Source organism: Henckelia pumila, chromosome 4, assembly GCF_033568475.1.
Source record: "Henckelia pumila isolate YLH828 chromosome 4, ASM3356847v2, whole genome shotgun sequence".
NCBI lineage: Eukaryota > Viridiplantae > Streptophyta > Magnoliopsida > Lamiales > Gesneriaceae > Henckelia > Henckelia pumila.
In genome coordinates, this window is record NC_133123.1 from 210,552,339 (window position 1) to 210,624,427 (window position 72,089).

The 72,089-nt window shown below is 37.0% G+C and overlaps 1 protein-coding gene and 1 pseudogene across 2 annotated transcripts; one reads left to right on the forward strand and one right to left on the reverse strand.

The window, feature by feature from the left end:
- Positions 1 to 20,092: 20,092 nt before the first annotated feature.
- Positions 20,093 to 48,648, reverse strand: LOC140865481 (uncharacterized protein At3g06530). Of its 2 annotated transcripts, XM_073270143.1 has the most exons (40): positions 48,367 to 48,648; positions 48,072 to 48,285; positions 47,838 to 47,933; positions 47,523 to 47,640; positions 47,264 to 47,434; positions 47,012 to 47,182; positions 46,674 to 46,729; positions 46,471 to 46,560; positions 46,139 to 46,284; positions 45,898 to 45,980; positions 45,701 to 45,814; positions 44,808 to 44,882; positions 43,927 to 44,095; positions 42,861 to 43,000; positions 42,655 to 42,747; positions 41,528 to 41,705; positions 40,493 to 40,587; positions 40,235 to 40,387; positions 39,999 to 40,152; positions 39,044 to 39,177; positions 38,751 to 38,820; positions 38,496 to 38,658; positions 37,759 to 37,834; positions 37,212 to 37,382; positions 37,062 to 37,127; positions 36,873 to 36,971; positions 33,811 to 33,900; positions 28,048 to 28,256; positions 27,848 to 27,917; positions 27,707 to 27,766; positions 27,424 to 27,603; positions 27,007 to 27,102; positions 26,829 to 26,896; positions 26,406 to 26,757; positions 25,571 to 25,786; positions 24,553 to 25,221; positions 24,051 to 24,460; positions 23,155 to 23,398; positions 21,463 to 21,627; positions 20,093 to 20,899 (listed from the first exon to the last, which is right to left on the reverse strand). In XM_073270143.1, the coding sequence occupies exons 1-40, from the start codon at positions 48,536 to 48,538 to the stop codon at positions 20,669 to 20,671; spliced, it is 6,327 nt and encodes a 2,108-aa protein (XP_073126244.1). In that variant the 5' UTR covers positions 48,539 to 48,648; the 3' UTR covers positions 20,093 to 20,668. The 2 variants fall into 2 exon arrangements, with proteins under 2 accessions (XP_073126244.1, XP_073126243.1); XM_073270142.1 differs by having other exon boundaries at positions 27,707 to 27,917.
- A 3,171-nt stretch (positions 48,649 to 51,819) lies between these two features.
- Positions 51,820 to 58,495, forward strand: LOC140862712 (leucine-rich repeat extensin-like protein 6; annotated as a pseudogene).
- Positions 58,496 to 72,089: the final 13,594 nt, after the last annotated feature.

Consider the following 72,089-nt stretch of genomic DNA (forward strand, 5'->3'; position numbering starts at 1 on the left):
ATCAATAAAAATTCCGGTCTCGAATTCTGAAATCACTGATTATCTCAAATAACATCAATTAAGATAAAAATGGGGCGTTACAAAGCTGGTCTTTGATAATGGTCGACAATTTCAGGGACAGAAATTGGCAGATTGGTGTGCAGATATGGGCATTAAGCAGGCCTTCACCTCGGTAGCTTATCCTCATAGTAACGGGCAAACTGAAGTAACCAACCATACTATTTTCCGATCACTTCAGGCACGATTGCATGGAGTTGGGAAAGATTGGGTGGAGGAGATCCCTAGTGTAGTATGGGCCTACCGCACTACACCTCATACAGCCACTCAAGAGACACCTTTCAGTTTGGTATATGGACCTGAGGCTGTCTTACCAGTAAAAATTTGGCAACCCTCATCTCGCATTCAGGCTCATGCAAAAACAAAGGTGGCGGCCCGAGCACAGGAGTTGGATTTGATAGAGGAGCGGAGGGATAAAGCAGATCAAAGGATGGAGTCTTACCGAGCTCGAGTGATGAGAGCCTATAATCAAAAAGTCAAACATTGGGAATTTCAAGAAGGGGGTTTGTTTTGAAGAAGGCTAACCCAGCTGGAGAGGTCGGGAAGTTAGATGCCAGATGGGAGTGACCTTATAAGCTAATCAGGAGGGTGGGGATCAACACTTGGTACCTGTAAGATGGCCAGGGGCGGACACTCAAACGGACCTGGAATTCAATGCATCTCAAGAAGTACTTTATTTAACTGTTGTAATCAATATCGGTATTTATCAATAAAAGAATTAATTTATGAAATAAAATGTCTCTTACAAAGCCCGGGAGGTTCCATGCCCCGGCACCTATCTAAAGCCCAAGGTATTCTAAGCCTTGGCACCTTACAAATCCCGGGAGGTTCTAGGCCCCAGCACCTATCTCAATCCCAAGGTATTCTAAGCCTTGTCACCTTGCAAAGCCCGGGAGGTTCCATGCCCCGGCACCTATCAAGCCCAAGGTATTCTAAGCTTTGGCACCTTGCAAATCCCGGGAGGTTTCATGCCTCGGCACCTTTCAAAGCCCAAGGTATTCTAAGCCTTAGCACCTTGCAAAGCCCGGGAGTTCCCATGCCCCGGCACCTATTAAAGCCCAAGGTATTCTAAGCCTAGGCACCTTACAAATCCCGGGAGGTTCCAGGTCCCGGCACCTATCTCAAGCCAAAGGTATTCTAAGTCTTGGCACCTTGCAAATCCCAGGAGGTTCCATGCCCCGGCACCTAACTAAAGCCCAAGGTATTCTAAGCATTGGCACCTTGCAAAGCCCGGGAGGTTCCATGCCCCGGTACCTCAAGCCCAAGGTATTCTAAGTCTTGGCACCTTGAAAAGCCCGGGAGTTTCCATGCCCCGACACCTATCAAAGCCCAAGGTATTCTAAGCTTTGTCACCTTACAAAGCCCGGGAGGCTCCAGGCCCCGGCACCTATCTCCAGCCCAAGGTATTCTAAGCCTTGGCACATTACAAAGCCCGGGAGGTTCCATGCCCCGGAACCTATCAAAGACCAAGTTATTCTAAGCTTTGGCACCTTACAAACCCCGGGAGGTTCCATGCCCCGGAACCTATCAAAGCCCAAGGTATTCTAAGCTTTGGTACCTTACAAATAACGGGAGGTCCCATGCCCCAGCACCTATCTAAAACCCAAGGTATTCTAAGTCTTGGCCCCTTACAAAGCCCGAGAGGTTGCATGCCCCGAAACCCATCTAAAGCCCAAGATTATTTAAACATGGGAATTTATTTTGAAGGTCAGAATACTACTTAGTCATGCTTGAAGTTTGATGTTGAAAGAGGTAAAAACTTGACAAAGATACGGAAGAAAAAAGTCTGTATTAATAAAAATAAATTACAAGTAGTGGGGCTTCAATAGTCCAAATACAAAGAAGGCCTAAATTACGGGGTTGTCTGGGGCATCCTCGCCTTCTGTTGCTGGGATCTCTTTTGGTTGGGAGGCTTCTGCTCCGTCAGGCCCCGTTGAAGCGAGAAGAGAGTCAATTGTCTTATCCAAGTCTGGGAAGTCCTTCATATCCAAAGAACATAGGCCGGCCTCTTCAAATTGATCCCGAAATTTGTAAAAGCCGGTCTGGAAGAAGGAGTATGACTTGTCCTCCACAACGTTTTGGAATTCGGCTGAGGAAAGGAAAGAGTCTTTGAGCTCTTCTTTGGACTTCGGATGATTTCCAGAGCCGACATCGCCTTCTCAGCCTTATCCTTGGAAGTTGCCACCTTGGCCTAGGCCTCTGCAGTTAGACCCCGAACCATTTCCAGTTCAGCCATGGTAGAAGCCAGAGTCTCTTGGGTTCCGCGGGTTTCTGTCTGAGATTGGGATAGGCTCTGTTGGGCGAAGATAAGTTGTTGCTCAGTTGTTGCGAGGGAAGATCGGAGGCTGGACACCAACTGGTCATGGGTCTGCTTCAGCATTTCCATGTCCTGCTCCATCTTCTTGTATAGTTCAGAAGCAGCCCTGGACCATTCCGCTTCTATCTGAGCCCGATCCGACTCTATTCACCCAAAGTGAGTGGCATCTTCATAGCTATCCACCAGCATTTACAGACCTTGAAACACACAATTGTTAGAAAAATAAACAAGTATTATAATGATAAGGAAGGATGAAGGAGAACTTATAGACAAAATGCGGTTAGTGCCCTCAAAGCACTTGGTGTTTGGACCCCGGTGGTAAAGTTGGCTCTGTTCGGCGTGGTCAAGAGGTCCTTCAATATCCGTACCCTCCGGCTAGAAGCTTTGGCCATGAAGATGTTGTCCCGGGCAGCTGGAGGGCTGGAGCCCTAGGAAGCTTGGTAGAAGGGGTCAAAGGGGCGGAAATAAGGAGAAAGGGGGAGGAGGGAAGGGGGAAGGGGTATCTCTTCCTACGGGTCACTCAGAACGACCATCTCGGGTTCCCCCACAGCTTTTATCTTGAGGGAAAAAGGGGAGGAGGACTCAGTCACATCCGATGTTGGTTGGTCAGAAGCCCCGACCCCTTGAATAGTAGGCACTTCATGGGCAGAAGAAGGTTGAGAGGCCGGAAGGGTAGGGATTGTATTGGAGAGGGGGAGCTCTTGATTTTGGGCCCCCTAAGCTCAGCGCTCCTCGGCCAGCTGCAAGACTTGGGATTTTCTCTCTGCCTCAGCAGCTCGTGCTCTTTCTTTCTCTTTTGCAGCCTATTTCTCAGCTGCTCGCTTTTGTGTAAAGGCCTGCCTCATCAGCCTGGGTTTCTTTTTTTCGGGGCTGGCTCTGCTACAAAATAAAGTGATGAAAATAACACAGGTTAGTGCTTAACAATGAAAATAAGGCAAGAAAAGTGAAAACAGTAAAGCATAACCGGAGTTGGCCCGGGGCTTCATACTCATCGACTATCTGGTCCATCGGATCCACCACTTGGGCACCCAGCCCATAAGCAAACAAGTTCTTCTCCTCCAGGAGGGGGGGCTGAAGGGAATTTCTTGTTTTCTACAAGTTCTTGACAGCGGAGGTATGGCTCTTCAGATTTATAAGTTTTAGGGAGTTCAGGTTGGGGAGGAAGGGCTGTCAAGAACCGGGTGGATTTATTATGGGCACAAGGTAGTCGAATGTAAAAGAATCTTTCTTTCCAGCCCTTCCAAGAGGAATGGGTGTCATCCAGAAACCGGACATTTTGTCGGGCATTTAGGGAGAAAGCTACCTCAGTAAAATGGTAGGCAAAATATAAATGAAAGATAAGGGGTGTAACGCCCCAATTTAATCTTAATTGAGTTTATTTAAGATAATCAGAGATTACAGAGTTCAAGAGCCGACTTGATTTTGATCAGGGTCTATTTTGCAATTTTTGGATTTTTCAGGGACTAAAATGCAAATATCAAGTTTATTAGATATTTATAGGAGCTTGACTTGTCTTCTCCATTCCATCTCCTCAGTCCTCCCCTTGGCTGATTCCACCATTAGAGATGCCCCAAACCATTCTCCAAGCTTTGTTATTTCAGTTTTCGATCGATCCGTCCGTTAGAATTTATTTCTGAAGGCAGATTAGTGATCACAGCAGCGAGAGCTTCGTTCTATTGTAAGTATTTCTCTGATCAGTTGTACTTATATTTTCGGATGTTGTTAGAATCGATTGAGTTTCGGTTATGTTGTTCTTGAACGAGTTCTTATCGTTTATTCTCAGTCGGTTTTGAATTAGAGAGTCGTTCGGAATTGTTATGATTTTCGAAAGCCTATTTTGAAAATGGGGATTTTGAGATGTGTTGGATTTGTGTTGTTGTTTTTGTTTTAGCATTGATTTGATTTGTTTTCAATGTTGTACTGTTATGTGCATTTTCGGTTTGATCAGTTTATAGTCGTTGTGCCGCTGGTTTGAGTTTTGAGATTTTGAATCGTTTGAATCGTAGAACTTTGGCAATTGGGTTGTTCGTCGTTGTTGATCATCTTTTTCCTCTGTACAGATTCATCTGAAGTTTGTCGAGCCCAGAATTAACAGCAGTCGATCGTAGAAGAGTTGGACGAAGAGCGGTAAAGAGTTTACCTTGAGTGATGTTGTTGTTTAGGTTGTTTAGTTTTTGATATAACCTTTTATTGTAGCTTATCCAGAGTTGGAGCTATTCATATCGAAAGGTACAAGCAGTCATCATTTTAGCGAGATAGCATACTCGAGACAGTTGGTTCTTGAGTTTTCCTTAAATCACATACTTGCATCAATACTTGTTCTAGAAAGTGGGACTTGTATTTTGTTGTTTGAGCTTTTATTATGTGGCTTAAATGCTTTATGTTTTTCTTATGCATTCATCTTGAGCCAAACATTTGATTTCAGCGGGCAGAACGACCCTTTTTGTTTAGATGTTTTGGGGGCTATACTATGAGTGGCCTAGGTTGTAGAAGTTCACATAGTGTCAGCATACTCCTTATAGTCGCACCAAAGTCTAGGGGTATGAGATACGTGGCACCACCTCGATTGGGAGAGTCGGTGATTTGTTACGTGATCTCATCCTCGGGATCCCAAAAGCATAGCAGCAATTCCTTTTTTATCAGAATTGATATCCCGATTTTAAAGAAATGAATTTCATTCATCTTAGCATTGTATATGTTGTCTGGATAACATGTTGTTGATATATTCTTGTATTGCATGTTATGTTGTTTTTACTGGGAATATCTTTCTCACCGGAGTTATCCGGCTGTTGCTTTGTTTTGTATGTGTACTTGGCAACAGGTGGGGCAGGATCAAGTCAGAGGAGGCTTGGTTAGCTTCGAGATCAAGGGATAGAAGTGAGAATCAGTTTAAAAGTCGAATCAGCATGTCAATCTAGCCTATATTTTGAAGCATGTTTAGAACTCAAACTTGGTTGATGGTTATAGTTTCTATTATTCGAATATTGTGGATTGAATGTTTTCGTTGCATGTATTATGAACCTTGTTATGTTTTGAATGTATTGGACTTGAGCTTTGGCAAGAATTCTGCCGTTTTTCAATTCTGTACTGTCATCGCTCGATCGGTAGAGTTTGACCGATCAAGCGATGGACTTTGGGCCATGTTTTTGTTTTGCAGAAAAGTTGTCCGCTCGATCGGTTGGATCTTACCGATTGAGCGGTGTTGGTGTTTCAGCTGGGCAGTGAGTTTTGGAAAACTTGCTCGCTCGATCGGTTGAGTTCTACCGATCGAGCGAGGCACTGTTTTTTTTTTAAAAAAAATTCTTTTATTGCTTTTAATCTTGGAGCTTGTATGCTTAATTATTTTTTAATCCGATATTAGATGTTTAGAACCGAGGTCTCACATTAAGTGGTATCAGAGCGATAAGTTCTTGATTGAACTAGAGTGAGAGGGGTAGTTCGAGTCCGCTTGAATTGGCTCCTCGCATGTGATTGAGTTATTGGTTTGACTATTTAAATTACATGCGAGCATGCTTTATTATTTTAGAATTATTTGAATTACATGATTATGTGATTTAAATTATAAAGCATGGACTACTTGAGTTATAACTGTTTTGTTATCGACTGGTATCCGATTTTTTGAAAAGTTGAAAGGGCACCGAATTGTAGCGATTGAGATATCTAGTATCCTAACCTTTGATTATCATATGGGTCCTCGTCGAGTTATTAACAGAAAACCTCCGCCAGTTACTCCTCCGAATGAGCAAGCAAGTACTGAAATTGATCAGATGGATGCCACAGCGACGCCTATGGAAACCTTGCTGAAGAGGTTTCAGTCGTTTAACCCGCCTTTGTTGCTGGGTACAGAGAATCATGTTGACTGTGAGAGCTGGTTGGACGACATTGATCAGTTGTTCGATTCCCTTGATTATTCAGACGACTGCCAAACTAGGTTAGTCATTCATCAGCTTCGTGGTGTTGCTAAGATTTGGTGGATCACGACAAAGCGAGCTATGGAGAATCGAGGTACAGTCATTACATGGACTATTTTCAAATCTGAATTTTATAAGCGGTTTTTCCCTATTTCGTACCGAAAGGATAATGGTGCCGAGTTTTCCAATCTGAGGCAAGGAAACATGAACATCGAGGAGTATGTAGCCAATTTTGGCAGTCTGCTGAGATTTGCACCGCACATTTCTGACAATGAAGAAGCAAAAGCCGACCAGTTCATCAATGGTTTGAACCCCTACATCTTCACATTGGTAAACACTGCTAGGCCTGATAACTTTGCGGATGCCATGAACCATGCAAAGGGAGCTGAAGCAGGTTTGTGAAGACAGAGAGGAACTTTGTTTGTACCTCAGCAACCGAGATAGTCTCAGAATCAACCGTCTCAGTATCAGAATCAGCCACCACAGTATCATAACCAACCACAGAGGTATGAAGGAGGAAGCAGTGGGGGTAACAGAAAGGATCACTTCAGAGCCAAAGGGAAATAGTTCAAGAAGCAGGGGAACAGTTCTTCTAGATCCAGTGGCTCCAAGAAGTTTGGTTCTAGACAGAGTTTTGAATCTTCATCTTTGTTCTGCAACAAGTGTGGGGGTAGACACTCCCAAGATCAGTGTGTAGAAGTTTTTGGGAACTGCAATATCTGTCAGCAGCTAGGACACTTTGCTCAGGTGTGTCCTCAGAGAGGTAAAGATCGAGCTTAGAGTGGGAGTACTTCTAGACCTGCAGCTCAGCCTAAGAGGCAGACTTCTGCGGTTCACTCCTTCCAGCCTTAGCAGCAGAACAGACAGGGAGGTAACCCGAGTGCGAACCATCCTCCGAGACAGCAGGCACGAGTCTTTGCCCTGACAGAGTATCAGGCTCAGGAAGCACCTGACGATGTTATAGCAGGTAACTGTATGATTTTTGATTATTCTGCTCATGTATTGATAGATACAGGCGCTTCTCATTCCTTTATCTCTGAAAAATATGTGTTGATGCATGTTTTGCCTACTGAGCTTTTGCCTACTGTAGTAGTTGTTACTTCACCTTTGGGTGGAGGAATTGTTTCTGTCAGATTAGTCAGGAACTATGAACTTTGTTTCGAGGAAAATTTGTTAGAATTCGACTGTATTGTACTTGAGATTTCATGTTTTGACTGTATTTTTGGTATAGATGTTTTAACCAAGTACACGACAATCATCGATTGTTTTCAGAAGGTTGTCAGATTCAGACCTGAAATGGCAGACGAGTGGAAATTCTTCTGTAAGGGTTCTCGATCTAGAATTCCTTTGATTTTTGTGTTATCGATGGCTCGTTTGTTACAGAGATGTGCAGAGGGATTTTTGGTTTATGCAGTTGACGTACTGAAATTCTGCCCTGAATTGGTTGATATACCAGTGGTTAGAGAATTTGCTGATGTTTTTCCAAATGAGATTCCTGGATTTCCTCCTATTCGAGAGATTGAATTCAGCATTGATTTAGTGTCAGGTACTCAACCTATTTTCAAAGCTCCGTATCGTATGGCACCGGTCGAATTGAGAGAATTGAAAGAACAGCTTGAGGATTTGATTGCCAAGGGATACATCAGACCTAGTGTATTGCCTTGGGGTGCTCCTGTTCTCTTTGTTCGAAATAAGGATGGTTCTATGCGGCTCTGTATTGATTACCGTCAACTGAATCAAGCAACGGTAAAGAACATGTATCCTTTACCCCGAATAGATGACCTTTTTTATCAACTGCAGGGTTCTTCTGTCTATTCGAAGATTGATCTGAGGTCAGGTTATCATCAGCTGAGAGTGCATGAGGAAGATGTTCCTAAGATTGCATTCAGAACGAGGTATGGTCATTTCGAGTTTATAGTCATGTCGTTTGGTTTGACTAATGCTCCAGCGGTTTTTATGGGTTTGATGAACCGTATCTTTCAGCGCTATTTGGATGAGTTTGTTATTATCTTCAACGATTATATTCTTATCTATTCAAATAACCGTACTGACCATGCAGAGCATTTGAGGATCTTCTTGCAGATTTTGCGGGTTGAACAATTGTTTGCCAGTTGTCTAATTGTGAACTGGTTGGATCTAGTTTTCTTTCTCGGTCATATAATTTCAAAAGATGGGATTTCTGTCGATCCCAGCAAGATCGAAGTGGTTATGAATTGGCCTAGACCGACATCAGTGCCTGAGATCCGAAGCTTTATGGGTTTAGCTGGTTATTATCGCCGATTCATCGAGGGATTCTCTTCTATTGCCAAGCCGATTACCCAGCTGACTCAGAAGAATGTGCCTTTTATCTGGACTGCAGATTATGAAGCTAGTTTTGCTGATCTGAAGAGGAGACTAACCAGTGCTCCGATTCTTTTTATTCCATCAGGTACTGGAGGTTTTACTGTGTATTGCGATGCTTCTAACTGAGGCTTGGGATGTGTTCTTATGCAGCATAAGCATGTGATAGCATATGCTTCGAAGCAGCTGAAGCCGCACGAGACTCGTTATTCGGTTCATGATCTTTAACTCGCTGCGATCGTATTTGATTTGAAGATCTGGCATCACTATCTTTATGGTAAGTATTTCGAGATCTTTTCTGACCATAAGAGCCTTAAGTACTTGTTTTCACAGGCAGAGATGAATTTGAGACAGAGAATATGGTTAGATTTGTTGAAGGATTTTGACTGTGAAATCAAATACTACCCGGGAAAGTCGAATGCAGTTGCAAATTCCTTGAGCAGAAAGCTTTGTTCTTTGTCTCTTTATAATATCGGTGTTTCTCAGTTGATCGATGATTGTTGCACTTCTGGTTTAGAGTTTGAAACAGATAGGAAGACTATCAGAGTATTTGTTATTCAAGCCGAGCCAGAGTTATTTATTTTGATCAAAGAAGCACAGAAGTCTGATCCGAGCACTCAGATTTCAGTAGAGAAAGTCAGATCTGGGCATCAGTCTGAATTCCAAGTTAGAGATAACGTTTTGTTTGTGAATAACCATATTATTATGCCTGATATTTCGAAGTTGAGGCAGCGTATTCTCCGAGAGGCTCATTGCAGTCGGTTCAGTATTCATCCTGGAGGACGTAAGATGTATAACGATCTGAAGAATTAGTTTTGGTGGAAGAGAATGAAGAGCGATGTTGCGAGGTTTGTATCTCGATGTTTGAACTGTCAGCAAGTGAAAGCATAAAGGAAGTGACCGGGTGGTCTATTGCACAGTCTATCTGTTCCTGAATGGAAATGGGATCACGTTCGATCGATTTCATCACGAAGCTACCGCAATCTGTTCGAGGATGCGATGCTATTTGGGTAGTGATTGACTGATTGACGAAGTCTGCTTGCTTTATTCCGTACAGGATGACGTATCATCACGATCAGATGGCTGCGTTGTATGTTACCAATGTTGTGAGATTGCATAGTGTGCCGAAGTCGATTGTTTCAGACCGAGACCCTAGATTCACTTCGCACTTTTGGCACAGTCTTCAGGAGGCACTTGGTACTCGATTGTATCTGAGTACAGCGTATCATCCTCAGACCGACGGATAGTCAGAGCAGACTATCCAGACATTAGAGGATATGCTTCGAGCAGTAGTGCTAGACTTTGGCACTAGTTGGCAGGATTCTTTGCCTCTTGTCGAGTTTTCTTACAACAACAGTTAACAAGCGAATATTGGTATGGCGCCTTTTGAGGATTTGTACGGTAAGAAGTGCCGATCTCCTTTGTTTTGGGACGATGTGTCCGAGTCACCTGATTTGGGACCGGATATGCTTAGAGATATGGCAGAGCAAGTAAAGATCATTCAGACGAGAATGAAGTTAGCTCAGGATAGACAGGCAAATTATGCTAATACCAGACGTAGACCTCTGAGTTTCGAGCAGGGAGACCGAGTTTTCCTTAAGATTTTTCCTTTCAGAGGCACTATTAGATTTGGAAAGAGAGGGAAGTTATCTCCGAGATTCATCAGACCGTACGAGATTCTCAAGAAGTTAGGCGATCTTGCCTACAGACTTGCACTTCCTCCGTCTTTATCTGGTATTCACAACGTTTTTCACGTCTCTATGTTGTGGAAATATCATCCAGATCCTTCTCATATTCTTCAGCCTGGCGAAGCCGAGCTTGACAAGACTCTAAGCTACTTTGAGCGACCGATTCAGATCCTTGATCGGAAGGAGAAGCAGCTTAGAACCAAGTTGATTTCTTTGGTGAAAGTGCAGTGGAGCCATCACGGAGTTGAGGAAGCAACTTGGGAGACATAATCTGACATGAGACAGTGTTTTCCTGAGTTATTCGGATGACGTGATTTCTTCTTACTGTCCTTTGTTCTTTTTTCTATCTTATGAGTTGTGATTCTTATTGATTTCGAGGACGAAATCTCTTCTTAGATGGGAAGAATTGTAACGTCCTAATTTTATATTAATTAATTTTATTTAAGATAATCGGAGATTACAGAGTTCAAGAGCCGACTTGATTTTGATCAGGGTCTATTTTGCAATTTTTGGATTTTTCAGGGACTAAAATGCAAATATCAAGTTTATTAGATATTTATAAGAGCTTTGACTTGTCTTCTCCATTCCATCTCCTCCCCTTGGCCGATTCCACCATTAGAGATTCCCAAACCATTCTCCAAGCTTTGTGGTTTCAGTTTCCCATCGATCCGTCCGTTAGAATTTATTTCTGAAGAAGATTAGAGATCACAGCAGCGAGAGCTTCGTTCTATAGTAAGTATTTCTCCGATCAGTTGTACTTCTATTTTTGGATGTTTTTAGAATCGATTGAGTTTCGGTTATGTTGTTCTTGAACTAGTTCTTATCATTTATTCTCAGTCGATTTTGAATTAGAACGTCGTTCAGAATTGTTATGATTTTTGGAAGCCTATTTCAAAAATGGGGATTTTGAGATGTGTTGTATTTGATTTGTTGTTGTTGTTTTAGCATTGATTTGAGTTGTTTGCAATGTTGTACTGCTGTCTGCGTTTTCGGTTTGATCAGTTTATAGTTGTTGTGCCTCCGGTTTGAGTTTTGGGATTTTGAACCGTTTGAATCGTAGAACTTTGGCAATTGGGTTGTTCGTCGTTGTTGATCATCTTTTGCCTCTGCATAGATTTGTTTGAAGTTTGTCGATCCCAGAATTAGCAGCAGTCGATCGTAGAAGAGTTGGACGAAGAGCGATAAAGAGTTTACCTTGATCGATGTTGTTGTTTAGGTTGTTTAGTTTCTGATATAACCTTTTATTGTAGCTTATCCAGAGTTGGAGCTATTCTTATCAAAAGGTGCAAGCCGTCATCGTTTTAGCGGGATAGCATACTCGAGACAGTTGGTTCTTGAGTTTCCCTTAAATCAGATACTTGCATCAATACTTGTTCTAAAATGTGGGACTTGTATTTTGTTGTTTGAGCTTTTATTATGTGGCTTAAATGCTTTATGTTTTTCTTATGCATTCATCTTGAACCAAACCTTTGATTTCAGTGGGCAGAACGGCCCTTTTTGTTTAGACTTTTTGGGGGCTATACTGCAAGTGGCCTGAGTTGTAGAAGTTCACCTAATGTCAGCATACTCTTTATAGTCGCACCAATTCTAGGGTTATGAAATACGTGGCACCACCTCGATTGGGAGAGTCGGTGAGTTGTTACGTGGTCTCATCCTCGGGATCCCAAAAGCATAGCAGCAATTCCTTGTTTATCAGAATTGATATCCCGATTTTAAATACATGCATTTCATTCGTCTTAGCATTGTATATGTCGTCTGGATAACATGTTTTTGCATGTTATGTTGCTTTTACTGGGAATATCTTTCTCACCGGAGTTATCCGGTTGTTGCTTTGTTTTGTATGTGTACTTGGCAACAGTTAGGGCAGGATCAAGTCAGAGGAGTCTTGGTTAGCTTCGAGATCAAGGGATAGAAGTGAGATTCAGATTAGAAGTCGAATCAGCATGTCAATCTAGCCTATATTTTGAAGCATGTTTAGAACTCGAACTTGGTTGATGGTTGTAGTTTCTATTATTCAAATATTGTGGATTGAATGTTGTCGTTGCATGTATTATGAACCTTGTTATGTTTTGAATGTATTGGACTTGAGCTTTGGCAAGAATTCTACTGTTTTTCAATTCTGTAATGTCATCGCTCGATCGGTAGAGTTTGACCGATCGAGCGATAGACTTTGGGCCATGTTTCTGTTTTGCAGAAAAGTTGCCCGCTCGATCGGTTGGATCTTACCGATCGAGCGGTGTTGGTGTTTCAGCTGGGCAGTGAGTTTTGGAAAACTTGCTCGCTCGATCGATTGAGTTCTACCGATCGAGCGAGGCACTCTTTTTTTAAAAAAAATTCTTTTATTGCTTTTAATCTTGGAGCTTGTATGTTTAATTATTTTTTAATTCGAGATTAGATGTTTAAAACCGAGGTCTCACAAGGGGGGTTGACCGGCTAAATCGGTATGATATAAATCTACTGGCAAGTGTACCAGGTCAAGTAATAGTAAAGTGGACAGAGAGTCCAAGTATCGATCCCACGGGGACTGCAGTCAATTACCAAGAATTAATTATTTTACTTAATCTAGACAAAATCATAAAGAGCAATTTGATTTAAATAAAATAATAATTTAAAAGTAAAAACTGCTTAAGAAATAAGAATTAAAATACTTGAAATAAAATTTAATTAAAACGAGACAATCAAGACACACGCAGGTACCGAACAAATCATGTAACATGTAGCCGATTCAGGACTCAGATTTAATCTTAAATTACGGGAATTCTCCTATCTTGTTCAAAGGTCTATTTCTAGAACAATCAAACCTACTCAAATATTTACGGATTAATCTTTCATAATTCTAATCAAATTTGAGTGCATTAAATATTTGTGAAAATTCAGTTTACACTCAAATCGCACACTGAAACCGAATTTTATTTCTAGTCGGTTTTACCATATGTTGATTATCAAAGTGATCAAAATCAATACCTCCTCTGTCGACTTGAAATCGATTAACATGCAAGCAAACAGTTGATCAGACTATTCACAAGAAAAATATAAATCTAACAATCAATAAAATAAAATCAACTCTGAAAAATCCCAAACAAACATCCAAGTTTTCTACATAAATTTGTTCGGCCCAATCACGCCGTCTTGGTTGAATAAAAACTACTCAATAATTGAAAACAATAATTAAAAAATAAAAATAAGAAGAAAAAAAAAAGAGAAATCTTCTCTCCCAAGCCTTGTGGTCGCCTCCTCTTTGTTGTCTACGTTCTGAAACTTCGGACCCCTTCAAAATATGATATATCATCCATTTATAGTGTCCGGATCTTGTACCAATTAATTTCCTTCACAAGATAGAATTCTCGAATAAATCTGACGCCAAAACACGCGCGCGCGCCTGGAAGAAGTCTCGCGCGCGCGCGCGCAACAAAAAAATAGATTTCTGGAACTCTGATTTGCGCGCGGGCGAGCTCAAATCTCGCTCGCGCCCCCCACATTTTCTGCTCCGAGCGACGATTTTGAAAAATTAATATCTCAAGTTCTAACCGTCGGATCAAGCTGAAATTTGGACAGAAGCTTCAAAATATCTTGAAATTTATTCTGAACGTTAAAGATCAGATTTGTATTAATCTAAAATTAAAATTGATTTTTCGAACAAAGCTGTTCCGTAATTCACTCTTCAAAAATCCATTTTCCTACAAATTCAACCCGAGGAGTGAAATACACAAGCATGCACTAAAAAACATAAAAACACATAAAAACAATGTGAATGCACACAAAATAGGCATAAACCTATCACGAAATAATGCACACAAACTGCACTTATCAGGGGTCATGGCCAGGTTATTCATTTTAAATAGAATGTAGATGGCAGCCATCATGCGAAAGTCATTAGGATGGAATTGGTTCAGGGAACCTTGTAAAATTTGGAAATTTTATAGTAAAAGGGAGGGACCGGGAAGCGGAGCCCATTCGGAGTTGCTCCCTAAAAAAGGTGTAGAAACCTTCAAGGGGATGGTCAGCCTTGTCCATCGGGCCAGGAATAATAATGGAATAAGTTAGGGGAATATTACCCATAGATCGGAGCTCTTCTATGGACTCCGGGCGAAGGTTGTTGGTGAAACAGGAGAACCAAGGGCCTTCGGGGTTTGGCTGGTGAGATGGTGTAAGGGGTGAATTGCGAGAAGCCTTAGCCTTCCCTTTGTCCCTAGAGGGCCCAGCTTGGGTCTTCTCGGGGCGAGAGGAGGAAGGGGCCACCACCACTTGGGCGGAGGAAGAAACATGGGGAGGGGAATTATGGTGTAAAGCGGCAGACTCCACACTTGAGGAGCCGCGCGCATTAGCAATAGAGGTAGACGAAGCAGATTCTGACATTTTAAAAGTGGAGAATGAAGGAAATTTAGAAGAAGTAAAAAAGGAGAAAGAACTTACAAGAAAATGGAGAAAATGCAAAGAAAAACATAAGGAATTGATCGAACGAGCTCGTCGGAGAACAATTGCTGCAGAAGGAAGGGGAAGTGAGGGACGTCTGGAGATTGAAAGTGAGAAATGTTGATGGGTGGGTGAGTCTTTATAGGCGGTAGAAGAAGCATACGGGCCGTTGGATTAGAAACAATCAGGTGGAGGGGATGAGTTTTGGAAATCGTGTCGGGCAGGGTAATGGTGGGTCGGGCATCTGAAAGGACGTGTAACGTAATCTGACAAGCTGCTCGTCGCCTCAACTTCTAGGGCTGATGTCATTGGTAGCATTAGCCCTGGCTCATTTGAATTTTGAAAATCAGGAGTTTTACTGCCGAATAAACAGGGTAGCAGGGCTGGTACTCGGGACAACGAGCAGGGTTCTAGCCCGACTATTTTAGAAATGAGGGGTGATACCCCGGGAAGTTACGGGTATCAGGGTTGGTACTCGGGACAACAAGCAGGGTTTTAGCCCGACTATTTTAGGAAAGAGTGGTGATACCCCTAGAAGTTAAGGGTATCAGGTAGAGCTATCAGACGGGCCAACTCATGGCATAGCGGGTCGGCCCATCAAAAACCTAACTTTTGGCAGGTCGAGGGCGGGCTGGCTCACCATCCCGGCGGGCTAGAAATCATCAACCCAACCCAACCCAAGGTGGGTTGCGGGTTAGGCGGGCCGGCCCGCTGGTTGGCTCATTACAAATAAAAATAAATAAAAATCATTATAATTAATTATAAATTTCATTTCATATATAAATATTAATAGAAACATATTAATAAACATTTTAATTATTGATTTCATACGTGTAAATTTTATATAAAGTAATTAATACAAAAAAATTCACAACTTTCATTAAAAAATAAAGTACAATAAAAATAAAAATGAAATATTAATTCAGCAGGCCTGTGGCGGGCCAAACCGCTCGGGTTGCGGGCCTAGGCGGGTTGGCCCACCTAGGCCCACCTTTTGTTACCCACTAAATTGTGTGGCGGGACGGGCCGATCCGACGGGCCTAACCCAAATTGACGGCTTTAGTATCAGAGCTGGTACTCGGGGAAAGGAGGTAAGAGCTCCAGGGTCGAGCCATCTTAGCTCGAGGCTGGACAAGTAGCTCATCTCGGGCGGATATTTGAGGAAGAGAGGGCCAGGAAAGACCAAGTCATAATGATTCAGTCAACACCTATTTTTCAGGAGCACGTTCCCCATATTGTCAGGACCCCGGACATCCCGACCTGATCACCCATAAAGCAGGGAGCCAGGGATGTGGCCAACTTAACCATCCACGATACAGATCATGGCCACTACCCGAAAAAGGCGGAATAGTCAGCACGTTCCCCATATTGTCAGGACCCCGGACATCCCGACCTTATCACCCATAAAGCAAGGAGCCAGGGACGTGGCCAACTTAACCATCCACGATACAGATCATGGCCACTACCCGAAAAAGGCGGAATAGTCATCTCATTCTCCCCGGAAAAGGCGGAATAGTCATCTCATTCTAAGGCCTATAAATACCTTTCAGCAGCAGGTATTAGCAAGGTTATGTTCACTAAAAGCCTAAAATCACTATATTTGCTCTCAGTTTTCTCTATAAGCCCACTTTTTATCTGAGTCTAACTTAAGCATCGAACTGGCCCCGTCGAAAAACCTTCCGGCGATCCACTAACGAGCTTTGGTGCTTTCCTTGTGTGCAAATATCATTGCAAGAAGGGAATTGGTAAAACCAGCTCACGACTCACCTCACAATCCACTTAGCCCGGTCTGTCAATGAAGCTCACCCATCTACCTTGTTGGCCCGGGTACTCGGTTTATCAAAACCACATCAGAAATCAACCCTGTTTTAATTTTAAATATAACAAATCATGAATTAATTTTAAGTTTATAAACCAAATTGAGTGTGAAGACTCGGGTACAATCATAAAGCCGAAAGATTTAATTGAATAACAATAAATATTCTTCAAATTTGAAACTTTTTGGGTTATACACGGAAGATGCAAAAATTATTTAATACTGAAAGTGTACGAAGCATACAAATAAAAAGTGAATCAATTAAGTTCAAGAAAAATTGGTTTGGATCCTTTGGCCTACAAGTGATGCACATGATTCCGTAGGCATGAACTCATGCACAATCAATCTGTTTCTATAATAAATGGAAGACATAAAAAACTAATTTTCAAAATATGGCAGTAACATGAAACACCTCTATATCATATTTAGATGCAGTTCAAATTAGATATCCAAACAAATAATATTTAAAAATTTCCTGAACAGAATAAAAATGAACAATTTAAAAACGATAATTTATAATTCAGTCTTCAGATCAAAACTTAAATTGGTAATCAGTTCCTGTCAGAAAAAAAAAAACTTTGTTTAAACTCCCTGGGCCCACATGTTTTTTTTCGGATGAAATTTGGTACAAAACATGAAAAATATGGTACAAATACATGATATTTGAGTATAAAATGTGTTAGATCTAGTATAAATATATTATTTTTGAGTACAAAAAATATTGATATTAATAACACATTTATCTTATTTGGATGAAAATCGGTACAAAACATTGAAAATATGGTACAATATTTTTGAGTACCCAATGTGTTAGATCTGGTACAAATATATGATTTTTGAGTACTCAAACACATGTTGCAAGTTCACATTAATAAAGATGTTTAGATTTTATAATCAAAATTATATTTTTTGTATTCGATCTTGAACAATTAGTGCTCAAATATCTTGTATTTGTACCATATTTTCAATGTTTTGTACTTAATTTTATCCGAAAAAAATAATGTGGGCCCAGAGAGTGCAAACAAATTTTTTCTGACAAGGGACTGATTCTTAATTTGCATTTGGATTTAGGGACTGAACACCAATTCACCCTTTAAAAAATACCATTAGGTGAGACATGAGCAGGGGCGAATGTATTATATGGGCAAAACCGGGCAACTGCCCGGTAAATTTTGCCCAAAATTTCTAATACCCATTATTGGCCATTAGTTTAGCTTCATTGCACCTTCTGTCTTTGAGTTTGTTCTAATTTTTTGTATTAGTTGAATTGACCATGTAATTAGTTACAACAAATTTTTTTTTATTAAATTTTAATAACACAAAAAAAATGCAAATACCAATTATAATTAAGTTGCAGCATTCGTGACATTTGAATTCGGTTGGGAAATAAATCGAGAACAAAGTTAAAAATTAATAATATATTGATAATACCAGATTACCAGTTATAACATATATTTTTTATGGATCTACATTTTTTTTTTATGTTTTTTAGAGGACATAAGTTTTTTTTATTTATTGCTAAACATAAAGACAAATGAGTTTCAATAAATAATCAGTTTGAAATCCATATAGAAGTGTTTTGTTTAATTAAATTAAAATTTCCTTCGTCCACTTATTTGTATATTCGTATATGAATAATTTATGATAAGATAAATTTCATATGTGATAAGATAGTTCTTTTTTTTTGTTTTTGCCAAACGCGTTCTTTTCGGATTTTTTAATATGAAAATTTTCTAAGTGTATGACATGTTGCTTTATATTTTTTTTTCAAAATCTCAATCTAATCATTTTTTCATCAACATCCTTGATAATTAATCTTTATATATACTAGCGTCTCGGAGCACGCGTTGCGTGTTCGTACAATCATAATTTTATTTTTTAATTTATTTTTTTTTCCAAATATTTTTAATTAAATTATAAAATAAAAAGATTTGTTAAAAAAAAGGTAAATAAAAATTTAGAAAACAAAAAAACTAATTAAAGGTAGTATTGGTATATTAAAAAAACCCTCACCAAAAGTTAATTACTATTCATTCATCTCCTTTAATTAATAGTATAGATGTATATATATAATATATTTCGAAACAATTTTTTTCTCCACCAGATTAAACATTTCTGGTTCCGCCGTCTCTGGACATGAAATGAGTCATTGAGATGAAATTTGCACGGCTGGAATCCTCCATAAATGATGACAAACAAAAAGGTCTGGAAACACAATTGAAAAAAAAAAAAGAAAAAAGATTTTAGAAATCCAATTCCAAAGGTAACGACTTCAATTCTCAAAATAAAAATTGGAGAAAGACAATGGACGAAAACATAATTTAACTGGACAATCTGCCTTAAAGACAAGGCCTTGTGTTTGCTACAATTCGAACACTCTACGTCACAGTAACAATTTCAACACTTTTCGAATTTGATGAAAATTTGAATGAAATTCAAGAATAAATTTTTAGTATCTTTCGTCAACCTGGAGAGTTAAACACAAATTGTTAGTAAAAGAAAATAAAAAGATAAATATGATGGGTTAGAAGAATATGAGAATTGTAGATACCTGAGGATTGAGATCAAATGACTGTGAAAGAGGAAGAGTAATTTGGACGGAAGAGAAAATAAAAATAGAAGAAATAAATGGATGATGAAAAGAAGCACAAAGAAAGATCTGCACCATGAAGAGAAGCAGAGAATGTGCGTAGTGGGGTAAAACGTTCGAGAAAAAAATCAACTGATTTCCCACTATTTTTGGGATAAGAATATTCTGAAAAAATTTGAAAAAAAAAAAGTTCATCTAATCTGGTGGAATGTGAACTCTTAATTTGACGGATGTATATATGTCATTAAATTTTTAATGAAGGATAAATTAGTCTAAACAATAATTTGGAGAAAGTAGTTAGTTTAAGAGGTTTAGCAATCATTAGATAGTAAAGATATAAATATATAAAATAAATTGATAGTTGAAATATTTGAATTGAGTGTGAGCTCCATAAAAAAAACTAAGATTTTTTGTTATAGTGGTGAGATTTTTTGTTTTTGACATGACAACAATGTGAAGAAATAAAAAGCGCGAAAAAACTCATATTGAGGTTTGTCTACTGTGGATGCCCTTGGGCCAATGATGACACAAGCGTTAACGGTGAAGAAACAAAAGCTACTACGCAATTTGGGAAGCAAGGGAGAGGCTGATGAGATCGATCCGGTGGGAAATAGAGGGGGAAGTGTTGTGTTTGTCAATTACGTAAAATTACAATAATTTTCCTACTTTTTAAATAAAAATAAGGGTATAAGGGTAATTTTTTTTGGGTGTTCATCAATTTAATGGAGTTTTTTTCTATCTACTGTAATTTTTTTTACGACGTAAGAATCCATAACCGCTATTTATCGAGACATTCTGGATAACCCCCGAACTAACGTAATAGTCTGTCAATCATGTTAGTCATGTAAATTGCACTAGACAAACTCTATGCTACAGTTAGTCGAAGAAAAAAATCGAACACCTGACCACCGACCAGTGTTTACCTGCTTTATCAACTTGAGAGCACGAGTTTATTTTTGACAGGAAAACTTGTAAAATTTATTATAGATAGTGTGCATGAGCGCGCGTTTACATATAAATTCAACTCTATATCTACTGAGATTATATAAAGCAAGAATCGACTATTTTGATTCCTTAACACTGATGGCATAGCAAGACAATAAACTAATATGAGAGTGAGAATTATGTACTGCTGGCAATACATTATACCCAAAATTGATTGGGTTTCAGACGCCCCAACTGCAAGATTCCTCAAAGGCAGATTGTTTACAAACTAGACAAATGGAAAAACAAAACTCACTATCTTGAGATATCCTCACTCGCTGCTGAAATTCCGACAAAACTGGCATCATCTGTACAAACAGCGAGGCCCTATTCTCCATTTCTTGGATTGGATGGGAGAGCCTTGTCTCGGGGTGGTTCCTGCTCACGCAAGGAAAAGAATCTCCTAATGTAGCATAATCTCTCCCATACAAACGTATGCAAGCCATTAATATCCGTAGCTCACTTGTGATACACCAGGCATGACTGTTTCTCAATTTGATTTGAGTTCAAACTGGAGTCAAAAAGATCGAAAACTTCACAGAATATATATCATCACAGATACTCCTTAAGGCTTTCACCGCTCATAATCTCCATTTCTTTGAGGATTTCTTGCGCAAGAGACTTTACAGGTAGCTCAACGTCCTCGAGCGATTCACCAAGGAAAGGAATAGTTTCGGGCAAAAATACCAGGTATTCCTCTTTCAATTTCTCAACTAGATATTTTACTATTCTCAGACCCAAGATGCGAGGACGTACCTTTTCACTACGAGTTTGCATCAAAACCTACATTCCAAGAAAACATAATTAAAAGAATTAAACCAGAATCAGATTTTGATTTCTTCAACGTCTTAAATTCAAAAGCAAAGGACTAGGGACAGCAGGTGTAGAAATCAACCACAAAATGACACATTGCAGTAATCTGCATAATATCATCAACAGAAATCATTGATGCATGATCCATAGTGGAAGATTCGCATCAGCTCCTAAAGTACAATCAAATTAAAAGGAACAATAAATATCAATCATTTAGCAAGTCATACAAGCTGGCTAAATTGCATTCTTTCAATGGTTTAGCAAGTCATACAAGCTGGCTAAATTGCATTCTTTCAATGGTTTGACACACGACGATTCTTTCCAACTAGTCCAGCAATTGCCAAGGTAGTGAGATGCTGGATGTGAGACAACACACAGGAAGGAAACCATGTATGGTTCCTAATTTGCCTAAATATTTCTACCAATTTTCATTTATCATTCAATGAAATTCTAAATGCATTTAAAAATTAAATACAGTGTAAACCAGTGTGTAAAATAGAGGATGCTAATGGAATAACTCCATTTCAAGTCACCTCGTGATTTAGTGGTTTCCAGAGAAGATCAGAGCCAGCAGCAACAGCCATTTGACCAACACAGGCAACCAACAAATCATCCACTTCTTTTACAGATGGTGTACATAGGTGATTCTCGACTGGGGGATCCATGGTAAGCTGTGTCACAATTGGTTTCAGAAGAACCTGCAAGAGCTATGGAAGTAAGCAAAAAAAACAAGAAGGGAAGAGTTGATATCTGAAGTGGTCCATCATAGTGCCTAGCTAGAAAAATGAAATAAGCAATATCACCAAGCTTTGCGAGTCATAGAATCAGTAAGAATGAGGTTTTGTTCAACTACCAGTAAAATGTCTCTATACTCCATTACGGATGACTATTTAAATTATGGAAGTATGCACGGGGGGAGGTTGGGGGGTGGAACGAGACGAGAAGAGTGGGTATCTGAAGGGGTCCATCATGGTGCCAAGTCATAAAATTTTAGGATCCATGAGGTTTTGTTCAACTGTCAGTAAAATGCCTCTGTATTCCATCAAGGATAACTATTCAAAAAACAGCCATGTATACCACTAAACAGGAAACTTCCATTTGAGTTCACAAATGTTGTCGGCCCATTTATATAGACACAGGCGATGCAAGCATTTCAAGGGAACGGCCAGGAAACTCCAATTTAAGTTCCCGATGGGTTTATTTGCCTTCGTTACTTACCACATCACATGGCGTGCGTCTTCGCCTGTTATCGTCTTCTTCCTTTTCCTTCCTAACCCCCACCTACCTCACAAATTTTAAGATACACATGCATGTTATTGATATTTTTTTTATGTTGTGGGAACCCGTAGCCGCTACCTTTCGGTGCGCATTGGGTATACAAGCTTCCTTTCCTTTTTCGGTTGTCACGAGTAGTTAAGTTTCTACATTTCGTAGCACTTTCTTGGTTTTTAGTAAGACGCCTCTATTAACTAAATCTTGAAAATCATACAACCACTTTTTAAATAAATTAAATATGAATAAAATAAGAAGTTTGTTTGTGAACTTTGCTATTCTAATAAGTTTTTTAATCTGAGTGAAACATACAGGCCTATATATTAAGGACGGTAGGACGAAGTGAGAATTATTATTATTATTATTATTATTAAGAAACGCAGGCATGCCTGATGCTGCCATTTCTTAAAACAGCAAGTCGTACAATCATTTAGATTCAGCAAGACGTACAAAATTAATCTAGTTGTGAATGGAAGCACACAAGAAAGATAAATAGTGAATGCATGAATAACTATGTTCATAAAAATTTTCACAAGTTTCCCGGACCACCATAAATCATACCATTATTTATAATACTACAAAAGCTCCATGAGTATCAAAATCGGTATACACTTATAAATATTTCTGAAAATTGGTCCAATATCATAAGGAAAATTGAAGGAACACAATTTTCTGGGCTAAAGTCACCAGTGATAAATTTTTGGCGTTGGAAATTTTGAGGCACTTAGAAATAGGATGGCATTCACATGATTGAACTACAGCACATTCTTAAAAAGATTGCAAATATAGTATTGTTGATCCCTGAAGAGAGACAGACTAAAACTATGATAACGTCTATATATCACTATATGCACCAACTTTTGAAAATGTGATACCCAAAATTTTAAGTTTATGGTGAGGGACTGAAGTGAGAGTGCAGCTCATGAATAGTTAAAAGTGTCAAATTTTCTTGCCTGAAAATTTGAAGAATCAAGAAACATCATGTTCCCAGTATCATAGAGAAAACACTTGTGTAGCGATGACAAAATCAAAGCCCGCAGATGCCACAGTTGAGGATATACTGCATTATCCATGTCTTTTTTGTCACGGCTAAGCTTAGCCTTCTTCTTGGTTGGACCGGTTTTGACATCTTCAGAATCAACAAGATGTTGAACACAGCCGTCAAGCAGATACTTGAAGTATGGGACAAACAGTGACCTGTAGTAACATAGACTACCATGAATGAGGCAAATGATAAAACGAAGGATATGCAGAGGAAATCGATTCCTAGGGCAAAAAAAATAGTAACATTACAAAATAGTTGAAGAGGAAGTGGTTGTAATTGATGCTTAAACTTGTAAAAACAATTGAATATCAGTAGCAACAAAAGTCAATGAAAAACAGAGACAAGGTTTACACACTTCAACACCAATAAGGGATATCTAAAACTCAGACAACTAACCAAGACTGAACCTCCGAATAATGCCCCAGAGTAGACAGTTCCACATTCACATTCCTTATTATCATTGTCCAAGTTCTAGTAGCTACCGCACACATAATTAGACAGGATAATCACAAAATAATCGGGCTACTTCCAACCAAGTATAACAGTACATCTCAACAGACGATGCCTCAGAACATGAACTGATACAATACTGATTGATCCTCCCAAGATTCCAACTGTCATGTCAATGATGGGAAACAATGAAGTTTGACGAGAAGACAAGGGAAACAGCCCCTGACCTTAAACAAAGGTCGACTATGAATTCCTGGCTTCTTCTCACAGATGGGATTTGAACTATTAAATAATCGAAATACCTGAATTTCTAACCTCGTGATCTACAAAAACAAGGGTAGATACTAAACTTACCGATGACTTTCTGCAAGTTTGTTTACCAAGCTATAGAATGAAACAGCACGACTGATGGTTCTTTCCTGCGCGTTTTCACTATCTACCATGTTGGAACCTGACCATTCAACAGTCTTGATGAAAAGAGGCCTGAACATTGTTTCTGTAAGTTTCATAGTCAGGGCAACAACAGCACTGATGACATTTTGTTCAACAGCATCAATTTTGGCAATTGAAGCAGGGCTCTGACCGCGAAGATCAAGAGCTAGCAAACACAAGTCAAAAACTTTGGTGTGATAGGCACCAATTGATGATTTATCCATTGAACAAACCAAATTCCCTAGCATTTCAAAAAGTATTGATAAACTTGACTCCCCAGATTTAACAGCATCATAGTACATACTCAGGAGTGGTGGAAGCAGAAGTCGAACCTAGTAAAGTAGACTAAAGTCAGTGGAAAATAAAAAAAATCAATAATTTTGTATTGCAAGTGAAAAATGAAAAATTAAGTGAAGATACTCACAGGAATTTTATCAGTAATAAGCTTTCGCACAGTAATAGCTTTTGACTTCAACTTTAGCTCTGAGATAGATGAAGACAATGGATGAAGCATGACCAGTTTTAAAATGTCTTCTAGATAAGGATTCAGAAATCCACCAAGATTGTCAATTACTGCCTCCAAGGTCAGTAAAATGGACACGAGAATGTCTGCTGAGTTTGACAATTCAGCAGCACTGTAAATGATTGTTTTGTTTTCTGCAGTTACCGAGTAAACATCATGAGCCTTCATCAGCATAGAATCCATAATACCAGGGAGTTCAGGCAGTGCCTTTGGTCCAAGTGCACTAATTAAAGCACCCGCAGCCCGAAGACAGTGACAGGAAAGAGTAGAATTGTCTACGCAGATTCTTTTACATACAGAACCAAGGCACGTGGTAAATATAGAATCATGTGACGGGAGCCTGCTGGCTAAAACTTCCAATGTCGATACTGCTGCCAGTTTCAGTGAAGTACTTGAGACATCATCAGAGGCATCAAGTAAAGTCAACAATTCCAAGCACAAGTTCTCAAATGATTTCAGAGAAATCTCATTGAGCTGAATCCATAAGTTCCTGCCGCCTGGAATTAAACCCTTCTCAAGAGTTGAATGCATGCCGAAGCCCTTCACCGTTCCACTAAAAAACCCAAGAGCCTGTTCAGCAAGGTTTATGAAATCAGCAATAAGAACAATTTAAAACTAACTATACTTAAATAATGGAAACAGAAAAAATAAAAAGAGAGCAAATTTGAGACACTACTATACAGACATACTACGGATATGTAAGGCGAGAGACCTGGCGAACAAGCCAGAACATCTGATTCAAATCTGAAGCCCTCGTCTACACATGGTTTATTGCAGGGAAAAAAATAAAAAAAATAAAACATTCATTTGCTCGCAACTACTCCAATGGCATAATAATCATAATCACAATCATAATAATCATGACGACGATGACAATGATGACCATAATAATAACAATCACTGATAATTAACACCTTACCTTCTTCTTCACATTATCATCGGCATGGCCAATCAGCTTAATTATGACATTAAAGAAGGTAGAAGGAAAAACACCCATTGTAACAGTTTTCAAAATGGTGTGAATGTATTCTTTCAGTTCCTTCTTGATAACAGCAGGAACATCAACATCCTTCTTCTTGAAGTCAACCAGTTGCAGATGAAAGACAACTTGCTCCATAAGTTGACCAAAAACATTCTGCAGGATCAACTTCCAGTTAGAGTAAAATTTGAAGGTACAAAAGATATACACACACAGAAACTTCTGCCTGAATATCGGCACTCCATAAGTGCATGATTTCTAATCACCAAAATAGATAAGAGTCTCCACACAATATAAATTATCTCAAATTATCACAATTTTCTTCAACTCATAGACATACAACATACATCCATTAGTTTCATGACAGAATGAAAATGTCAAATAAAAGTTTAATGCGAGTATAATAATTTGTAAATGTGAGACCAATTAACTGCTGTAGCTTTTAAGTACAAGCAAGAAGATGATTCTCTTCCCACTCAAGTTATTTACAACATCAAGCTATAAAACTCATCAGTTGATGTTCCAAAATTTTTGAGCATCGAGATTGTGAGGTTCATTTCCGAAAGTGGACCTCTAATTGTCAAAAAAATAAGGTAGAAAGGGGAGGAAAACACAAAAACCCATGGCCAACACAAGCAATCAAGAAAAACCGTCATTGTCCCATTAGTCGATTCATTTCAAGATCCCATAACAAGCTTAGACCATTAGCTACTAAAGAAAAGTTCATAGCCATTATCAACTAAATGCTGAACAGAATGAGCACATATAATTGTACCTGAATTTTATCTACATCTTCTCCAGTGTCAAGCCTGTACGACATTTCAGGATCTCGCAGCTTTTCTCCAACAAACTGCATTGCAACCAGTGTTTCCATGAATGTTTCTTCATTCAAATCACTGCTTCCAATTTTCTGAAGTGTTGAGATGATCGACGGAAGCCACACAGTGCAAGAGTACTGCTCGCATAGCTGCAATGCAAATTCATACTCCCATTGCTTAATAATGAGAATAGTCATGCTACGCAAAGAAAGCTCTTCAGCATCAAGGCTATATAAGCTCTTCGTTGAGATTATGGAGCGGAAGAGGAGGAAAAGCAGCGAACCCAAACTATCAGCCTCTCCTAGAGCACTGCAAGAGTAACTTGTTAGCAAAAGCAAAATTACAAAACCCATGGTTATAAAATTTACAGTTTATAGTACCTCAATATGTGTACCATAATGGAGAGCCTCCTACTTTCTGCAACTTGTGGCAATAAGTTAACGAAAATCTAAGAGAAGTTCAGTGTCAGAATCATAGCTTGTGCAATGCAAAGTCAATGAAAACACTGGACAAATGCAGAAAAGGAGGATGTCTGATTGATAGCAATAAAAAATTTACCTGAAGTAAATCGTCTGTATTGTCAGTCCTAGATAACCAGCACGGAACGACTGCTGATATCAGCCCTTCAAACACACTTTGTGAATAGCTATCACACTACAATTCAATAAAAGGACACTTGTTACATCAGGTTTCAAAGATATGTCACATTAAGATTGATATATTAGTGCTTGTGAGTAAGCATCAGATACCGATCCTGATGGTTGTGTATAGCAAACAATGTGAGCAAAAAGTATAAGTAACTTTTTATAAGAATTGAAAGAACACTTGATTTTGCCTTGCAAAACAAGGTATACAATCGAACAAATGTCGTTCACCCTGTTTCAAGGAACAGGATGTAAAGGCCATCACCATAATGAAAATAACAACAGAGGCAAACCCTTACACATATATGCTGTATACATCATAACAACCAACCTGTATGACAGTAGATTCCCCAATGGCTGTGAGAATATCCAAAATCTGGTCCAAGACTCTGTCAGGTACGATTTTTGCAAGAGTAGTAATTAGCAAGAAGACATGATTACGAGTGACTGCATCACTTGAAGAACGAGCACAATTAACCAACAATTGCAAGTCAAAATTAGAATCGAATTCCTGCCAGGAAACAAGTGTAAATTGAGATTAGAAAGGAGAGAACAAGCTTAAAGCTCAAGTATGACACTACATATGCGAGAAAATAGAGACAGTGCGCAAAAACCTTCGGTGGAATATGATTTAAAAGGGAAGCACAGATATCCTCCAAAGTTATCAGTAGTGTCTGCTGAATATAAGCTATAGTATCAGAAACAGTCTGAGGAGCACCGGACGAAAATGTACTTCCTTTACCCTGGTCAGCTACCTTAAGTGTCCAGTCATCATTCACAAATATCAGGCGGAGGAGCTCAAACAAAGGACCAACAAGTGAAGTTCTACAAAATTTAGTAGAAATCAATAGACTGAATAATAGGGCTATTGCAATATTATCAAAATGGTCAATCGAAACATGCAAACCACAACTACGCTCAAGCATTTTATGTTATACTGAGAGAGTAAACGGACCTATTCTCAATGTTTTTCTTCATAAGCAATACATCGAGAAAAGAGCTCATAAAAGATGATGTATTTTCTCCATCCTGGGGTGCATCATTATATATGTGTGTCTGTCTTTTGAGCGACTTTCTTCTCTTCTTCCCTTGAGCTGAGCCAATTGAACAACCTTTCTGATCCAAAATCGAATCGAGAACCCGTCCAACAACTGAACAATTGATCTGGAAGGTTTCTTGGCATCATCAGTTGCACAATAAAACAAACATAACACAAAAAATAATATTGAACATTTACGCATATTATTTCATGAATTAAAACAAAAGGAAACACCATGATGCATGAACAAAAATTCACAAAAGCCTATTCGTGTATACGGAAGGATTTAATCCCACTACTAAGCACTCACGGCTCAACGTAAAGATATGACACACTTTAGCAACTTAAGTCATTCCAAACATAATCAAACTGACCCAAAATGAACGGTCCAACGAATGACCCATCTTGTTGATGGTCAAGAAGGCCTACTTCATAGATGTTACTTGAATCAAAAGAGTTAACTTCTATTTGGACATGTACTTTAAAAACGTTTTTAATGTTCTACAATTGAAAAAACCTAAAATATGTGTTTGGATAATTTTTTTGTAAAATGTTGTTGAAAAATAGTTTTTAAAAATTGTTCCAAGTATATTTTTTAAAGATCAGTTGAGATGTGTTTTTAGAATAAAAGACAATGATGAAAATCAAAACAGCATTACTTTTGAAATGTTAAAAAAATTTATAGAATAGTTGTTCAAACACCTATTTATTCGTAAAACAACTTTTAGACCATTTTATAATTTAAAAAAACACTTTTATAAAAACGCTTTACAAGTACTACTCCAAACGAAGCCTTATACACCAAGTAATGGGCATCCAAATCTGTTTCATGATTATGGCTTCTAAAAACCCCCGGCATTTAATTGTGGATTTTCCGTTTTCATTTTCCATAATGTCACCCCTTAGAAAGCATTCCTGTTTCCATTGATCAGAAAGTTTGTGCCACATTCCATGATGGTGACATGTTATGCCACCTCAACAAGGTACAAGTCACTCACCACAAATACTGGGACCAACATTGTTTTTATGGTCTGCTTAGCAGTACTTTCCTCCTGATACTCAATAAATTCACGACGCATACAAGATAATCTCTTTGCACATTTATGTATATTATTGTTATTTTTCATTCTATGTTTAGAAGGATAAAATAAAATCTTTTACCTCATTGCTGCCCACAGGCATCTGCTTATATCACAGAAAAAATCAACAGTGCTCTAAATGACCGCTGCCAAGGACGTTCCTAGGTGGGAGGCGGCCATCAACCGCACCGCCATTGTCCTAAGTGGTTATGTATGCGGCCGAAGGTGAGATGGGGCAGGCGAGGAGAGCGAGGCAGGTCTAGGCGGCCAAAAAGTTCACAAAATTTTTAAAAAAACACTAGTTATTAATATATTATATACTCCCTCTTCAAAACATAATAGGCAACTCAATCACCCACAAGTGCCACAGGTCCTAGCTCCTTCCGCCGCAAACCGCCGCCGCGAGCCCACTAGGTTAGAACTTTTAATTTTTAATAAATCCTTGTTCCAATTCTATTTATTAATAGCTAAGATTATCAATCTTGTTTTATGAGAATATTATAAAGTTAAATTAAGAGTAGATTAATTTTCATTAATGTTAAGACTTATAAATAACGTTGTATTCTTCATTCCTGAATCAAGATAACTAATACTTTCTCATCAATATATTCTCTATATATTCTTCTACATGGTAGCAGAAGATCCGGGCAAAAACCCTAGCCATGATCTCGTTCAGCTTTATGGCGTCTTCCAGTGAAAATCCATCGCCAACCCCATTGTGTCACCTCTTCCAAACATTATGCCCCATCTCTTCTATCACGTGCCATAAATTAACTGGCCAAAACTATCTCCAATGGTCTCAATCCGTCAAGATGTTTGTCTGCGGCAAGGGAAAAAGGATCATCTCAGGTGCCTCGAAGTGTCCAACTACCGGTGACGAAAAATATAAAACATGGAATCATGAGAACAACATGATCATGTCATGGCTCATTAATTCTATGACACCCGAGATATGTGAGAATATTTTACTCCATAGTACGGCCAAGAACATCTGGGAAGCTGTATGTGATACGTATTCATCTCAAAAGAATACGTCCAAGTTATTTTGTGTCGAAGGCCTGTCATGTTCTGTGTCAAGGTGAAGATAGTGTCACCACCTATTTTAACACAATCGTTCGTGGCAGCAACTGGATTTATTCGAGTCTCGTGCCTGGACACGTCCCACTGACAAGGCCCTCTTCCGCGCCATCCTGGAAAAGAAGAGGGCTATAAATCAAAAGGGCTATAAATGTTATTCCCTTACCACCAAGTAGTTCCACCACTCCATGGATGTTACCTTCTTCGAACACGGTGCATTCTAACACAATTTCAGAATTTCTCCATTCAAGGGGGAGCTTAGTAGTAAATCTCAAAATTGGGATCCTATCCTTCTTGAACCAAATGAACCAGTACCCCTCCAGATTCTCCATTTGATCCACAATCAACACCACCAAACACTCCCCAGTCAAACCCTCAGCCGAAACCAACCACTCACCAAACACCAATCGAGGTCTATTCTAGGAGAAACATTGTTCAAATGGAAAGGCAACAAGAACCAGTACAAAATCATCCAGATTCCAGCCCATGACACTTTTCCGGAGCCTGCATCCACGAAAGAGAACTGAGGTACTATTGAACTCGACTATGACCCTAACAATGATGATGTACCTATTGCTTTGAAAAAAGGGAATAGGGCATGCACAACACCCAATAAGTAATTTTGTCTCTTGTGAATTCTGATCTCTTGCATATCGTGCTTTTGTGTCGAGTATAGATAAAATTCAAACTCGTTCATCTATCGAGGAAGCCTTCAAATATCCAAAATGGAAGGCAGCAACCTTTGAAGAAATTAAAGCTTTCGAAAAGGACAAAACATGGCAAATTACAGAACTTCCAACAGGGTAACGAACAGAGGGGTGCAAATTGATCTTTACAGTTAAACATAGGGCAGACGGAAGCACTGTACTGTACAAAGAACGTCTAGTTGCAAAGGGGTATACTCAATTATAAGGAATTGATTATCAGGAGACATTTGCACCTATTGCCAGACTTAACACCATCAAAGTGTTGCTCACAATAGCAGCGAACCTCGATTGGTCCTTATTCCAACTAGATGTCGGCAATGTTTTTCTGAATGGTGAAATTGAAGAAGTCTACATGGATATACATCCAGGTTTTTTGCTAGAAACAATGAAGAATAAAGTGTGCAGGCTGGAAAAATTTTTGTATGGGCTGAAATAATCACCTCGAGCATGGTTTCATCGGTTTACAAATGTGCTTACTAACATGGATTCTATAGTGCCAGTTTGATCATTGTTTATGTGGATGACATTTACTTACTGGAAATCATGAGAGGGAAATGAATCGGATAAAAGGAGTACTTCCAAAAAAATTTGAAATTAAGGACCTTGTACCTCTTAAATATTTTCTGGGCATGGAAGTGGCCGGAACATCATGTGAGATTTCAGTTTCTCAAAGTACTAGATTCGTTGAAAGAAACCAGGACGTTATGTTGCAAACAACTGATACCCCAATGGACCCGAATGGAGATCGTGCCCCTACTGACCAGGGAAGAAATCTACGCTTGGTGGGCAGAAACGTATACCTTTTTCACACCCGACCAAATAATGGATTCTCAGTTTGTGTGATCAGTCAGCACATGAATAGTCCAACTGAGGAACACGTGGAAGCTGTATATCGCGTACTGAGCTATCTAAAGGGAACCCCTCGGCAAGGGATTATTCTTTAGAAAAGCTACTGTCAGGAATGTCAAAATTTCCAGTGATGCAAATTGGCAGGGTTGTCCGATTGACAAGCAATCTACTTCTGGGTACTCATCGTCTGATTGACATACGATCTACTTCTCAGTACAAATCCTTTGTTTTGAGAAATCTAGTAAAAAACTAGTTGTAGCTCATAGTAGTGCAGAAGCGGAATATTGTGCTTTGTCCAATGGAATTTCTGAAAGAATGTGGACTAAAAGACTGCTCAACAAATTGGAATTGGAAGACAATCATTCAATAGAATCGATGTGTAGTAATCAGGCAGCCATACAGAAAGCTAGAAATCCTACGCATCATGATAGAACCAAACATGCCGAAAGAGACAGACATAATCAATCAGTGAAAAGATTGATAAGAAAATAATTGATCCACTACGTCCCTGCTCACTTGCAGGTTGCAGATATCTTGACATAAACTCTTGCTCGACCTACCTTTGAGTAGTTGAATCCACGCTGGGCGATGTGTAAAGCACGGTAGTTTGTTTTAGCAATTTTAGTGCTCTAAATGGCGGTCGAGGGCCGCCTACGCCTTAGTCTAAGGCGGTCTCTGCAGGCGGTCTGAGGCCATCTGTCGGCAGAGGCGGGCAAGCAGGTGTTCGAGGCGGTCAATGATTTTAAAATTCCAATGAACTATCAAAGTCAAATAATTTTAAAAACCAGTCAAAGTCAGTTAATTTTAAAAACCTTAGATATAATAAAAACAACTCACACTCTCTTTTGTATTTACTTTTGGTTTCAAATGTCCTCCACCATCAGCCACCACATTTTTAATTATCTTGTTAGTTTGCATTTATATATTTATTTTCACTTTGTCTAGATTGTATATATTGTACGAAGCTTCTTTAGGCATAAACATTATTTAAATACATATATTACACTAACAAATTTGACTATTTGAAATTACATTGCATGATTATACATAATTGCCTATCAAAAATTGCCAAAAAAATTCAACCGCCTGGGCGGTAGGCGGTCACTGACCGCCCCGCCACCGCCTCCCGCCATTTACAACATTGAGCAATTTCTATTTTTTCTAATAGGGTCGCGAACGAATTTAATTAGGTATAAAAAAAATAGCATTATAAAATTCAACCGCCTACTGCCAATTACCGTACCACACAAGACCATCACATATTGTCTTTAGAATCCTTACAGCTACAAATTTCATGACAGATTTCAACCAAACAATGACTAAATTCTTGGCAATTTCAACAAATCTTGTTCAGCATCTGACTGAATGTAGGTAATGTTTGGGAGAGACCTTAATCGTTTTTTGTTTCAGGGAAAAAGCGATCCATTTCCCAAAATAAATGCTATCATCTAGATTGGTTCACATTCTCAAAAATATACTTTCCATTATTTTTGCATCTCCCAACATAAACATTACTTTGACCTAAATTTTCACCCGTTCACAAAATTATTATAACATTTTAAAATTTCAATATAATCAACAATTTTAGAAAAAATTTAATATTCATAGTAACAATTATATATTCTAAAAACATAACCAACATACATTTCCGAAAATATTTCATTACCTCCAAAACTCCAAAACAAACCATGCCCAACGTAACAATACATTAATTCGAGAACCGACTCTAGCAAGATTTCATAATCTATGCTTCAGTAATATACGTAAAAAAAATAAACAGCATTTCCACAAGCAAAGAGTTGGAAAAAGCACTAATTTCTGCAAAAGTTGAGTTTAATTTGTGGGAAGGCTAATCAGCGGATTCACATGGATTTACGTACAACATGAATAAACCAAAATGACACATGAAACCAACTGCAGATTTATTTAATAGAAAAGAAGATATAAACAGAGAAGAAGGAACATACATTAACACGCAGCAAAGTCTCCCTAGCAGCGTTATGTACGTCAACATTCATGTTTCTTAACAATATCAAAAGATTTCGGAAGATAAGTTCCTGCAACATGTTGAAGAAAACATTAAAATTTGAACAAAACTTAAAAAGACATGGAAGAAAGAAAACAAAAGAATTACTTGCTCGGTAATGCGCAATAGTTAATTGCTCCAGACAGTGGTCGTAAAGTGGTGAATCAATGTGACATCACTTCTGTGCAGGCAACAGAGGAGTCGAGGGAGGGGCAATGTTAAGATAGGTGGAGGATCTAGAAGGTATTAGGCATGAGTCATTGTCTTCACTCAAATTGCAATTAAATGGAATGGAGTTTGGGATGATAAATTGGATAAGGGAGTGAAGAAATAATTAGAGGGTTGGGTAGTGATTTCTAAACCATGTTTGGCTCAAGGACCCTTTTATAGGCCAAGTTCCAACCTTACCAAGATACATCACACGCGGGAAGTCTTCAGTATATGAAGGAGAAAGTGACTGCAATTGTTGGAGAAGCGATTGGGCGACCGAAACAGGGAGAAGAACCGCAAACAAACTGCGGTGAAGCAGGCGGTGTTGGGTGGTCGGCAGAAATCAACTGTGGGAGCAATGAAAGCAAGCCGAGGTTATGCATTATGGCGGTCGAATGGTGGAAGAAGGACCCTTTGCTTGATGAGTTTGAGTTTGGATTGCCTTGGAATTGGGATAGAGATGATAAAAAAATACATGGATGATGGGCTTCTTATTTTGTAGGCCCAGCAACGAGGATTGGAAGATGGCAAATGGTTAACAGAACACTGAAAGATGAGCGTAAACATGTCATAGCACATGTCCAACCAGTAAGTGTGGCATTTTAGAAGGCTAAAGGCTTTAAGGCATACAGTGAGGGCATTTATTTTAGCATTTCATGCAGCAGCTCTACAATGACTGTATTCTTGCTATTGGTCGTGGAGTTGATAATGGAAATCCCTACGGGGATAGGATTAGGAGATACTATGGAACAACCAAGCTGTTGAACATTTTCACAACAGCTAGCAAAATGCAATATCTTGCTTCAGTGCTTGGCCCATTTGACTAAAGACATGAATAAGGTAATGGAACAATCGGGCCACATCATGGTCTTCGTTGGTCAACAGCTCAATCAGTTAAACAAGATTATGAAGAAATAGAAGTAAGACAACAGAAGCAACTTAAATTTGAATATGGTTAGGGGAGCGCTGGCACAAAAAAGTGGTGGTACTGTCATGGCGCATTACCTCGGTGTCATTGGCGGTATCACAGAGGACAAGAAAATCTAGGGATTTTGGTTTAATTGAATGGTTTCACAATCCAAATTCAAATTTTGTCAAGATGAAAGGCTACGGGCTGCTATTAAGTCTGAAAAGAAGGGATTCAGCCATCCAATCCAGGGCCAAACAAGAGTCTATGACAGAGGAGGGTGTAGAACCAGGATGAATGGGGGATTGTCAATGTTAGCGTCGAAAATCATGGAACCTCGCATTCTTTTTTATAAGAAACGAGATCATATTGTATATATATATATAAGAAGGATCATGTGATAATTACAAAAAAGCGGATAAGATATCTGCAGACGGAACCTTAGTACCCACTAAATATTAAAAAAAATTAACACTCCAATCTCGGACTAAATCTAGAATCGAGAACATTTATGATTCCTAATCCACGCAGAGGCTCTGCCCTCAATTTGATCTTTTCCCAACACATAACTCCCGATTCTGCTTTACCTTAAAAAATTCTATCGTTCCTCTCCACGCAAATGTGCCAGCAAATACAATGAAGTAGTCCCCCCCCTCATAACAAGCTCGCGCCCTAGATCATCCACAAATAAATCCTTTGTTGACATCAGAGTTACCCACAAGAAACCCAATTCCGCCAAAGCCATGCACCAAAGTCCACTGGTGAAAGGATAGTGAATGAAAATGTGGTCCTGTGTCTCCACCTCCCACCGACAAAGCACACACCAACTTGGACTTAGAGAACAAGAGGGCCAACACTTTTGTGATGTCTCACAGTCACGGGTTGGAAGCTTTCCTTGCACTGCAACCCACACAAAAACTTGAACCTTCGATGGAAATTATGGAATAGGCATTTTCTAAATGACACGAAACAATGGGAACAAAGGGAAATCCCTATAAGGGAAAGAAGACACATAGAAAGATTTAACCGAGAAAAGACCCAAAGAATCCCCCACCCACTTCCTAAAATCCGAAGCCCTGCATCCAACCTAACTCTCTTTATGGATTCTAACAAAAGACTTGGCGCATCCACTTCCATACCCATCAAAACCCGCCTAAAATGAAAATTCCAAAAGACAACCGAATTTAAGGATCGACTTTCCAACTGAGCAAAACGAGAAATCGGAGGGGCAAAGATAAATTAGGCGGGACAGAAGGGAAGGCGGATTCATTCATGTTTATTGTGTTTAGTTCTTATGTATTATCATTCATGTTTATATCAACCTATCTTTCTTTAGTGATTTGCAGATTTCATTTTGTTAGGAGTTCAAGCTCCTAACCACGTGAAAGGATATATTTACGTGGCTCTTCCAATTAAACATCAAGTTAAAGGATATATTTATGAGGACCTTCCAATTAAACATCAATTAATTTCTGGAAACACGGTACAAGGTAAAAATAGAAGATTCCACATATGTTACTGGAACTTAGTACAAACATCAAGACTAGATAAACCTCTGAGCCTGAGATTCCTGGATCTAAATTTTTTAATTTCTTTAATTGTTTATGGTTCAACCAGAAAATTCATTTAAGAGAATTATTCGACCACATACTAAAACTTTAATGGCTTAAATTTCTTGATTTTACTGAACTTCGGGGCCTTCTGACTAGCAAACAACCTTGTTTGCTCATCCTCATAGGCAAATAGAGGATTTATATGAAGTGCAGATGAGACAATAAACAGATTGATGCATTGCAGTCTTAACCGTATCTTTATTTCTCCTCCATTAAACTAAATGAGAACAAAGACATTAAACCTATTGGGTGAGATTGAAAATAAGCACAAACCTGAGTTTCAGCCTTCATACATTCATAAACCGAGCTGCTCAGATTTCTCAGCACTGTTAAACATGGCTCTACAACCATAGAATCCTCAGCACCATTTAACTGAAAGTAGTGACAGTATAAATTTTCATTATAGAAATCATCAGAATTATGAGAATTTAAAAACAAAGTGATCAAAAACAAATCTATGACCTGCAAAGCTTTAGATATGGAATACCCAAAGTCTTGAGCTTCATTTGAAGTAGACCTAACACAACTCTGGAAGACGTAAAACCATTCATTACGTAGTATTCTTAACTTCGGGATTTATGCATTACCGCAAAACAGATTGAAAAGACTTACCTCCAACAAAATGCACAATATTTCCACTTCATTTTTTGACAATTTGCGATGCAAGCTGTCATTCTGAATAAACTGATGATGGTTTTCCAATAGATCATTTAATAATAACCGCACTCCATCAACATACATTAGTTTGCTTCCCAAACCCTGGAGCAACCTAAGAATCTTCAGCTGCAACAAAGATCACAAAGAAATTGAAATTATTTCAACTAATCCATTTAAATGAGAACTAGATATGGAAATGATGAAGGAAAAATCTACCAAAGGCACTGTGTCAACCTTGAAAAATAAACTGAAAACTGAGGATTATGTGCGTAGAAAATATTCAAATTCAAATATCTTCTATTTCTTGTAAATTATTGTACAAAATCAATTACGGATATTTGATAGGATAGAATCAATAAGAATAAGTTATTTTGGCAGAATAGTTTTCTTTCTTTATTTATCTCTGCATTGTAATTATAAATTGAGTGTCTTGGTTCATTAATAAAATAACACTCGGATTATTTTCTCTCCTCATTTTATTTTTTAATGTGTGAAGGCAAACCTTTGTGTGGGCAGAAACTTTGAGAGCATGGCCCAGAATGAAATCCAGGATCTCCTTTTTGGCAGGGGAGTTGAATCTGAAAATTCATGGTGAAACATCAGTTGAGAGAAATATTTTTAACACTGGAGAATAACTCTGAGTGTGTTCGATAGAGATGTAAGATTAAATGCTTTTAGAAAACCATATTGGATGAATAAAAATGGCTGTTTTAGAGCTTCACATTCAATTCTATTTCAAAATGGAAGGAATTCTTTTATCCAACCATAGAACTGCTTTCATTTATTTTATTTTGAGACTTGAGTAAAAGCTGTGTGAAAAACTAACTTTTTAAGCCAAGTGTTTCTAGATATAAATTGGCCATTATGCTGATAAGGTGGTATGTTTTTTTTGTTTCGGAGAAGGTTTTTCTTCCCCAAATAAAAACAAACTTTTTTACTCATTTGCATCTTCTTTCTCCAAAATACATTTTTTTCCATATCTCCGGCATATCATTATTTTTAGCTCGAACTTTTCACTTCCCAAAACCACTTCACTCTTCCATTATATTATAACACAAATATAATATCTTAAAATGCTAAAATTAATTTGTCAAACCATTTTTTACATGACTTGACATTTGCATTCATTATTCTACTTCACCTCAAGCATACAATCTAGTTCCTTAATATGTTTTCCTATATTATATCTTCGAACCATTCCTCACTAACTCTCAAAATAAAACCAGACAAGCCCTTAACCTCTTTCCGGTAGCCGGATGCAGCAATAGACTGCGAGAAGATGAACTGAGTATGGAAGTGAAGAAAGAGGCAAGGACATTTTTGTCCGATAAAATCATCTTCTTCTGCTGGATAATTAGAAGCAGCAATTCTCCCAGAAAATGCAACCCAACTTCTTCTTTAGCTGAAATATTTCTAGATTAGAAACCAATATGAAACACACAGGAACTTGAGTCATATTTAGAAGTAAATCTGACGAGAGCAATAGAGCAATACACTTTTTACTCATATGGGACCACAGTGCAAAAAGATCTTCAATGCTGCTCATGGAAGCCATTCTTACATCCTAAATAAGAACAATATCGGTTTCACAAAATTTGCATATTTCAAAGAATTAAGACAACTAAAGCAACCCGCTCAGATTAAATCCAAAAAACAGCATGCTTCTGGATAAACACACAGAAGCAGCAGTCAGATAATAAAAAACATTATAATAATTAATAACCGAAAAATAAAAGGCATAGGTTAAGAAAAAGAAAAAAATATTAAGGATCTGGAATGTTTCAAACCTTGTTATCGCTTGATAATGGAACTAGAATAGAAGGGAACTCCACGAGGAGTTGAATGCCTAAACCGTTGTCTAATCGAGAACAAAGGTGAGAGAAGCAATGAAGACTCTGAACTTGAACAGGGTAGGGAATGCCTGAAAAATTAAAAGAACCCAGAAAAAGAAAGAATTGAGCAAAAACTAATTAATGAAAGATTTGATCACCCAAAAAACATTTAATAAGGTCAACATGTGAGCTAAAATCAGAAGACAAAAGGGGTCAAGACAATTTGTAAAACAACATGCAAATGGCAATGTCTACAAGTTATACATTCAAAAGCCTAAAAATACAATGAGTTAAAAAGACATACTGAAAACAAACCATCAAAGAAGATTAGGTAAATATTCTGTATTTTTCACGTGCATTGCTGTGTCAGATGAGTATAGGGATTGGAGTCTTAATTTTAGATAGAAGTTTGTGTTACTAGTTTTTGCTAGTTCTTGTTAAGTTGACCTCTGGTCCACCTTTGTAATTATCATTCTCTGTTATTCTCAATATTAGTGAGTTTCCTATCAAAAATAAATAAATAAAAATTGCATTGCATCAATAGCTAAACCTCCACAGTTTTATCAAGCAATGAATAGATTCTGAATAGATTCTCCTAAACGAATTCAGGAAAATCCTAATTACTCAAAACAACTTTCAATTCTGTCATTGAAGTCTTCATCTGATAGTAATAAGACCAGAAACTTTAAATGATCATATCTTTGTATACCACCAACACATAAAACCCTGATAAATACCATGCGATCAATTGCTTGACAAAGATTGCCCGAGCGCAATTCAAGTTTCACACTTTTAGAGATCATGCAAAAGGTGATGTACATCCAGTTAAATACCAGACAAATGACAGTGGCACAAGAGAAATAAGGAAATGACGTGACACAAGCAATAATGAGGGATGGCATAACCATACCTTCTTCTGCAATCAATTTCAATATTATTTCCTTCAAAGATATCTTGCACTTTGTCACAAGGAATTCAAGATGGATCTTGAAAACATCATTGGAATGAGATGTAAAGAATAAAAATAAATCCTCAAGTATGCAGACAAACTTCCCCTTCACATCCTGCGGCAGATAAAATTTTAAAGGCACCTAAATGTCTATAAAACAACTAGTAAACAAAATATATCACGAACGAGTCACCAACCAAAGACAAATCTTCAGGCAATGTCATATTAAATGCTCGCAATAACCCCAAAAACAGGCACGAAAGAAGCTCAGAGTTGAGGTCTTTAGTGTTAGTGTCAACATGATCTTCCAAGATTGTCTTGCAGTCACAATCCGGCATTCTCTTCTTGGACTGTCCGCCACACAATTAATGCCAGGAACCACAAAAATGACATGGGGTGATCGTTTGACCAAAATATACACAGCACAAAAACAGCAGCGAAAAAAATCAGGTCACCTGCTCTGCTGAAATCCCCATAGACTCGAGCTTTTCCCACTCACTTTTCAGGAACGGGAAGCAACGATCAAAAAATTTGGAAAAATGACCATGATCTGACAAAGTATGAAGTGAAAATCACATCCATGACATTACACCAAGAACTCAATCATATTTTAAAATTTAAATATGAAAAAATAAATTCCTTAAACATCAAAAGAAGAAATCTAAAGGAAAATGAAACGATGGTCCTAATGGGCATAACCTTCCTGTGCAGGATCAGTATCGTCAATCAAAACACATGTTTCAAACTGGAATCGAGAAAAGGTCAAAATAAAATAATGAAAATAGTTGTTTCCGAAGTTATATTATGAATCCGACATCAAGCCTTCCTGCAACTGAATCATGCTGTAAAGTTCCAACATAACAATACCAAAAAAAAATTATTTATAATTGCAAAAGACCAACTCTCCACATAATAGTGCCATGAATGAAAAGGGACAGAGAACAAACAGCAAATAACCCAACAAAAAATTTAAGCAACTAAGCTTACAAGATAATGTACTAAAGAGTGTATAAATAAATTAAAGATTAATGTATAAAGATCTGACATGCCCATCTTGTCAGTGAAAACACTTAACAACCCACAAGGTTATCCAAAAACATTCCGGTTATCACAGTAACTTAGTTGCAAGACACAGGTTTATTAAAACTCTCCACATCTTTCGCGAACAACCAACCACAATAAATGGTCACAAATATGAACTTTTTCATATAATTCACTAGCTTGAGACAAAAACATATAAACTCATCTTTCCCCAAAAACACTGTAGTGCAGGTAACCAATGTGATGGCAACATGCTCTCATCAACTGCACATTAAGCAGATAAAACAACCCCTTGAATTTACAAAAATAGAAACTTGAAGATCAATCTAAAGGATAAAGCACGTTAATAGTTGTATGATATAAAAGAAATCAATAGTTATCTCAAGGGCAATCATTAGTGGAGATAAGAAATGAAATGCTTTATGGATGAAGGAGAAAGGCGCATTTACCCATTTTTAATGTCTTTAGGGTCTGCAATAGCACCAAAAATAATAATGTATTTGATTCCTGAGAATTGCAGCATTTAACAAGCCACGGCATATACTCATCAGGGTTTAAAGCGAATGTCTCGGCCAATCTACATATGTTCTCCATATTAATAGCAGATATACGTCCAAGTTCCAATTTCTGCAATTATTTATGATAATTTTAGAAACCAACAGATAGGGAAATATGCTAAGATTAAGTTTAACTACTTTTGTTTATCTGATAATTTGTGGAGGGCAAATTACTTTATTGATAAGGAATTTAATCATCCATTTCCTTAAATACATCGTATGTGAGTGGTGTGCCATGCGTGTATATCAGAAAAACTTGCACATATATTTTCCTGCTGGGGAGAATTCAAGCAATGCGAAAATTTCATGCGGAAATTCTTTCAGTATCAAGAATAGTATGGAATTGAAGCAAGCCATGAAAACCAAAAACAAAACTGATAATATATTACTGGCCCAAATACAATGTGACTAGAGAGTAGGAATAGTTCTCACAATTGTTAAGAACAAAGAGGGCGTTACATGGAGAAGGGAAAGGGGAAATTTATGAGGTCAGAGTTAGAGAGACGATTCAAGCATATTTTCAGTTATTGCTATCTTGTGCTAAGGCAGAAGTATTGATGCTATCTTGTGCTAAGGCAGAAGTATTGATGCTATCTTGTGCTAAGGCAGAAGTATTGATGCTATCTTGTGGTGCTAAGGCAGAAGTATTGATTATCTTTTCTCTCATAAAAGGATAATTTCTGCCAAGTAATACTATTAAGAATTTTCCTTATTCACTCGATGTTCTTTTAATCGGTATATTGTTGCTAAAATTCTGTGATTCCTTGTTAATTTCTTGTTGATGTAACTTGCATTTGGGTTGCCAGAGTATAGTTCATAACAAAACAAAGATCAAGAACTGATAATTTATGATGTCATCCCACTTGTGACAATTTAAATGAAAGAAGTTGTCATCAGGAAGCCACTTCTTTCCTTGTCAGTGTCACTGTCACATATGACATATGCATGAAATCAATGATAAGGGATTATCAACTTACAATACATCTAATATTGTCTTCCGCTTTCAAAAATAAATGTACCTTATCTTGCCCGGAAGGATTGACAAGGTTCTCATAAAAAGGCCACTTAAACTCTTTAACCAATTCCAATGCCTTCAAATTTAATCTCTGGACCTAGCTCATACAACAAGAGCACAAAATTAGCAGGCCATGCAAATAATTTTTTACAGATTGCTGCAAACTACAATTAGCGAAGCAATTACACAACCATAACAGAAAAAGGAAACCTTTGGTCGAATGAGAACTAATGGGAAAATCATAGTTGCTAATGTCATTGCATCTTTTTCTTGATCTTCGGAACTTCTGATAACTTGTTGAAGGCACAATATAGCTGCATCTTCATGCAAAGATGGATTTGTTGATGAACCTGCATTTTGAACAGCATTGGAGAACAATATGAATAAATATTTTCATGGCAAATTTAAATATGTTTGATACAGGCACTGGAGGAACAAACAAGTTCTAGTGTGCCAAAAGATAATATGCACAGGAATCACATGAAGTAAGCAACCATCCATTGCTAGCACAACAAATTGGCATAATCCTGTTATTATCTACGTCCAGATGTTAGCCTTTGTCAATCCTCAACCGCAAACATGTGAACATTTCCCAACTATGGTACTTAGGTTGTTCTTTACAATCATGGCCACCATTCATTCGCCAGAGAGCAAAGTCGTATCAGCATTATATGCAAATAGCAAGAAGGGCAGGTGTAAAATAATTTTTTTTTTATTTGGAAGCATGGAACGTAAATATCTTAAAGAGGATTACATACCTGCATACAACTAAATAAATTTGTGTTAGGCTGGATTCTTCAACGAGTTTAATAGTTATGCCAGCACACAACAACTCAAAGTCTCAAACAACTTTTAAATTACAATAATTACTCTCTCGTCCTATTCTATATTCTTCCTAAACAATAAGAAACATATCACGAAAAACATCACAAATTATTTATCACATCAACTTTGCTCCTGCAAAATCAAAAGGGGTCACGGCATGCAGCCTTTCTGGTAAGATCATTTAAATTCAAGCCCATCAATCTCAAAACTCAATAAAACAATGTTAAAAAGGTGAAAGCCCTTTCAAATGCACTTAAGTTCCAGCTTTATATTTGGTTGATTGGTTACGAGCAATCATTCAGAGCTTAATCTCTTTTTAATAGGTTAAAACGATTGGTAATATGAATCCACAGCATTCAAGTTGTCCTAATCCAACCACTTTAGTCTTCAATTTTTGTGAAAGAATAGGAGCTACAGAAAACTAGAAGACTCAAAATAACGGCATACTCACTTGACAATAAAATATCAATACATCTTCGAAGCACTGATTGTAGCGCTTCAATAAGAAGAGGTGGATTTATAATTTCAGATAAATTCTTCAAACTCAGAGCTGCAAGGACAACATTTATGTCATCGTCAGAAAGCCGGTGCAGTATTGCTGCTTGAATGGCATCGAACTTCTGGACAGGTAGAAGAAAGAAAGTATAAAAATATGCAAAACGAAAATAAGTGATGGAAAATTAACACAAGCGCGGGAATCCAACACAGTAATAATAAAATCATATTACATAACTCATTATGAAGAATCTGATAAAGCTTTTCCAATTTGATCCTCACTTACAATGATATCAAGAACATCATGTGATCAATAAGAAGATTGACTTCTTAAAAAGGTAACGTGTCTGTGAAAAAACTCAGGAATAGAATTATCAACAAGATACGCGAGTACTAGGAGTAAAATCAAATAACAAGTGTATAAAACCAATACTTGTCGACTGGATGAGATTGTGACTATTTAATTTCTGGAAATTAGACCAGCTATGATTTGATTGAGGTGACAACTCAAATACATTGCACAGGTAACGATAATTTGAAACCCAATTTCATGACATGCAAAAAGTCCAAAATCAACAAGCATGTACAACATCCATAACGCCAGAAAATCAACACAACAAACATGTAGTGCATTAATAATGCTAGAAAATCAATGCAATCAACACAACAAGGAGAAGAAGATCTGTACATACATTTCTCTGATTTTTTCAGTCAAAAGATTGACAAATGATTTACCAGTGACTAAGTTTCTCTCAGGAGTGCATTCCATCTTGCTCAGAAAATTCCAAGAAAATGCACATAAAATAATCATTTTCAAAGAAAAACAAACAGTATTACCTTTAAACCAGCAGCTTTATCATGCAGAATGCTAACCACATCCAAGCCCAAGATTGCTGACCGTCGTATCTCAGCCTGTAATATTCCAATGGCATGGCATAAAGAATATTCCATTTCATTAAATTCCAAAATTAAATAACCAGAGACACGGCACTTTCATACTTTAATCTGAATTCAAGCTACGGAGCCAACCATTACTGAGTTCATGGAGGAGTAAGGAAACACAGGTTTACTAGGAGATACCGAAGTTATATATCCCATTGAATGACTCTGAAACAGCATTATTTATCTCTTTCAGGGAATTTAAAGAGGTTTCAAGATCATTACAGGGAAAGACAAATAGAAACAGTCCTTGTGTCCCGGAACACAATGACACCACGTCGTGGACAATGCTAACATTGTAACCTGTTATACTGTCTTGGGCCGAAAACACAAGCCCATACAAGCAAGAAAAGATGCAGAGGAGCCCATTATTCATCAAAGATACACACTCGGCAAGTTCAAGAATCAGGAGTGAAGAAAAGAATTCCAGATCGCATTCTATTATGTTTCATTCTGTTATCTTACGATCTTTGGCTATCAGTAAAGGATTATCCCATGTGCACGATAGCATGAGATAAGGATAGGCTAGTTGGGTCTTTACTTATTCCAGATTTTGTGGTTATCTTCTGTTAGGGAAACTTTGTATAAATTTGCATGTGCATTATCGAGAAAAAAGTTGAAATTTCCTCTCCAAATTCAAGCACGGTATCGTTAGGTTCTCTCATTTAACAAGCCTCCAACTCTCACTTTCACAGTAGACACATCACAGACTTGAATGATCAACCTGTTAATAGACCCATAACACAATCTCAAACGACGGCACGTAACATGTACATATAAAAGAATGCTACCTCCACATGTTCCAGAGCAAAAAATATCCTTGGGTCAGGTATTTCAGTTGAGAATTTCCGATCTTCACCCAATATCTGGCATAGTATTTCGTGGTTTGGAGCAATTCTCCTTGACTGCATGTTTTCATTCTATTTAAATCCATAGGTAGAACTGAGAAAGAATACATTCATGCTCAGAGAAGGAGAGGATAACAAACCTTCAAGAAAGTATATAAGGCTGCACGTGATTCGTTAGGGTACTTCTCACATAAAACAACCAGAATCCGTTTACCATGGAGCCCTGATATGTATTCAAATCGGTAAAATCAGACAAGCCAGGATGACTCTGAAAGAGCAATACTCAACCAAAAGGATGCGTAGAAGCATATTCAAAATAACTAAGCAAAAGAAACAACAGAAGCATAGATGAAAAGCTCAGTTCCAGGTAAAACAACAAACCTGATTCAGAAAATACCAAATTCTTTTCTCGTGATTTAGTCAAGAGCGGAGTAAGAACTTTAGAGATAATGCGATTAATATAAGCTTCCATGGGAACAGTCTCCAATATTGATAATAAAGTGCTACGGCATCGATCATCTGAAGGGCTGCAAAATTTTCAGATGTGAACGTAAGAACTTAGAGACAATGACACATGCTTCCATGGGTACAGTCTCTATTATTGATAGTAAATTCTATAGCATAGATCATTTGAAAGACTGCAAAATTAAACCTTAAGTTTGTAAATAAAATATAAGTAAATAGTTCTAAAGAAGAAGAAAGTATAACCCAACCTATATTGAAGTAAGGACTCCACCAACACAGCCAAGAATCTGTCGATGTTGAACTCCTTGGTCAACCCAGAAAGGATGCCAGGAATATCCCTTCAAAAGCAATTGAAATATAAGAAAATGCACGTACGAAATTTTCAAATAGTATGGTTGAAAGGGCATCTGTATGTGCTAATTAAAATAGGTATAGGGATGTTTGATATTACCTGATTTCATTTAAGACTTCTAAAGTTTTCTTGGGGATTAATTCAACATTTTGAAGCTACACAAAGAACATGATATCAACAATCAGTAGAGGTAACTCTCAATGGAATCCTGAACTAGTGGTTGCTAAAGGTTAGACAGTCTTTCAGACCTCGCAAAACAGAATGGGATACTAAAAGATAAAAACGAGGAGAGGGAACAGGATATGAACACACAAATCACAATGCATCATGGTCTTGTCACTCCCCAAGGGGGGTGCCATCAATCATTCGGCGAATAAGTTAGGATGATCTTGACTTTGACAAGTGTTTTTCCTCGAAAGTCATAACAAATGAAGTACCTGAACCATGTTTATTAGGGCCATAAACGACATGCGCAACCACTGGAAATTAGCTGTTTCTTTTGCATCTACCCTGGCTATGTCAGCAACTGACCGCATCAAGCTTTTGACAACATTAGGTGCGAGAGAAGCCTTTTGGACTAGTAAAGTGACAATCATTAATGCACCAGCCTGTACACAATTAAAAATAAAGGTCAGCCACTAGGAACTAAATTTGTATGCAGTCAAAATAGTAGAATGATAGAAACTGACCTTCTGGTCCTGCCCTCTGCTGTTGGGTTGAAGCCCTGAACTAACATAGGGAAGAATCATCTTCACAATATTACTATCTATAGTGGCAAAGCCCCCCAAAACCTCAAAAACAACTGCTGTGCAGAATGCAGTCATTTGCATTGACGGTTTTCCTTTTTTAATGGTTGCAGTCTAGAATTTTTAACACACATAAGTATTCCGGATAGGAGGTAAGAAGCGAAATTTAACAGAAGAATAAAAGCCAAGAATGAATTCCTACATGATTACATATAGCCTTCAAAACGCCCGTATCTTGAATACACTGCTGCACAATAGCTTCCCTTGGCAATCGTGCACCTGATACTTTAACTCCATCTAGAAACTTCCACTTACTGTTACTGCACGACCGACATCAGACAATTAAGGTAGGTTTAAATGCTGAAGCATCACATGTATAGGCACGAATTCAGATCAGTTTCATTGTCATAACTTGCAACAAATGAATTAGTTAAGCAGAGAAATGAAGAAAAAAAGAAGTATGTGAAATGTCACACAAGAAACTTGGGATGCATAAATAATGTGGTAAAGGGCATACCCTGTGTCAATCAGTTGCATTATTTGAACAAATACATGTGTGTCATGGTACGGCAAGGCACATAAAATCAGCTCTTCCACATTGTACACGTGAATCCTACAGCCCCCAGGTGGGAAAAGAAATTGTCAAGCTTCTGAAACAAAAATATGAAACCTGCAGGCATTTGCAAGATACGCCGCAAGCTGGCAGAAAGAAGCAAACATAAATAGTTGAAAAGAATAGCAAAACAATTACTTGTATCGACGAATTAAATACTCGAGAGTCTTCAGAGCTGAATAAGACTCCAGATATCCCGACAATAATCGTAAATACGAGCAAACAGATGCATTAATTCTAGTATTTTCTTCGACGCCCACCAGCTCCCTGTCCAGCTCCCTGCTCTGATTACTAAACAAATCATTCCTATACTTCCTAAACCTCTCCTCCATACTTATCAAAACCTCCAAACCTGTATTGCAACAAAAAGATAAATAAGCCACAAAAACAAAATCAATTTGTAGAGAGTAAGTAACTTATATGCGACAAGTACCTGAGATGGCGATGTCGAAGATGGCATCGAGATCGATATCAGCGGCGGCTTTGGCATCGAAAAGAATTGAAGGCCGAGTAATGGGACGTCTCCTACCGGGTTCAGGATCGGTGGAGACGTTTAAGATAGTTTTAATTGCCTGAAGCTGAGATGAGATAGAGGCTCCCGCCATTCTCAAACTTTGATTATGAAATTTGGATTACTTGATGTGGCGGAGCGGCGGTGGCGGAGGGAAGAACAGACTTGGCGAGAGGTCCAGTGGGGGTTTAGGGTTTTGTTGCTATAAACGTTATTCTTTTCTTTATAAAATATATCTTTATTATATATTTTTCTTTATATATATATTATATAATTGCTATTTTATGATACACAAACTAATTACAAAATTGAATTTGGTCCAAAATGTGGACATACAATATTGACATTCCTTCTTTCAAGGAACAATATCCAAAGGGTGGAACAACAAATGTATGAAGATTGTTTTCGTATTGTTTTCTTCCATTATAATATTAGTGATTTTTTAATTGATTTTTATCCATTTATGGTCCACTGATTATATAAATCCAATTTTAATCTACCGCAGCATGTCATATTCTCAAGATATCATGTTATAGTCTTGTTGATGAAAAATATCCATGCAGCCTTGCATGAATGATCCAAACATAAGAAAAAAAAAAAAACAAGCATTTGATTGAGTTGTAAGTCTCGAAGTTAAAGCTTGCAATGCAATTTTTAGATAGAGTAATGAAGTTACGTGATACTATCTCTTAGTGAGAGCTTCAATTTTTGCAGAATTTATTTCAAAGCATATCCAAATGGCTGCTTAATTTTCTTGTGCAATTCAATGAATTTAACGAGTGAGATGCTCATATTAAGACAATTTTCTCTTCTGTTGCACTCACATTTGATGGGAACAATTTTTGTCAAAGATTTGCAGGTTATACTATAAATAATTTTGTTGTTTCTACTTGATAATTCATGTTTAACAGTTATGTATATTTTTTATAATGTTAAAAAAACTTACATCATAATTCAACCAAGCATTTAAAAAGTTATATTACACTAGTTATGTTATATAATCATATATCTTTTTAAAGCACACACCTCCGTTAATAGTTTTAATAATCTAGATTATATTTAGTTTTAAAGTATAAAAATAAAATGACAAACACTTGCATGAGACGGATCTTTGGCTCAGACCCATTGTCCTTTTTTAATCCAGCCCAATCTTGATGTCTAAACTCTACTTTTAAAATTGAACGGAGACTCCGCATCTCGAGAGAAATTCCCAACTCATCTCAAATCGAAGCTATAACTCTGTTAATTCAACAAGAGAGATTGCCCATCACTGTGTCGGCTATCTCTTGGTCCTCTCTGTTGGAACACGTTTTCAGATCATAGATCTGATACCCGGTGCAGCGGAAGTTTAAAAATTTTTATATGGAACGATTCCATATCATGGGTATCAAATCCTAACGAATGCAAGTAAAATAATAATAACAATTAATATTTTACCTCTTCAAGCTATGGCTTGATTATGGACTCCAACAGATTAATCTGCTCTCGTTGTAATTCCCAGGAACTGATGACTTGCTCGATCAATCTCCGGAATTAGGTCCACGAACAGAAAACTAAAACCCTCTGATTGATTGCACTAGAAATCAATCAGATGTTTATCGAAGAGATTAAACAGATCTGATCTGTCAATTCAGAATGTAATTTTTCATAAAAATCACAGATTGAATTCTTTAAAAAAGGAGTAGAGGAATTCGAAAATTCCCCTTGGAATAATATGTGTGATTTTCGAAAATTGCAAGATGGAATTGTGTTGTTTTCGAAAATTATACACATATATATATAATTTTTAGACTGGATTAAGTTATATGTCTATTACGACACTAACTCCTTAAGGCCCATAATCCATAGCTTAAGCCCAACAAGTCAAGCCTGTTATTATAGAAATTAATATAAAAATTCATCATGACTCCGATTGATAAACTGATTTCACCAATGTGCACAGAAACCATTTCTGCACCTTTTAAAGTCAAGATAATTTTTCTGAATCCGAATTCAGTGATTTCCAAAAATGTCCATCCCTATGTCATTTTAGGAAATTCCACTCCCTTTAGTTAAGAAGTCCAATTTCTCTTTTATTAAATTTAACTCTTTAAATTTAATTATCTCAACGGGGATTAGTAATTCATTACTTGTGTGACCCTCAATGGTTCAGGGATACAGCTAGCCGTGGGCTCACAACTCCTTGTGACTCGGAACAACAATTTCCGACTTACCCATCGAATCATGGTAAGAGCGCCTAGCAACATCGCTCCATGATTCCCTAGGTATCACTGATAGTGCCTGCAAGAACCAGTAGGTTTTGGTTAGCGTACAGTACGGTCCCTTCATCCATATATCCCGATCGAATCAACAACCATTGGTACATCGAGAGTCGTTCGAGATTCGATAACTATGCAAAGCATCTTGAAGATCAAAATCAAATAGTGACATCGCATGTGCTACTAGGAAACCAAGTAACCTAAATCACATCGAGTACTCTGACCAGAGATTTGTCACACTAATATCTCCTCAGATCGCATAGGATATCCACACTCGCAAGCGTGTGGTGAATCCTTGACAACAAAGCATCGACTCCTATATGTGTCGTAACTGTACCCAATCCCGACACCTGATGAACCTCATAAAGTCGGTAAACGAGTCAAAATACAGTACTAGCATATAGAGTCTCCATGATGTTTCAAGTAATAAGGACTAATGGTGTACAACCAAAACCGCGGACTTATCCACTCAATTAATAATAACCACTTGGAAAGTCCGAATAGGGTAGTTCGATCATTCATCATATGAATATCCATTTGCATGCTTTGAACATCTCTATGTTCCATACCAATGAAACGTGGTACTCGATATCGCAAATGCTAGTCTCAATCTCGAGCGATCCTTATCCTTATTTGCGGATGGCTCAATTGACTAGGAACTGTTTAGAATATACAGTGCTCATAAGATGTGTCTCATGATAGTGATCTCTCTTTATTCACTATCTCATCTCACTTACACTATAGTATATTCAAGGTCTTTATCCAAACATCGTATAATACGTCACAACATAATAACATGATAAAAGATAAAGTAAATGCCATTATAAAAAGTGTAAATTATATTAAACAAAAGATTGTTTATACATAGAGTCATAAAAGCCCTTAGCCACAAGTTGGCTAACCGGGCACCTACTCTTTCACTCTCCATCGACAACGGCGCACATGCGGCGCAGCCACTAGCATTGTCCTCGACGGCGTCTCCAAAATCCATCGATCAAATCCTCGGCAATGCCTTCTGCTGGAATCCCAAAGAGTACTACAGAATCCAGGTACTTGATGAATTGTAACTAAACATACATTATGTCTCAATTCGATCGATTGGTAAGATAACGACGCCATGGCTACTGCTTCAAGTAATTTATTTCCCTCGAATCCACTCGATTTGATAGTATCCTAGATTTCGAGTGAAAAATATATGTATGTCGGATGGATGAGTTCTCATGTAATTTTTTTATCCAATTTCGAATTGCAGCCTCGCTTAAGTCGAAAGAGGATCACAGAAAACAGCTTGAGTTAGAAGAGGCGCGTAAAGCAAGGCTTGCACCTGCCGAGGTGGATGAAGATGGGAAGGAAATCAACCCCCATATTCCACAGTATAGGCCTTCAGCACCTTGGTATTTGAATGCGGAAAGACTGGTACGTTTCGGGTTTTATTTCCTTGCTCGAGTTTTGTTCTTTGCATCTATTAGCCTGGAACCGTGATATTATTAATGTTCTTCTTCTATTTGTTGTCTTTTTAGAGTTTGAAACATCAACGGAAGTGGAAATCGGATCTCAATTATACCAAAGCTTGGTTTGATATAGGTGCTAAGACTTTTCAAGCTAACAAGTTCAGGAAGGGTAGCTTCCAATCCTTTCTTGATATTGTGGTGCATCCGTCCTTTCAAATTTGTTCATTTTTTGTTAAGGCGAACGCAAATGGCTATGTTATGCTAATGCAAATGGCTATGTTCAAATTTGTTCCTTTCAAGGTTTTCCTTTCAACTTTAAGTTTCAGAAATTGTAGTTTTTGTAGTTATTAATTTTCAAAATGGAATATGTCGAGTCTTCTTGTGCTATGATGACTATAGATTTTTTTATGAGTTTTTTTATGGGTGAGGTTGGAGGGGTTTCTTCCAGAAAACATAACCGATAGTTTTCTCTGATAAGTAGGAGCTTTAATTTATAGTTATAATATATTCGTAATTCGATTGTTCATGATTCTTAAAGATGTGTTCTTATGTAAATTTTTCTCATTCTCCTAGGTGGCAAAAATAGTGCTGATAGGTATCTTCTTATGGATCTTATATGTACTGGGTTTCACAGAATCCTCCACCAACACACCTTTTTCTAATATCTGGTGACACATATTTTGCTGGAATCTTACATCGACTGAGAATGAGCAATTAAAATACCTTATTAGCAAGTTCAGATAGTGCCCAGCGTTCTGTGTGGGGCAGAAACTATCCTCTGGAAATGGGGTGATTTGTTGAGGGGAGAGAATCTTATAGGAAAGCACTTTAACCAGCCTCCAGATGGCCCTTATGGTTCTTGGTATGGACATTACAAGGTTTCTCTTGAGGATCCATTTGCGTGCTTCATTGCATTAGCCATCTTTTTTTGGAGGGTTTGTGTGAAATACGCCAGATATAATATCGAGGAAGAGCAGCAAAATGTTGAGCAAAGTGAACCTTCATGTTTGGTAGGCGTGCCTTACAAGCCTCTAGCTTCAGAGATTTGATGGGTTTTGTTGATAAGAAAGAGACTGAAATTAAGGAAATGTTATGGAAAAAGAATGAAAATTCAAAGAGGCGTGCCAATGATCAGTTTTGAGGAGCAGTGTAGTTGATGTGGTTTTGTTTGTAGACATCTCTATGCTCTTCTTATAATGTACATTTTGAATACATATTGTAATTCTAGTTGATGTAATTGTTTTGTCCCTGCCGTGGAAAGATGAAAAGGAGGGAAGAACGGATTTCATTACACTGAATATAGCAATTTATACTTCAAGAGAAATTTTTTAAAATATTTGGAGTTTGATACTACACTTATCTGCTTGTTAAGATTTAAGTTTCTCTGCTATTCATGTTTCATCTCAAGAACTTTCAATTGTTAGCTCATTATGCTTATTCTTTGCATCTGAACGTGGGTTCCATTGTCTCAAATAAATTAGGCTCCCTACCCTTGTGTACATGCTACTTGAATATCGTCATTCAATTCTCAGCTGATGGGGCAAGTTGAAAAGAACAAACTCAAAAATATTAGTTTTACGTGAAAGTAAGACTTTCTGACGAGTGCTAATTTGAAATATATACTATTATTTTTTTTGTGAAATATATTAGTTTTTATGATAAAAGTATTAGTTTTTATGTGAAAAATATTAGATCAAACGCATGTAAGTTCGACAAAATATTAGTTTTTCTGTTAAAAGTATTAATTTTTGGATCAACATTATTATGTTTTATATTAAAAGTATTGCTTCTAACCTGTGTAATTTGAAATAAAAAGTATTATTTTTTCGTGAAAAGTATTACTTTTTATATTAAAAGTATTAGTGTTTATGATAAAACTATTAGTTTTTATGAAAAAAATTTACTTTTGATAATCATATATTACAAAACAAAATTTTCATGTGAAATAACAATTAATTTTCAAGTAATACTTTTGACTAAAAAAAGTAGTATTTTTGGCCAAAAAAATAATACATTTTATAATCATATATTAAAAAGTAATATATATTTATATTTATGCCCAAGTAATATTTTTGGCAAAACATAATAATACTTTTAGCATAAAAACAAATACTTTTTTCCAAAAAAATAATATTATTAATGTGAAATAACCATACATATAACATAATACTTTTAGCACAAAAACAAATACTATTTATGTCTAACAAACATAAGTTAGAAGTAATATTTTTGACATAAAAAACTAATAATTTTTATGTCAAATAAACATACGTTAGAAGTAATACTTTTTATATCAAATAAAATTACGTTAGAAGCAATACGTTTCACGTAAAATTCAATATTTTTAGCATAAAAACTAATACTTTTTATAAAAATAATAATATTTTTAAAATAAACATACACTTTTGACAAACAAACTAATATTTTAAGCACAAAAACTAATATTTTTTTATGTCAAATAAGCATGCATCAGAAGTAACACTTTTGACATGAAACTAATAATTTTATCATAAAAACTAATACACGTGACAAAAAAGTAATATTATTTATGTCAACTAAACATACGATAAAAATAATATTTTTTTGACATAAAAATTTATATTTTTAGCATAAATACTAATTTTTTTATGTTGAATAAGAATAAGTTAGAAATAAAACTTTTTACCTCAAATAATCATAAAAACATAAGAACCAAAGAGTTTATTAGCATTTTTCTGTTGCATATTGATAAATTGTTTTCATATAGAAATGAACAGGTGAATATGAAAAAACCAGCAAAGTTTGCTCCACCTGAACAAAAAATTCTTAGGCAACTTACAAGAAGAAAAAGGAAAAGTAACCCCCGCATCTCTTCCTAGGCCTAAGTAACTCAATTTTCAGTAGACTTCAAGATGCCATTGTTTTTTCTTGTTCAACTTTGATAGCTTCTCATCCCATCTTTCACCTCTCTTTTCCGTGACCTTTTTCAGCATGTCTTGAATCTCAAGCATCATTCCTTAAGTCCATAGAAGTAAATGTGTGCCTCATTATCCAATAGTTGAAAATTTTATCAATGTACTCTTCAATTTTTTCCTTGACGTACATCTAACCAAAAAAATAAAAAAATTGTAAGGTTCGTAAGAAATAAGTAGAGGCATACTCAACTTGCACCCAACTTACTAATTTTCTCTGTGTGGATTTTTCTATGCTTGCAAAAACTCGGCACTCTCACACACTAAACTCCCAACTATGAGTGAAACAGAGAAGGATGCTTGCAGAGCACGATGACACGTTCATCGATAGATTAGATCTCATCAACACAGTCCAACGCATCGGAGTAGGGTATCATTTCGAAAGAGAAATCGATGAGTCCTTGCTCCAAGTTTATAAGGATTCTCGCATCATGGAATAACCACGATCTTAGAACTGTTGATCTTCGTAATCTGCTACTCAGACAACATGGATATCTTGTCAGGTGTGGTTCATTTTCTGCTTTATGTAACATAAACTGATCACCGAAACATGCCTGCAGATGTGTTCGAGAAATTCAAGGGTGTTAGAGGATCACAGATGCGCAAGGATTGTTAAGCTTGTATAAGACAGCACATCTTAGGACACACAAGGAGGATATTCTAGAGAAAGCACTTGAGTTTTGCTGCAAGAACCTCGAATCCAAATTTATCCACACAAACGATTCGCTGCTCGCGAGACAAATTAAAAAACCATCATTACATCCAATCCAATAATTTTCCGAGTTACAAATTCATAAAAGCAACACAGAAATCCTTCGAAGATAATGATGATGCGGCTGAACTGATAGCATACCAATCAATTTATGTAAACAAACACCAAATGAAAAACGGCATCCACAAAAAAAGCCTATAATTGTCATGCTTAATCCCATAAAACATTCCAAAAAATAATTAGAAAATGTTCTCTTCATCTACCTTTGCACCGGGGCCACAAAAAAAGCCAATCATTGTAATGCTCAATCCCATAAAACATTCCAATTTCATCTAGGAAAAGTTATCAACATATAAGAATTTTTTTTAATCATTATATAATATATAATACACATGGTATGTAGGTATTTAACAAAATTCCATTATAACTGTTTGATTGGACATAATTTAAAACTAAATTCAATTTTTTGTGCAACACTAGAAGCATTCTCAGATTCAGATCCTCCATAGGCAGTACCCTCAAGACTTAAGTTGGAAAAATAGCAAAAACTCTCAAGATTATCTAAGACAAAGGGACAGAGGAGAAATTGTTGACAATGGAGTGGTGACATCACAGGTTATATAGTGTGTGTTTTTTAGGTGAACCATGCTTATTCACATGCAACAAAAGAAAATCTCCTCATCCCTCATTTGTACACAACTTGTAGAGATGGAAATGGACCTGTCAGCATACAGGTATTCCATTAATTATTATTTACAACATTGATACATGTTGATCAATAATTAACATTTAATAGCTAGAAAATCTATGGTTGGCTGGCTTTGCAAATCAAATTATCATGAATTTTTTATACATGTTACTGCATAGCACAGAAACAGGCACAAATCAACCATTTCTCGTCACCATTAACAAATTCAGCAAAATTCCTATAAAAAAAAACTTGCACACGATGCACCAACACAGCACGAACAACAATCACATAAAAAAATTAAAAAGAACGAATAAAAGGAATGAAGATGCAAAGATGAAATCAACTCACTTTCCGGTTGTTCATCTCGAAGGACATCACATCATCTTCGCTGATTCAGATTCGAGCATAGCGCGCTACGATTCCCCCTCTAATCAATGAAAAATAAAGGAAATCACATTTACTGTTGCGACAAATCTGAAGCTCCATTGTTCTACAGAGAAGGGTGAGAAAAAAATCAAAGATTTGGAACCGTTCTTTACAGGGCTTTGAGAGAGTTTCTACATAAGCTAAATAATGATTTGTACGAAAGGGTTTCTCAAAAGTGAAAATGAGATTTGGGATTTGGCAAGAACCATCGATTCGAGATGGACCAAGAATCTGCCATGGTTTCTGTTGAATTTCATTTGCGATGGATTTAGGGCACCATTTAGGGGACAAATGGGGTAAGAAAGGAGGATTAGAATATGGGTACGTGATAATTCATTAAAATGTCCCTAATGTTTTGGTCGTATCCCAAATATATCTCTAAAGAATTTAGTGGGCTGAATACATCTCTTATCATTGTACATGTGTCTCAAATATATCATTCTGTTAACTCTCTCGGTTTGAATAACGGAATGAACATGCGTTGCTCACGTGATCTTTCACCCCCAATTAAAAGTCACTCATCCACACGTCACTTATCTAGTGAACCCTAATTTAAGGCAGAAAACAAAAAAAGAAGATCAATCCTTTAACCATTTTCACGATCCTCTGCCTTCTATTTCTCTTCACAAAACCATCCCAGCAAGCATCAAACTATTCCACACCACTTCCAAACCCTTGACTTTTCAATGCATTCTTAGCTCTCCAATCTTGGAAACATGCCATCACAGATGACCCCAACAACTTTACTTCAAACTGGTAAGGCCATGATGTTTGAAAATACAACGGAATTTTATGCGCCCCGACACCCGATGATCCCCACATAATCATAGTAGTTGTGGTTGATTTGAATCATGCGGGGATTTTAGGTTCATTGCCCCAAGAACTCGACATGTTAACTTATCTAGCCTTGTTCCATCTAAACTCGAACCGATTCAAAGGCATGATCCCGGATACTTATCATAATCTCCATCTCTTATATGAACTTGATGTTAGTAACAATCTTCTGTCTGGGAACCGGCCTTTTGTCGTTCTCTGTCTTCCTTCGCTCAAATTCATGGATATTCGATGTCTTTTTCATAAACAACAATGATTTCCAGTTCATTCCTCCTTGAAACCTCGGGAACTTGACAGTTTCTGTTTTAGTTCTTGACAACAACAATCTCCAGGGATGTTTGCCTTCGAGTATAGGAAAACGACAAAAATCCTGAACGAGATTATCATCAGTAGCGCTGGACTGGGAGGGTGTTTGCCTCAGGTAATCGGGTTATTGACTAAATTGACAGTGTTTGATGTGAGTTCCAATAGGCTTGTGGGGGAGTTTGCCTAAAGATATTGGCAACATGAAGTCCCTGGAACAGTTGCATGTTGCACATAACAAGCTCTCCGGGGAAATTCCAGAGAGAATCTGTTCGTTGCCGAGGATGGAGAATTTCACTTTTGCTAATAATTACTTCTATACAGAGCCAAGTTCGTGTCGCAAGATTAAAGCTAAGGATGATTCCATGATTTATATTCCTTACAAGCCTAAACAACGTTCTGATAAAGAATGCCATGCTCTTTAATCGCATCAAAGTTGCAACTCCAGGCGACGTCTTGCAGCCCACCACCGGAGCATTACGTCTTGCAGAGAAATCGAGAGCCAAAGATTTGGGAAATAGGGTTCACGTAGATAAATGACGTATGGATGGAGGGCTTTTTATTGGGGGTGAAAGATCACGTGAGCAACACATGTTCATTCCGTTAATTCAAACCGACAGAGTTAACGGAAGGATATATAAGAGACATATGTGCAATGATAAGGGATGTATTCAGCCCACGGAATTCTTTAGGTATATATTTGGGACACGACCCAAACATTAGGGACATTATGAGGCATACTGTTTTTGTTTTGGGTTGACCCGTCTCACGGACTTGACCCATGAGACAGTCTCACATGATTGTTACTCAAATAAAATCATGCTTTTAAAATTTTGATTGATAGTTTTTAATTATGAGTTTTAATTTAGTCCTCATTATTTTTGTAATAACCTTGTTTCTGTTTTAAACCGTTAATAATTGCCTAATCATGTTTAAATAGGTAAAATAAACCTTGTTTGGATTGAATAAGTAGAAAATCAGCTTCAGAACATCCGAAAATAGTCCAAAGGACTCTAAGGACCCGAGTGGTTCGGAAGCATCGAACTATAAGCCAGGAGATCCGGATGGTCCGAAGTTTAATTAGGAAGCAACAAACTAGCTAGTTTTCGTTCGGAAGCTGTCACGCCCCGAAACTGGGCCTAGTTGACATCGGAGTTATTTAACGTTTTCACATTAAATAACGAGTCTCGGAGTTCTGAAATACCAATCTTTTCATTCATAAATTAAAATTATATCTCTTTATTACAAATGAATCTTTAAATACGCGGCAGACAGAAATGCATAATATAATCGATTTTAATACAACTAATAATGACATGAATTAAAACTATGACTAGCAGCAGCTTCTAACACTTCTTCACCAGCCCCAAAGTTGCTGTTGTACGTTCGTCTTCTTCGAGTTCATCTTCAGTTCTATCTGAGAGGGGTGTATTACAATGGGTGAGCGATTAAGGGGATCCCTGTAGTAGCCCGGCTCCATTTTACAAGATTAATTGAGTAAAAATGATTAAGAATGGATTAGAGGCTTAATTTGGAATTAATTGGACAATATTTGGAATTTTGGCCAAGGAAAGTTCGGAGCGTCCGAACTCAGGATCGGAGGGTCCGAACCCTTCGGAGGCATTGATAAGAGGATAAGAGGCTACGGACAGATCGGACCGTCCAAACCAAGATCGGAGCATCCGATCTCAGTTAGGCCATGCAAGTGTTGAGGTGTCAAGGTTTAATGGACACGCAACAGTTTGGAGCCTACAAAGTAGGGATCGGAGCGACCGAACTGTGCATGCAGTGACGTGTTGCACATGCAAGGATCGGAGCGTCCGATCTCCTGATCGGAGTGTCCGATCTCCGTCTATAAATAGGCCATCTGAGGCTCTCATTTTGCACACCAATTCCCAACCTTTTCTCTCATTTCTTAGGCATTTTAGGTGATTTCCAGCCTTCCCAGGCTTGGTCCGAAAGTTAGAGAGGTGCTCCGGGGTTGCGGCGAAGAGGTGCCCAAGTTTTGGGGAAGTCGTCATCGGTGGTGTGGGAACCTCGGGTGCTAATCTCAATACTTAAACATAATTAATATAAATATGATTTTGAAACATACAAAATTACAAGCATTCAATCTGAATAAGAAAGTCAAAAGAAATAAGAAATGATTTTTTTTAAATATACATGGACTCCGTGCACAGTTCCGTGTTCAAGTCCGTGCATTAATCTGTAGCCAAAGTTCTATGGCTTTAAGGTACACGGGCCCCGTGCCACCTCCACGTCAAGGTCCGTGTCCAAAATATCAAAACAAGAGTGCTACTTCCTCAACACGAAACCACACGGACCCATGCACGGATGAATGTACAGGGTTCGTGCACAGCCAAAACAACACCAAAAACAAATGCGAAGGCACACAGACCCAGGCACGGAGGCAAGTCCAGGGTCCATGCCCTGCCTTAAAAATTTTGCTCTTGAGTTGTCCTATACAATTCTAAACATGTTTTCAACATTCAAGCATCCCAATTCAATTCTAGGATGATCTAAATACAAGATATAGGATAAAACATGCATATCAAAACATAATATCTTCATACATGTTCTAAACAATGCAATACAATAAGTTCAAGTCTCAACTAATCTAAAACTTCATAGAACATGAATTGAACAACAAATCTACTTCTTAACCTGAGTTTCCACTTCTAAATCTTTATCTCGAGCTACCCCAAGTCACGTCTGACCAGCTCTTGCTCACCTGATGCAATACACACATACAAACAAAGCAATAGCCGGATAACTCCTGTAAGAATAAATCTCAGTATGAACGACATGTATATAAAGCATATAAACATAACAAATCCATACAAATCATGCCATAGTAATTGCAATAGCAACACATTAAGATCATGTGAGCATAATGAATTCTTGAATCTAACATCATAAATGTTCTTCTATGGATTTAATCATTGCAACCCAATTACTCTCAAATTATATCATATCAATCATGTAAACACATTCACATTTTGAGTAATATACAATAACATGCTAGCATTTACACAAGCATAATCCAAACCATAGAAATCTCTAGGTTAATGCATAAATGCAATTCATGTTGAATAGCAAGGGGGTTCAAAATCTTATAAGAAAATCTGAACAATAGGTTCTTTTGGGATCCCGAAAAAGAAGGCACAACAACTCTCCCACCTACTGACCCAATCGTGATGGCGTTGAGCTTCTTTTCTTGGACTTTGGTACATTATATTGAGTCATCTAGCTGTCTAGGAGATAAAAAAATCTCCAATGCCACTCAAATATAATTCCAAACGTCCATCATAAACTTGTCATATCTGCCTTCAAAAATCTCAAAGAGTTGTGGCTCAAGATGAATGCATAAATAGTATATAAGCATTATGCCACAATGTAATGAATGCATAAGTATTCTATATGCATCCTACCACAATCAAATCAATGCACAATGAATCTATAAGCCTTAATCTAAATCAAGTAAAGCATGCTCAAGCAAAGGCTATCATCTTATAAATCAACCCATTTCATATAGAATCAAGTAGTCATGCAAGTATGTGGTTTAGGAACTCGAAGTCACAACGATCTCGAGTTGTCTTTTTTTTCTTGTCTAATGTCTATTCATAACTTCTATTCTTTGGTCTTAACGTTTCAAACTCTTGCAAATTCTGATCAACAACAATCTTCTGAAAATTCTGCTCATTCCTCTTTGCTAGTCCAAGGTCTAGGTGATACAACTTTGATCCAATCTTCAAGCGACTTGAACTCGTCTACTCGACTTCGATAACTTCAACTTCAAACTGAAATGAAGTGTTTACATCAACTTAATATCAGATTGTATTTAGGAACAAAGTTCATTCAACTTCACAACTTGATCAAGTAACCGGAATTCAAACCGGCGGCGTAACAATTCGAAATCGTTAATTCCAAAAGCTTAAACATTAACATAACCTCAATATCAACTCAATAACCACTTCAAATCATCTAAATATCGAAATCCAGTAGCCTATAATTTCAGAATTTCTAAAATACTCTATAATTCAAAAATATGTTCAAACGACGATCTTTTATCGATCCGTCTTAGATAAGCTATCATCGTATATACTAGAACACATTTATACAATCAAATCTTAATTCTAACAACATCTTAAAATTCAAACATGGTAGAACTTAATCAAACTTACGTCTAAGTGTAGCACTCAAAGCCGTGATCGCAAATATACGATCAATCGTGAATTCTACCAGCCGGATCAAATTTAATCGGAATTGGAAATGAAGAAATCAACTTTGGAAGCATTTCTCTCCAACTTTCTGCCGTCTCACTCTTTTGGCTGATGAAGAATGGATATACACACATGCAATATATCTATGCCCCATGCGTAATGCACTTGCTTACCTAAATTGCGTTTTAGTCCCCGAACTTCTTGCTATTTGTAATTTAGTCCTCAATAAAATTTCCACTTCTAATTGAGTCCTTTTTATTTCCAAACTCAACATTTAAAATCTTAAATCCCATAAATATTCAATTCAAATATTCTATTCTTTTAATTTAAGAATCCTGGAATTTAAATCTCAATATCCGTAAATTCTCAAATTATATTTTCAACTCGAAATTTAAATCTCTAATTTCAAAAATTAATAACTTAATATTTTCAGGGCCTTACAATTCTCCCCCTCTAAGACATGATTTCGTCGTCGAAATCGCAGACAATCTTAATCTCGAATTTGATAGACTGGACTTACTGAAGAAATACTTACTTCAATCATATAGCTCTTGATATCTTAGTGATAAGTGTGTTGTGTATACATTATTTTGTGTCATTTTTATATTTATTTCGCATGCATTTATTTTATTTCGTGTGTTTTATTGGTATTTTATTTTATGTGCATGTATTCTACTCTCCTGGTTGAATTTTGCAGGATAATGGAGCTTTTAGGTACCAACTGTGATAAAGACTCGCGCATGAGCCATACAAAGTTCCAAAAACATGAGAATCAAGACGCGTGTGCGCGAGCTTCTTCCTCGCACGCGCGCAGAAGGAAATTCTAGAGACTCGAAGGAAGGCCGAGTGCGAGCGAGCTTCTTCCTCACGTGCACGTGAGAGGTTGATCGAGAAATTGTTTTATTGCACTGCGCGCGCGAGATCCCTTCCAGGCGCGCGCGCGTGTTCGAGAGCTTGATGTGTTCGAGAATTTCTAGGTTGAGAAGGATTCTAATTGGCGCGGACTATATATATAGAAGTTTTATGATCTTTTTTGGAACTTTTTTTGTCTTCTGAGTTTTGTGCACGGAGGCTGAAGGCGGCTGCTCTTGAACACTTCTCCAATTTTTCTTCTATTATCGTATTTTGTAGTTTATGGTTTTAGACTTTGTTTGATTAATTATGTTTATTAGTGAGTAGTAGTTTTCTTTCGATCAAGACCATGTGATTGGGCCAGACAATTTATGTAGAAAATTTGATTTGTTATTTGAGAATTTTTAGACTTTATTTTATTTTATTGATTATCGAATCTATATTTGTCTTGTGAATTTCGAGGCCAGTTATTTGCTTGCATGTTAATTGATTCCAATTCGACAGAGGAGGTTTCGATTTTGATCACTTCGATATTCAACATATTGTAAAACCAACTAGAAATAGAATTTGGTTTCATTATGTGGTTTGGGTGTAAACTGAATTTTCACAGTTCGTCATGCATTCAAATTTGATTAGAATTACGAAAAATTAATCCGTCAATATTTGAATAGGTTTGATTGTTCTAAAAATAGTCCTTTAAATAATTTAAGAAAATTCCCGTGAATTAAGATTAAGTCTGAAGTCTTAAATCGACTGCTTGTTACATGAATTGTCTGGTACCTACGTGTGTCCTAGATCGAGCTTTTCCCAAATTGAATTTTAATTAAAAATTTATGCTGTGTTTTGAGTTGAATATTATTTAAAATTTAATTTCTTAGTTTAAAATCCTGAAATCACTCTTATTAATTTGTCTAGATTAAGTAGGAATAATCATATTCTGGCAGTCATATTTATAAAGTACTGTGGGTTCGACATTTGATTTTATTCACTATTTATAACTTGACCTGGTATGCTTGCCAGTTGATTTTTATCACACAGATTTTAGCGGTCAAGTTTTTGGCACCGTTGCCGGGGACTGTTTGATATCAGAATTTTTATTTCGCTTGAGATTAGAAATTATTTATTTTCTTAAATTCTGACTATTATTTCTTGGTGATTTTCAGGTACCTTATGTTGTGCATGCATAGCATTCGATCTAGGGAATTATTACAACTTGATTTAGACATCGAACGCACGCTTAGCAGGATCCGAAAAGCCAAGAAATCTATCAATCTTGAATTAGAGTTAGAATCTGAATCAGAAGTTGAAATGGCGGACAACAGAACTATTCTAGACATCATTCATCCACCTACTGAAGGCTATGGATCTAGTATTGTTCGCCCTACTGTCGAGGCGAATAACTTTTAATTGAAGCCTTCAATCATTCAGATGATTCATCTGCAAGCAAGATTTGGGGGTACATCTGTGGAAGACCCCTACGCTCATCTGAAGCATTTTCTGTCGATCTGCGACACGTTCAAGGTTAATGGGATAACATCTGATGCAGTGCGACTGCGGTTATTCCCCTTCTCTCTACAAGGCAAAGCTGTTGAATGGCTGGATGAATTGTGTAAGGCCCGAAACTATTAAGTTCTTAATGATTGGATTTAAGATTTAAATTCCGAATAAGAGAGAAAAGATGAATTTAAGAATTTATGAAAATTAGAGATTTCAATTTCGGGTCAAAAATATTTAATTTGAGGATTTTTCGGATTTTAAGATTTTAATATTCGGAATTCTTAAATTAAAAGATTAAAAATATTTAAATTGATATTTATGGAATTTAAGATGTAAATTCCAAGATTATAAATATCAAGAATTTAATTTGAGGATGAAATCCGAGCAAGGGCCAACTTGCAAATATTGAGAAGTTCAAGGACTAGAATGCGATAAGGTCCAAAAGTATTTAATTTTAATCCGAGAATATTTAATTTGATAATATTTAGAGTTTATAATTAAATTCTAATATTTTTAAATGATTTAGGATTGAAATTGAATTAAATTGCTTGTACGGGGACTAGTTTGCAATTAGGCCAAAGTTCAGGGACTAAAGTGAAATTTGGCTTATATATATCTTCTCTCCACCTTGTTTTCATCAGATTACACGTGATAAGAGGGGAAGAAGATCAGAAAAACTTTTGAAACCATTTTTGTCCCTTTAAAGCTCCGATAAAAATCGATCCGCCCGGTAGAATTTCCGATTGAACATATATTTGCGATCACAGCTTCGAGTACTTCGTTTTGACGTAAGTTTTAAGAAGTTCTACCATGTTTGAATTTTAAGTTGCTGTTAGAATTAAGATTTGATTGTATAAACATGTTCTAGCATATACGACGATAGCATATCTAAGACGGATCGAGAAAAGATCGTCGTTTGAACCTGTTTATGAATTTTTGAAGATTATTTACAATTCTGAAATTTAGGGGCTGCATATTTCGAAATTCAGCTGAAGAATGGAAGATGATATCATGTTGAGATCATAGTATTGATGATATTCATGTGTTTAGAATTTTCGGTTTTGATCCGTTACGCCGTCGGTTTGAATTTCGATCACGAGATTAAGTTATTAGATTGTTTGATCCTAAATAAGAATGAAATGATATTGAAAGCTCATCTTGAAGTATATATCAATGCATTTCAGATTTGAATTGCAACATATCGATTTCGAGTCGGCGAGCTCGAAAAGTTAGCCTTTGAACCAAGAAAGATGGAAGAAGATTTGAAGCTAGTTTGCCTTGAATGATTGTACTGATTTGAGCAGATTGTGATGGAAGTTCTTTGATGTTATTTGTCCATAATTGGAGCTTCTCCGATTCATAAGGAAATGTATTAATAGACATTAATAAGATGGGCAGAATAACTCGAGATTGTTCCTGATTATCGAGTTGCCTAAAATCACATTCATGCATGTTTAATATATGTTATTGTTTACGGTTACATAAATGGGATAGATTATTCACGATAGATATCTTCTTGAATTTCCAGAATATTTATGTAAATGTTTACTTGTCTTCCTTGATTTATATTATTTTCTATATTGAACATGTTTTACGTATTCCATGTGATGCTTACAGATTTGTCGGTATCCTTGAGTGATTCTATGATCATATGATTATATGATTGATGTGTTCAAGATGTTGTTTTAGCTTATGTATGATTTGATGCATCCAGAGTATGTTACATTCATCTTGAACTCCAGCCTGACAAGCACAGAGGGTTGAAAGGCCTAGAGTGCAGATGACGTTTGGAGAACTGTAGTTGAGTGACATGGAATGTAGAATTACTTCCAGAGTCAGATGACTCATGGCACGGAATATAGATTTATTTCCAGAGTTAGATGACTCACTATAGTTGCACCAAATTCAGGGAAATAGAGATATTTAACACCACTTCGATTGGGAGAGTCGGTGGTCGGTTAAAGATTTTATTTCCTCGGGATCCCAAAACTACGATTTATTGATATCAGATTTGATAGCCTATTCCTTGACACATGCATTGCATTTATGCATTAACCTAGAGATTTCTATGGTTTAGAATATGCGGTTATAAATGCTAGCATGTTATTTTATGACATTCAAGATTTGAATGAGTTTATATGCTTAAATGATGTATATGCATGTTATTCATACTGAGATTTATTCTCACCGAAGTTATCCGGCTGTTGCTTTGTTTGTATGTGTGCATTGCATCAGGTTGGGGCATAAGCTAGTCAGACTTGGCTTGGATTGCACGAGATTGAAAGATTAGAAGTGGAGACTCGGGGTTTTAAGCAGATGACATGTAGTTTATAAATTTGGTAATCATGTTAGAACAACATGCACTTTTGTATATGTTTTTGTTGAGGATTGATTTATACTTGAGATTTCATGTACTACAGATAAGTAGATTGATGTTTAAATGCATGTCAATTATGTAGAATCATGTTGAATAGCTTATATGAGAGATTATATCATTTTTCAGACTTGATAGCTTAAAAAGACTGAATTTTATGCGCAGGGCACGGACCCCGTGCATGCCATGTTCCTGGGTCCGGATGGACTTTGTCCCAAATTGTTTTGAGGAAAAGGAGGCACGGACCCTGTGTAAGCCTCCGTGTAAGGGTCCGTGTGTCCTCTGTTCCGAAACTCATTTGATTTTGATTTATTCCATGGGCACGGACCCTTGTCCAAAGGCTGCACGAACCCCGTGCAATGGTCCGTGCAGGGTCCGGACCGAGGTCCGTATATTTAAAAAAAAAAAAAAATTTCAGTCTTTGATTTTATTCGTTCAAGTGTGATTCCTTTATGATTAAATGTTAATTTGCCCCTTAAGATGAGATTAGCACCCAAGGTCCCCACAACAGGTGGTATCAGAGCGTAAAGTCTTGGACTAAGATATAAGTTGAGCGGGGTAGATTGAGTCGCATGCATTTATAGTATTGCATGAGTATGCTTTACTTGCTTTACAGAATTGTATGCGACTATGATTGCTTGATTGAACACTGATTGCTTCACCGATATGCGAGTTACATGCTTATATGCTGATATGTATGCATGATTTATTGAATTCATCAGAATAAGTGAATTCGTTGCAAGCATGTATTATGTGAAAAACATGAGAATTTGCAAGCATGTGTTCTATGCAAAAGCATGAGATTATATGCATGTTATACTGAAATTGTATTTTATAATCTCTGCAATATATATTGCTTATGTTATCGAATAAGACAGATTGTGCAGATAGCATGAGAACCTCAGACAGAACAGAACTGCAGACAGAACAGAACAGAGTTGAGGTAAGTTTTGAGCCGATCAATATGATGATTGCACTGAGGAGTATGTTAGTTGAACAACTCTAAAGCTATTAATCATCAACTCAGAAAGATACAGAATATGCTATGTCTAGAAAGGTGTTGATTTGAAGAGCTGTATTAGTTGTTCAAGAGAAGAATATTCAGCTGAACATAGAATCAGCTTGAATTTATATCAACTCCAGGACTTAGCAAGAAATTTGTGAAGTTGCTAGAAGAAGTATTGAAATGTTTGGCAGGTAAGTAAACAAAATTGTTTCTTTCCGTATATGATAAAGAAAATAGAAAAGCAGACTTTGCAGAATAGAAGCATAACAACTTTAATGAGTTGATTTCAAGCCAGTAATCGAATAACGAAATTCACGAACCGGTAGTACGAGGCAGAGTTGAATTTTTATTCACGCCTCTGTAATTGTGAAAAATTATGATCATCACCTTCACTACAACTTTCATAGCAGTATAGCTATGAAGCAAGAGATAGTGACAATAGCAGCAAAGATCGATTCAGTCTAAACACCAGCAGATGAAGAAATATAAGCATAGTTCCCCTAGCTGAAATAGATCAAGAGAACATTTGAATGACAGATAATTTCATAGGAAATAAGCCAATACAGAAAATAAGGCTCAAGTTGTATCAGATAAGAATATTACAGGTAAGTGAGTTAATTCTAGTTAACCGCTTATATATTGATTGCATAGCATATATTCATAGACCAGTGATTTGTTATGCTATAATCCGTATCTGATGAGCCTTTATTCATCGTATTTGCTGAGATTTTTCCTTTGAGTAGATGGAACACATTTGCAATATTAGTCATAGAAGATGAAATACAGAATTGAGGAAATAAGATTGAATGTTCTGATATCAGGCGTGAGATATTAAGCTAGAATGCATTATCGATATGAATGCAATAATTGAGTATCAGATAAGAATTGATTGATCCTGTGCAGTGATTCAGTTCGATCAGCAATAGAAATGAGTATTGATCTATTTGATATGAGTTTGAGAAAATAAACTTTATATTATTTCGGTACTGGTTATACCAAGAGGAAAACACCGGAAGAATTTTAGTCGATGTACTGAATTAGTATAGAACTAACCTAGAATTAACAGATATGTCAGTGGTTAGAATATACAGAAATATTCAGAAGACATATTCCGACTTTTCTACGAAATGAAAGGAGTTCTATAGAAAGTGATGTCTAGTATGAAAGTCTGATGACAACTCGTATAGAAGAGCATTATTTGAACTGAAGAACTCCAGAAACAGCTAGAAGATTCAGTAGAAAAAAGTTATTTAGTACCAAAATGATGATTAATTCTATGACAATAAGTTAAGTCGAAAATATTATATTCGACTATTTTCGCTGAGAATTAATAAATGAACTCATGTCAATAGAGAATAAGAAAAATCAGTTACAGTTGAGCTTTCTCTTCAATTTTGCTGAAACTATTACATCATATAAATCATGATTCTTGAATTTCTTGCTATCGATTCTGAGGTTTTTGTATTCGACCTCGATCGATTTTGATTGACTCTTATTCCTTTGCTAGAGTCTGATTTGATTTACTCGCTTTAAGTTTTGATATGCAAGTGAGTTGTTTTCACTGTGCAAATTTTGTCATTCATAATATTTGATTTTGGGTGACCTTGACTTGAGCGAGTTCCTTTGATTTGAAATTTGAGAATTATTGATTATTTGATGTGTCTATTCAGTGTATCTTGAAGTATTTGGCTTGTAACTTATAGAAATTAAGATTCAGATCATCAACAAGATTTATGGGTTTTAGATAACTGCTTGATTGATTGAGTACAGATCTGTACTTGTTGTATGTTTGTGCTTGAGTTTCTAGACAGAAGCTCAAACAATCAGAATTGTTGCAATCCAAGCTAAACTCGATTGGTTTGGAAAGATAAAAACAACATGGATATTAGATCAAGCAATGATAAAAGATAAGACAGCAGATCAAAACAGATAAATTTTGCGGTGAATAATCGTTTGAGTATGCCAGATATTCTGGCATATGGATATCAGATTCTGAAAGAGGCATATGACAACAGATTGAATATTCATTCAATTGTTTACACATGTATGACTTACATGTAGTCATTACTTGGAAATGAGTATTGGTGAAAGAAATGAAAGCAGATACGACATAATTGACATTACCAATACTAATATTCCAGTAAAAGAAGTAGAAAAGAAGAACTCAAGTGGTGTCTGTACCATATTAGGTACATAAGAGTTGAAAAAAAGATCAACTTTGTGAAAGAATTTAGTTCGAATCTACTCGAATCGTCATGATTTTGCGATTTAGATTGTAGTAGATGACGACAGATTCAATAATATGTTGTATTAGATATGATACAAACATACAGAGATACCTGTTACAAAGTTAGCAAGATGATCAGATTACATGAATTATTGAAATCTATTGTCGAGATAGAGATTTTAGATTTGTTTTCTAGATTGTGGCATTGATTGTTAGAGGTTCTGAGTGTTTGGTTGTATGAGATTTCATTATACCATCCTCCGATTAGTGGAATATCAGATGTGATTACCCAGATTTCCGAGGATATGCTCAGAACTATAGTACTAGATTCGGTACTAGTTGATTGATTATTTGCCACTTGATTACTATAATTCCTGTGACAGCTACCTGATAGATATAGTGACAGTAATTTGCGTTTAGATGATAAGAAAAGCAGAATTGTCTTTATATTGAAATGAGATGTCAGAAGTATCAGCTATCAGACCAGATATGAGTCAAGAAAAGATAGAGAATGTGAAGATTGATTTGAATAGAAAGAGAATAGATCAACATTGACAGAGCTAGCAAATGAGTAACAAATATAGATTTGAAGCCTGAACAGAATGATCAGCAAAGAAGTTCTTTCCCAAGCATCATTAGGTTCAGAAAGAGATTTCAGAAGCTATGAGTATTTGATCTAGCTTATTGATTAATACTCAATCTCGAATTGTCAGACAGATGAATTGTTATCCATATGCATTGGCTGAAGAATATCAGCTAGAATATGTATGTGCATTCAATTCAGATAAAACAAAAGCAGATAAGATTTTAAGAGAAGCCGACTAACTGATGCAGAGTTAGATCACGAGAAAGAGCAACTTAGATCTAAGTTGACTCAGTGATTATATGTTCATGAGAATAGATATGATTGCAGAAGCGATCAAAAAGAAGATTAAGATACGGTAGAAGAGAAGATATCAGAATATATATCGAAAGCACAGAGAATTGAAGTAATTATTACTTCAGTCAGCTATACAGCTTACGAGAATCAGCAGTAAGATCGAATGCGATTTCGAGGACGAAATCATTCCTTAGAGGAGAGGAATTGTAAAGCCCGAAACTATTAAGTTCTTAATGATGGGATTTAAGATTTAAATTGCGAATAAGAGTGAAAAGATGAATTTAAGAATTTATGGAAATTAGAGATTTCAATTTCGGGTCAAACATATTTAATTTGAGGATTTTTCAGATTTTAAGATTTTAATATTCGAAATTCTTAAATTAAAAGATTAAAAATATTTAAATTGATATTTATGAAATTTAAGATGTAAATTCCAAGATTATAAATATCAATGATTTAATTTGAGGATGAAATCCGAGCAAGGGCCAATTTGCAAATATTGAGAAGTTCAAGGACTAGAATGCGATAAGGTCCGAAAGTATTTAATTTTAATCCGAGAATATTTAATTTGAGAATATTTAGAGTTTAGAATTAAATTCTAATATTCTTAAATGATTTAGGATTGAAATTGAATTAAATTGCTTGTACGGGGACTAGTTTGCAATTAGGCCAAAGTTCAGGGACTAAAGTGCAATTTGGCTTATATATATCTTCTCTCCACCTTGTTTTCATCATATTACACGTGATAAGAGGGGAAGAAGATCAGAAAAACGTTTGAAGCCATTTTTGTCCCTTTAAAGCTCCGATAAAAATCGATCCGCCCGGTAGAATTTTCGATTGAGCATATATTTGCGATCACAGCTCCGACTTCGTTTTGACATAAGTTTTAAGAAGTTCTACCATGTTTGAATTTTAATTTGTTGTTATAATTAAGATTTGATTGTATAAGCATGTTCTAGC

Coding starts and splice junctions, on each gene's coding strand:
- LOC140865481 (XM_073270142.1), bottom strand. CDS start 48,538: ATGGCGGGAGCCTCTATCTCATCTCAGCTTCAGGCAATTAAAACTATC. Junction 46,561..46,673: donor GAAGTCTTAAATGAAATCAG/GTAATATCAAAC, acceptor TTGCTTTTGAAG/GGATATTCCTGGCATCCTTT. Junction 43,001..43,926: donor TATTGATATTTTATTGTCAA/GTGAGTATGCCG, acceptor TTCAAAATGCAG/GTTCATCAACAAATCCATCT.